The sequence below is a fragment of the Salvelinus namaycush genome, chromosome 20 (genome assembly GCF_016432855.1).
Source record: "Salvelinus namaycush isolate Seneca chromosome 20, SaNama_1.0, whole genome shotgun sequence".
Classification (NCBI taxonomy): domain Eukaryota; kingdom Metazoa; phylum Chordata; class Actinopteri; order Salmoniformes; family Salmonidae; genus Salvelinus; species Salvelinus namaycush.
Window position 1 is genome coordinate 3718460 of NC_052326.1, and position 72089 is coordinate 3790548.

A 72089-nucleotide genomic window follows, 5' to 3' on the forward strand; every position below is an offset into this window, starting at 1 on the left:
TCCGGAATTTCCGCCTGACTGACGTGCCCAAAGTAAACTGACTGTTACTCAGGCCCAGAAGCCAGGATATGCATATAATTGGTAGCATTGGATAGAAAAGACAGTTTCTAAAACTGTTAAAATAATGTCTGAGACTATAACAGAATCGATATGGCAGGTGAAAATCCAAAGAATATCCAACCGGATTTTTTTTTTTTTTGAGCGCCCAGGCTCTTATAATGGGGAGCTATTGTTTCTATGTAAATCCGTCTCTCAGATTGCAATTCCTATGGCTTCCACTAGATGTCAACAGTCTTTAAGGTTTCAGGCTTGTTTTTTGAAAAACTAACAATTGATTGGAGTTTTGGTGAGAAGAGCACCGGAACAATATCAGTCTTTCGGCGTGTGAGGGAGAGGGCGCTCGCTTACTAATTAACCTTTCCTATTGAACATGCTACTTTCCATATGAAATATTATAGTTTATTTACATTTTAGAGCACCTGAGGATTAAATAGAAATGTTGTTTGACTTGATTGGACGAAGTTTAGCTGTAGCTTTTTGGACTTCTTTGTCTGCATGTTGAACGAGTGGATTACTGAAATCGATGGCGCCAACTAAACATACTTTTTGGGATATAAAGAAGGATTTTATCTAACAAAACGACCATTCATGTTGTAGCTGGGACCCTTGGGATTGCAAACAGAGGAAGATCTTCAAAAGTAAGTGATTTTATGAAGCCTGTGCTGGTTGAAAAATATGTTGATGTGGGGCGCCATCCTCAGACAATCGCATGGTATGCTTTCGCCGTAAAGCCTTTTTGAAATCGGACAACACAGTTAGAATAACAAGAATTGAAGCTTTTAAATGATATGATACTTGTATGTTCATGAATGTTTAATATTACGATTATTTATTTGATAGCGGGACGCCTATCCCTAAGTTAACAAACTTACGCAACACCCAATGCCCCTGTGTGAAAATCTAATTGCCTCCTTACACTCAATAACGGGTTGTGCCACCTTTAGCTGTAATGACTCCAACCAAACACTTCCTGTAGTTGTTGATCAGTCTCTCACGTTGCTGTGGAGGAATTTTGGCCCACTCTACAGCAAAACTGCTGTAATTCAGTGACGTTTGTGGGTTTTCAAGCATGAACTGCTTGTTCCGAGTCCAACCACAACATCTCAATTGGGATTAGGTCTGGACTTTGACTAGGCCATTCCAAAACGTAAATTGTGTTGCTTTTTGCCATTTTCATGTAGACTTGATTGTGTGTTTTGGATCATTGTCTTGCTGCATGACCCAGCTACACTTAAGCATCAGCTCACAGATGGATGGCCTGACATTCTCCTTCTCTCTGATACAGAGCATTCATGGTTCCTTCTATTTTAAGGAAAGTCATCCAGGTCCTGAGGTGAAAAAGCATCCCAAAACCATCACACTACCACCACCATGCTTGACCGTTGGTATGAGGTTCTGCAGTATGTTTTTTTCCATAAGGGGACCCATCATCCAAAAAGTTATACTTTTGAATCATATGCCCATTGAACATTCTTCAAAGAGTCTTGATGATCAACCAGGTGCTTCCAGGTGTGTTTTGGAAAACTTGAGTCAACTTTTTGGATGATGGGTCCCATTATGCCTGATCTGATAACATTCAGTATAGAAAATTGCAAAAATAGAGAACATCCAAAAGACGGCAAATACTCTTTCAAAGCACTCGGAATGTATTCAGACCCCTTGACTTTTTCCACATTTTGTTACGTTACAGCCTTATTCTAAAATTGATTGAATTGTTTTAATCAATAAATCTACACACAATAGCCCATAATGACAAAACAAAAACAGGTTTTAATAAATGTTAGCAAACATATTTTAAAAATATATATACAGTTGAAGTCGGAACTTTACATACACCTTAGCCAAATACATTTAAACTCAGTTTTTCACAATTCCTGACATTTAATCCTAGTAACAATTCCCTGTTTTAGGTCAGTTAGGATCACCACTTTAATTTAAGAATGTGAAATGTCAGAATAATAGTAGAGAGAATGATTTATTTCAGTTTTTATTTCTTTCATCACATTCCCTGTGGGTCAGAAGTTTACATGCCCTCAATTAGTATTTGGTAGCACTGCCTTTAAATTGTTAAACTTGGTCAAACGTTTCAGGTAGCCTTCCACAAGCTTCCCACAATAAGTTCGGTGTATTTTGGCCCATTCCTCCTGACAGAGCTGGTGTAACTGAGTCAGGTTTGTAAGCCTCCTTGCTCGCACATGCTTTTTCAGTTCTGCCTTTGTTGTCCTTAAGCCATTTGCCAAAACTTTGTAAGTATGCTTGGGGTCATTTTCCATTTGGAAGACCATTTGCGACCAAGCTTTAACTTCCTGACTGATGTCTTGAGATCTTGCTTCAATATATCCACAATTTTCCTGCCTCATGATGCCATCTATTTTGTGAAGTGCCCCAGTCCCTCCTGCAGCAAAGCACCCCCACAACATGATGCTGCCACCCCCGTGCTTCACGGTTGGTATGGTGTTCTTCGGCTTGCAAGCCTCCCCCTTTTTCCTCCAAACATAACGATGGTCATTATGGCCAAACAGTTCTATTTTTGTTTCATCAGACCAGAGGACATTTCTCCAAAAAGTACGATCTTTGTCCCCATGTGCAGCTGCAAACTGTAGTCTGGCTTTTTTATGGCGGTTTTGGAGCAGTGGCTTCTTCCTTGCTGAGCGGCCTTTCAGGTTATGGCAATATAGGACTCATTTTACTGTGGATATATAGATACTTTTGTACCTTTTTCCTCCAGCATCTTCACAAGGTCCTTTGCTGTTGTTCTGGGATTGATTTGCACTTTTCGCACCAAAGTACGTTCATCTCTAGGAGACAGAACTTATGTCCTTCCTGAGCGGTATGACGGCTGTGTGGTCCCATGGTGTTTATACTTGCGTACTATTCTTTCTACAGATGAACGTGGTACGTTCAGGCATTTGGAAACTGCTCCCAAGGATGAACCAGACTTGTGGAGAGGTCTACAATTTTTTTCTGAGATCTTGGCTGATTTCTTTTGATTTTTCCATGATGTCAAGCAAAGAGGCACTGAGTTTGAAGGTAGGCCTCTAAATACATCCACAGGTAAGCCTCCAATTGACTCAAAATATGTCAATTAGCCTATCAGAAGCTTCTAAAGCCATGACATCATTTTCTGGAATTTTCCAAGCTGTTTAAATGCACTTTCAACTTAGTGTATGTAAACTTCTGACCCACTGAAATTGTGATACAGTGAATTATAAGTGAAATTGTCTGTAAACAATTGTTGGAAAAATGACTTGTTTCATGCATAAAGTACATGTCCTAACCGACTTGCCAAAACTATAGTTTGTTAACAAGAAATTTGTGGAGTGGTTACTTAAGTAAAAAAAAATGAGTTTATTTAGTAAATATTTTCTTAAATCTATTTATTGAAATGCATTGTTGGTTAAGGGCTTGAATGTAAGCATTTCGGCGCATGTGACAAATACGATTTGATTTTGATTTGAAATGTCTATTTACTCTGTTCCATCTCACTGTCTCATCAGCCTAGCTAGGAAATTTCTAAACTTGATCTCCACTATAAAAAGCATCTAGACTTTATCTCCCATTTCTTTTAGACTATCATTGGATTTTCAACAGCGGAGATTTGTATAAACCTTGCTGTCAGTCTCACCGACGTTTGCAACATTGTTTCAATATCGAAATTCGATCTCCAGCTGTCCCATAGTAATGAACGTGTCAGGAGTCGGAACGAGACACAGGCAGGGAGCATTTCTCAGCCATTTGAAATCATGAATCAGCTGGCATCATTTTTGTGGATATATACAAAGAAATGTCCATAGAAAACAGTTAAAATGAAACGAAATGTGGCTAGTTTGCTGTCTTTCCAGGTTCAGTTTGAAATTATTGTGTTAGCTGTGTTGTTGGCTAGCTCTTCTGAACAACAGTGTCCTGACGAGAGAGCCAGGCGAAATCGCGGAGCATTAGCTCATTGTTATGAATGTATCCAAATAAATGTCACTAGGAAACAGCATAAACATTTGCAAATGCAGCTACTTTGCTGTTATTCTGGATGCACTGTTTGACGTGACTGTAAGTTAGTCATAGTTGGATAGCTAGCAAGCAAGGGATAAGAACTGGCAATGGAACATTTAGAATGAACGACTGGGTCGTGTCCATAGATGCAGAACAAAAAGACTGACTGACTGGGTCATGTTTCTGGCAACCGAACATCCCGCCGGCTTGGGTAGCAACCCAATATTTCTGTCGAGACTATTTCTTGTGGAAAGATGAAAAAGTATGAATAAATTCATTAAAATTATGTTTTTCATGAAAATATGTCAATCATTATTTGAACATGTTGGTAATCGTTGTATAAAAGTGATAATGCCCTCGAAGCCAGTGTTTGGAGGATATATTGGCACAGTTTGCCGGCCCTCAACATTGTCTCGGGCCTAACAACACCTGTGCCAAGATATCTTCCAAACACTGGCTTCTCGGGCATTATCACTTAATTAGTTAGATTTTGTTGGTCAATTTCTTCAACAAATGATCAGGTCTATATAATTATCAAACATACATTAGTAATGGAAAGGAAACACAGACTATTTGTTTAAGTATTAAAATACTCCTTTAGTAATATAATTGTAGGCAGAAGTTGGTACAGAGTACAGTACATAATAACTCTCCCCAGGTTCTGACCTTTCATCACAAGTATAGAGTCATAACAAGGTGAATGAGTCCAAGCATCTTCTGGCAGGTGGCTGTTTTCATCAGGCCTGCGGTAGCCTTGTGTTCTCAGAAAACCTGTCGTATTTCTCAGAACCTCAGATAGCCAGGTGGGGCCCAGACAGGAGGAGTATGTACTGTAGACTGTTTCCGTCTTCTGATAGTGTCTGAAGGGCACAACACTCAAAACTGGTGTTAATACACACACAGAGGTCTCCTAGAAGAGGAGACCTTACAGTTTATCGTAACACAATTTATTAACCCTTTAAAAAGGTATGAGGCCTTGGTTTAACCCTCTTCAATTTGAGTCTTGAAATTCCCTTCCTGGAAGTGTTCAACATAAGCTTTTATCCTCCCTTCATATTTGGTAACGTTAGATAGCTAGCTAACTAGCTAAACTAAAAAACGATGTACTAACACTAGTTAGCTAGCTTGTTTTGAATACAAAGTGAGACATTGACATGTCAGTTGGCTAGCTAGCTTGAAGCTACTAGCTGAACACAGTCACTAATGTCATCAACAACCTGAGTGAGGCTAGCTAGCCACAATAAGGATTAGCCACAATAGTGGAATTTGTGGTTCGCCTTCAAAATAAAAGTCGGCCATTGAAACGGATACAAATAGTGGAATAATACCATATTTGGAATAGACAGGACCAGCCTTAGCCCTTTGGGGGCCCTTAGCGTCACTTGACGTCAGAAAGAAAACAAAGTTTAGTTAATTACCTGCGATTCTACACATTTTGTAATGGGGTGAAGAGAAAATAGAGACATTTTATAATGCATTTTATGCAATTCTACAAATTTTACCATGGGGCAGAGAGAACAGAATGTGTCATTTTACAGCTAATTTCCTGTAATTCTACCCATTTTGCCATGGGGTGAAGATACATGTTTTGCAGTTTTAAACTAAGAGAGGAAATTCAATTTTTTTGCCAGCTTAATGACGATGCCCATGATATATTTGGGCTAGGGTTATGCTTATCGGTCAATAGGTTAATTTTCATAATTAGCCAAACAAAATTATTATTGGATTACTCACTCATTAATGGCTTTAGATCAAAATAAATAAGTACCAACATTCTTTCTGATAGTCTTTAATAAATACCTGTTTTGACTAGGTTCATCTGCTCATGTTGTGTGTGTTCAATTATTTGTGACGTGGCATTTAAAGCATATTGAAGATAGAAGCCGCCTCAATGTATTTGATGCTTATATACTCTAAAGTTTTACACAGTATCTGTTCATCAACATCTTTATGCTTCGTTAAAATAAAGATAAAAAATACTTTAAAATGCAGATGTTTATTTCAACTACTGTACAGTACATCTCAGCTACATTTTAGTTGCACTTCCCCCGAGCTCCACGACCACGGGTAAAACCTTGCTGAGATGTTTTCAAAAACTTGTTTTTCACAAGGGCTATTAGCAGGATAATAGACATGATGTGGTTCTAAAAACATTGAATGTCTCGCCAGCTTTGATCCATGCCAGGGCCTGCAGCACGCAAAGTTTTTTGTTTGTCAGACAAATCATTTGGTCAAAACTACAGAACAGTACAAAAGAAAAGAACACACATGGTTAATGTTCTGGAAAAAAATAAAATAATAATAATTATACACTACCGTTCAAAAGTTTGGGCTCACTTAGAAATGGCCTTGTTTTCCATGAAAACATACATGAAATTAGTTGCAAAATGAATAGGAAATATAGTCAAGGTGTTGACAAGGTTATAAATAATGATTTTTAATTTAAATAATAATTGTCTCCTTCAAACTTTGATTTCGTCAAAGAATCCTCCATTTGCAGCAATTACAGTCTTGAGGACCTTTGGTATTCTAGTTGTCAATTTGTTGAGGTTTCCTGAAGAGATTTTACCCCATGCTTCCTGAAGCACATCCCACAAGTTGGATTGGCTTAATGGGCACTTCTTACCATACGGTCAAGCTACTCCCACAACAGCTCAATAGGGTTGAGAGCCGGTGACTGTGCTGGCCACTCCATTATAGACAGAATACCAGCTGACCGCTTCTTCCCTAAATAGTTATTGCATAGTTTGGAGCTGTGCTTTGGGTCATTGTCCTGTTGTAGCAGGAAATTGGCTCCAATTAAGCGTCGTCCAAAGGGTATGGCATGGCGTTGCAAAATGGAGTGATAGCCTTCCTTCTTCAAGATAACTTTTACTCTGTACAGATCTCCCACTTTACCACCACCAAAGCATCCCCAGACCATCACATTGCCTCCACCATCTGTATATCATGAATGTTCTTATTTGGGATCCGAACACATCAAACTTAGATTTGTCTGTCCATAATAGTTTTTTCCAATCTTCATCTGTCTAGTGCCTGTGTTCTTTTGCCCATCTTAATATTTTATTTTTATTGACCAGTCTGAGATATGGCTTTTTCTTTGCAACTCTGCCTAGAAGGCCAGCATCGCGGAGTCACCTCTTCACTGTTGACGTTGAGACTGGTGTTTTGCGGGTACTATTTAATGAAGCTGCCAGTTGAGGACTTGTGAGGCATCTGTTTCTCAAACTAGACACTAATGTACTTGTCCTCTTGCTCAGTTGTGCACCGGGGCCTCCCACTCTTTCTATTCTGGTTAGAGCCAGTTTGCGCTGTTCTGTGAAGGGACTAGTACACAGTGTTGTACAAGATCTTCAGTTTCTTGTCAAATTCTCGCATGGAATAGCCTTCATTTCTCAGAACAAGAATAGACTGATGAGTTTCAGAAGAAAGTTTTGTTTCTGGCCATTTTGAGCCTGTAATCGAACCCACATGCTGATGCTCCAGACACTCAACTAGTCTGAAGGTGGTCAGTTTTATTGCTTCTTTAATCGGGGCAGCAGGTAGCCTAGTGGTTAGAGCGTTGGACTAGTAACCGAAAGGTTGCAAGATTGAATCCCTGAGCTGACAAGGTAAAAATCTGTAGTTCTGCCCCTGAACAAGGCAGTTAACCCACTGTTCTTAGGCCATCATTGAAAATAAGAATTTGTTCTTTAACTAACTTGCCTAGCTAAAAAAAGGCCAATAATAATAATAATCAGCATAACAGTTTTCAGCTGTGCTAACATAATTGCAAAAGGGTTTTCTAATGATCAATTTGCATTTTAAAATAATAAAGTTGGTTTAGCTAACACAACGTGCCGTTGGAACACAGGAGTGATGGTTGCTGATAATGGGCCTCTGTACGCCTATGTAGATATTCCATAAAAAATCTGCCATTTCCAACTACAATAGTAATTTACAACATTAACAATGTCTACACTGTATTTCTGATCAATTTTATGTTATTTTAATGGACAATTTTTTTTGCTTTTCTTTCAAAAACAAGGACTATTCTAAGTGACCCCAAACCCCAAGTGACCCCCTTTTGAGCGGTAGTGTATATTCTATATTCTCCACAAGAACATGGAGGAATAGCTGATAGGCAGCGGAGAGGCCAGGTGCGTCATTGCGCATGACATAACAGTCAAGACATGAGACACACAGCTCAAAAAGCTCCCTTAATGATCTTGTTTAGGCCATACAAATGTACTTTACAATATAATGGATGACCCTCTTCACATTTCTCAAAATAGTAAAACATGTTTTTTTTATAGTGATTAATTTAAAGGGAAATTTCACCCTGGCTCTGCCACGGCATATACAGCTGAAGTCGGAAGTTTACATACCCTTAGGTTGGAGTCATTAAAACTTGTTTTTCAACCACTCCACAAATTTCTTGTTAACAAACTATAGTTTTGGCAAGTCGGTTAGTTGACATCATTTGAGTCAAATTGTACAATAAAGCGGTGATCGTTACTGACCTAAAACAGAGATTTTTTACTAGGATTAAATGTCAGAAATTGTGAAAAACTTAGTTAAAATGTATTTGGCTAAGATGTAGGTAAACTTCCGACTTCAACTGTAGTCATTAGTATATAAACAACATTACGTTTTTGTCATAAACCTCTAAACAATGACTAAATTATCCCAACCACGTGTTAGAACAAGCGCATATTCATTTCACTGGTAGAATCGGGAAGTTTCGACTTCCTGTGTATTAATCTGCTCAAAGTGAACACAAAGTCTGGCATTCATAGCGAATGCAGACAACGCCCGCTAGGTAGATGTGGCGTGCCCGAAAACTTGGATGATGGCGTTGTTTACTTCGAACGAACACACAGTAATCTCAGAACTTCTCTAGGCAATCATTTTTTTGTCTTTGTTTTTCAACATGTTCTGTACCTGATATGCTGATTACAAACGAGCAAAAATGTGTTATCTTTCACTGTTCTACCTACCAGAGATTTACCCGGACGCTGCCAGTGGCTTTCTAACCTACAAAGCATTACATGGGCTTGCTCCTACCCATCTTTCCGATTTGGTCCTGCCGTTCTATGGTCGCAAGACGTTGGCCTCATAACTGTCCCTAGAATTTCTAAGCAAACAGCTAGAGGTAGGGCTTTCTCCTATATAGCTCCATTTTTATGCAATGGTCTGCCTACCCATGTGAGAGACGCAGACTTGGTCTCAAATTTTAAGTCTTTATTGAAGACTCATCTCTTCAGTAGGTCCTATGAGTGTAGTCTGGCCCAGGAGTGTGAAGGTGAACGGAAAGGCACTGGAGCAACGAACCGCCCTTGCTGTCTCTGCCTGGCCGGTTCCCCTCTCTCCACTGGGATTCTCTGCCTCTAACCCAAAATACAGGGGCTGAGTCACTGGCTTACTGGTGCTCTTCCATGCCGTCCTTAGGAGGGGTGTGTCACTTGAGCGGGTTGAGTCACTGACGTGATCTTCCCATCTGGGTTGGTGCCCCCCCCCCCCTTTGGCGTGTGCCGTGGCGGAGATCTTTGTGGGCTATACTCGGCCTTGTCTCAGGATGGTAAGTTGGTGGTTGAAGTTATCCCTGTGGGTGGGGTTATGGGTGGGTGGGGTTATATCCTGCCTGTTTGGCCCTGTCCGGGGGTATCGTCGGACGGGGCCACAGTGTCTCCCGACCCCTCCTGTCTCAACCTCCAGTATTTATGCTGCAGTAGTTTGTGTCGGGGGGCTAGGGTCAGTCTATTATATCTGGAGTATTTCTCCTGTCTTATCCGGTGTCCTGTGTGAATTTAAGTATGCTCTCTCTAATTCTTTCTTTCTCGGAGGACCTGAGCCCTAGGACCATGGCTCAGGACTACCTGGCCTGATGACTCCTTGCTGTCCCTAGTCCACCTGGCCGTGCTGCTGCTCCAGTTTCAACTGTTCTGCCTGCGGCTATGGGACCCTGACCTGTTCACCAGACCTGCTGTTTTCAACTCTCTAGAGACAGCAGGAGCGGTAGAGATACTCTGAATGATCGGCTATGAAAAGCCAACTGACATTTACTCCTGAGGTGCTGACCTGTTGCACCCTCGACAACCACTGTGATTATTATTATTTGACCCTGCTGGTAATCTATGAACATTTGAACATCTTGGCCATGTTCTGTTATAATCTCCACCTGGCACAGCCAGAAAAGGACTGGTCACCCCTCATAGCCATGGTTCCTCTCTAGGTTTCTTCCTAGGTCCTGGCCTTTTTAGGGAGTTTTTCCTAGCCACCATGCCTCTACACCTGCATTGCTTGCTGTTTGGGGTTTTAGGCTGGGTTTCTGTACAGCACTTTGAGATATCAGCTGATGTAAGAAGGGCTTTATAAATACATTTGATTTGATTTCTGCTATCAAGAATGATGCTTACGGTGAACAAAGATTATCAGAAAGATTTTCAGGCTGAACTGATGGGGAATCCTTTTTGACGACAGCTGAGAAATGATGTGATACCATATATTTTTTCCTTCACAACAAAATGGAAGATTCTCGATTAGAGGTAACCTAAAGTCAGCTGGCTTGCTAGCCTAGCTGGACTAGGTATGTTAATGTTACAATCATGTATTAAACTCTGAAAGCCATCAGTTAAATCCTATTGCTAGCTAGCTATGTTTTGGATACACACTTTTGGATATAAACTGCCTTTATTTTGCTGGACCGCAGGAAGAGTAGCTGCTGCTTTGGCAGCAGCTAATGGGGATCCATAATAAATACAAAGAATCTATTTTGCCTATGCCATGGTAGTCACTGCTAGACTAGTTGCTACATTTAGCAGAGTAAACATGTTTGTTCATTCTATCTTTGACTAAAGTTATTTAGTCCAGCAGCATACCACCCTTCATCACACTGCTGGCTAGCCTCTGAAGCTAAGCAGGGTTGGTCCTGAATGGGAGATCAGATGCTGCTGGAAGCTGTGTTGGAGGACCAGTAGGAGGCACTCTTTACTCTGGTCTAAAATATAGATATATATATTCCCTAGGGCAGTGATTGTGAACATTACCCTATGTAGGGTGCTGTCTTTTGGATGGGATGTTAAATGGGTATCCTGACTCTCGGTGGTCACTAAAGATCCCATGGCACTTATCGTAAGAGTAGAGGTGTTAACCTTGGTGTCCAGGCTAAATTCCCAATCTGGCCCTCATACCATCATGGCCACAATCATCCCCAGCTTCCAATTGGCTCATTCATCCCCTGTAACTATTGGTAGCCATCTATTCCACCCTTGTCTAGAAAACACTCCGTTACATAAATTAGAATTTTCGAGCTAGTTGTGTGTTGGTATGAATGTGTATAAATCGTCTGTAGTTGGTTCTCAGTTGGCTAGAAATCTTGCTGCCAATTTAGTGACATTGGCTAGATAACAGCAAGCTGACAATATTGACATGTCTATGTTAGGTGTGCTAAGATAGTGTATTGATCTCTATTAGACTGGCTAAGTGGGGTGGTTAAATTGTGTATTTTGTTGTACTGTAGGTGGTACAGAATCTGATACCACCAGCATGTGCCTCTAACCCCTAGCTCTGCACAAGGTGAAGGTAAGTTGGCAAAAATACAAACTGATTGCTAAGATAGCTCAATTTACAGTAAGCATGGCATAAACATGAATTGGGTCATGTTTGTATGGTTTTGTATTATGGGATTACAGGTAGCCTAACATGCTGACCAGACACGTCGCGTGCGCGAGCGTCGCAAAATAAATTTAGAAATCCATGTTATTCAATTATTGCACCCACACTGCTCGTGCGCGTCAACAAGCATCTGCGTTACCAAGGGCTAAAATAGAAGTCATTCCTATTTCTGATGCAGATCGCGCTGAAAGTCCTGCCTCTCCCATCTCCTCATTGGTTTATAGAAGCAGGTACCCACATGCCATCTCCTCATTGGTTATGCCCACGTGGGTGATTGAAAGACAAACTGTTTTGCCGGTTGTCGTGGTAATACTATGAAAGTTTAGATGCGATCACCATATAAGTTCAACGATGAAAAAGCCTGGAAGGAGGAGAGATGACTAGAAACGATTCGGTTGGCCGTTTTATGTGTGGATTAATTTGTCAGAGTAGAGGACCTCGTGCAATTCAGGTAAAATAACAACTCAATGTTTATATCACAGGACAAATTAGCTAGCAACAGCAAGCTAGCTAAATAGGACAAATTAGCTAGCAAGTGCAAGCTAACTAGCTAAATTGCCATACATGTTTTGTTTTGATATTTTAACCTGCGTGTCGTGATTGCGTTTGGTGTAGGGGGACAAAATACATTTGCACACGATAGCGCACGATGGCGCACGCTCGCAGACGGTTTGGGTTCCGTGTAAGGAGTGAGACCACAGACTACCTTCCAGACCATGTAATCAATTTAGTTTACCTGTCACACCTGCTCCTGCAACGCCCTCTACTGCTCATCCTGTGTCTCCTTGACCTGCCGCCACTCCCCCAGTACTCTCTCTCTCTCCCTCTCTCTACGTGTGTGACTGTGTGGGCGGAGACAGGTGTGCTGGAGCCAGAGCAGATCTCCACCAGCTGAAACCTGTTCCATAATCAAGACCTCTACAAATACTCAGCCCTGCCACTTCCACACTGCCGGAACGTAATCTCTGTTTATTCTGCCCGCTCTGACTCGGGTCCCTGTCTCACGGCTCGTCCTCATGCTACTCTGTCCTGGATTCCCCACACTATTACCCCCTTGGATTCCCCTCCGGACCTGCGTACCCCGTCTCAAACCCTCTCGCCTCAGCACCTGGTTTCCAGCAACTCACCCGAGTTTCCCCTGACCTGCACTCCATCTCCCCCCTGGGGTTCAATAAATACCTTGGTTACTTCATCCCAGTCTCCTCGTCTGAATCTGCTCTTGGGTTCCCCTGTTCCACTCCGTGTAACACTACCCCTTTTCTCTTTTATAATTTTCTCTTTGTAAAACAGGTTATCTAGAGTCCTTCCAGCAGTGGCATTTTGGGCACACAAGCACGTGGGAGTGAATACACATTGCGGATATGGAGCACAACAAAATTGTAGGACAGAAACCAGCAAGGGACACTGAAAGGTATAAAATCAAGACTACAACAATAAGTCTGTCAATTTGATTACTGTAAAATTGCATTGTATCTGGTCAAACTCTTTTTTCCCCCAAATGTTTACTAAGAGTTGGTAACCGGCTGATTGGTTGGCTATTTGAGCCAGTAAAGAGGGCTTTAATATTCAGTAGTAGAATGACTTTTTCTTCCCACCAGGCCTGAGGGCACAAACTTTGTTATAGGCTTAAATTGAAGATGGGGCGCATGGGATTGGCAATATTGTCTGCTATTATCCTTAGTAATTTTCCATCCAAGCTGTCAGACCCCGGTGGCTTGTCATTGATGATAGACAACAATACTTTTTCACCTCTTCCACACTCACTTCACGGAATTCAAAATGACAATGCTTGTCTTTCATAATATGGTCAGATATACTTTGATGTGTAGTGTCAGAGTTTGTTGCTGTCATGCATAAATTTGCTAATCTTGCCAATTAAAAAAATATTTAAGTAATATCTGCTTATTAGATATCTGGGATATGCTGTTTCTCCTCATTACACACCACGGAACAACAAATATTCTTTACATCAAAAACATAGGAATCACTACAAACATATTGTATGTCCGCTTATACACTATATTAGGCCCAGCCTTTGGAACTTTGGTTTTCATAGATATGGCTACTATATTGTGATCACTACATCTGATGGCTTTGATACTGTTTTAAAGCAATTAGTAAACCATTAGTAAAGATGTAATCAATACATGTTGATTTCATTCCTGTGCTGTTTGTAACTACCCTGGTAGGTTGACTGATAACCTGATCCAGGTTGCAGGCACTAGTTACAGTTTGAAGCTTTTCTTTGAGTGAGCAGTCTGATGAAAGCGAGTCTATGTCAATTACTCAGAAAATATACCTTTTTTTTTTTTAAAGTTTTTTTTACCTTCATTTAACCAAGCAAGTCAGTTAAGAACAAATTCTTATCTTCAATGACGGCCTAGGAACACTGCGTTAACTGCCTTGTTCAGGGGCAGAACAACATATTTTTACCTTGTCAGCTCGGGGATTCAATCTTGCAACCTTTATGTTACTAGTCCAACGCTCTAACCACTAGGCTACCTGCCGCCCCAAGGATTCCTGTGAGTAGGCAGAGAACAAGAGAGTGCTATGAAGAATATGTGCTTCAGTAAGCTGGGCTTTTTAGCATATATAGCCATGGTTGTTAATTGTACTGCAGAAATGAGTCTAAAGTCACAGAAAATAGAGGTTGTAGCGGCAGAGATGTACTTGGGATTGTGAAGATTTATTGCAGAACAGCTGCAGGGGGTGTTGAATGACATGCCCTCTCAGACTGTTGGTCTGGAGTAGGACTACGTACTAGGTAGGGTTAAATAGCGGAATGGGTGATGTGTTTTTTAGAGGGGGCTAATAGGTGGTAGGGTAATTTTCCTTCCCCCCAATTTTGTATTATTGTATCGAAGAATATAATGTAGGTGGGTGATTCTGCAACTATGTGCACTGGGTTAATTTTTGGGATTTAAAAAAACCCTGCTTTTATTCTTTATATGTTAAGGTCAAACTGCAATCACCAAGGATTTTTTAACACCTCTCTATCAAGTATTTGAGCTACTTTCAGATGCATTTTATACCTCAATTGCCCTTGTCCCTGACCCAGACTTTTGAGCTTCTACTATGTTTTACTATGAGAAAACATGAATTAAACCTTATATTATGTATCCACTAGAGAGAGTCAATTAAGTAAAAGCTATATCAATATTTATTGTGAGTATGCCCGTAATTTTCTTTACACAAAATATACCTGTCCTTTGGTAGTGGTGTCATTTCCACTACTGAGGGCAAATTCCTCGTTAATAATGGTGTTTCAAGTATTTTAATTTGTTTTTAGAATATGCCACATAAAACAGCACAGAGGTCACAGACATATTAAATAAATACGATACCAGGAACATCTGCAAAAATAATGGGAGAGATACTGGAAGAAAAAAGAGAAGGGAGAAGTGAAATCTATCTCTGAGCTTACAAAGCGAGAACAAAGAGGCAAGAGAAGGCAATGGGAATGCAACCAATGGAATAGAAGACAGACTTTAAAGACCACAGTTGCAATGGAGACCTACATATCAGGCAACACACCACCTCAGTCACCAGATGACTTGCAGCCAGAACATGAGGACAACATACCTGCCCCTAACTTACCTACCCCTGATGCAAGTCCTGATACCACTTCCTCATCGTCTGCAACAACAATGAGAAGTCGAATACTTGCTGGAAGGAAAAAGGTTGGAAGAGGTCGCTCAAAAACATACAGAGATCTTTGCATGAAAAATGTCAAACTTGATAAAGCTTTACGGAAAGCTGAGAAATACAAAAAAGGTCAACTGATGAAGAAAATGGAGAGACAAGATCTGTCACGCCTGCTCCCGCTCCCCTTCCCTGGCACTCGAAGGCGCCAGGCTCCCCAGCATTATGCACTCCTGCTACCATCATTATGCACACCTGCTTCCTCCCGTCACGCGCATCAGTGATTATTGGACTCACCTGGACTCAATAACCTCTGTCATTACCTCCCCAATATCTGTCTGGTTCTCCGCTCTGTTCCCAGTTTAAGCATTAATTGTCGTCTGTCGTTGTTTACCCGTGTGCTGACGCTGTTCCTGTTTTGTTACCCGTCTGTTCCTGAACAAATGTTGACTCCCCGTACCTGCTTCTCATCTCCAGCGTCGGTCATTACAAGATTCCCCAAAGACAAAACAGCAAATGAAGGGTACTCTGAAGAACTTGAGAAGTATTTTATTGTATCAAAATGCCATCAATGCTGAAAAGCTTTTTAAAAATGTGCAGTGCCAAGGACAAACAAGTGGCTTCAAAATTGTTCAGAGGCAACATCCTGAGAAAGTATGGCCTGGTCAAAGCCGCAAACAGAGAATTTGGATTTTCAGCAAAAGTAATTAGGGCAAATCAATACAGGCCAACAAGTCTTCAATACTCCAGGAAAAAGCAGTGTAACAGAATTAGCATAGCCACAGAAGAGAATATCACTAGATGATATGAACGTGATGACAACAATAGAGGGCAAAAGGATACACTAATGAGAAAAAAAATAAAAAAGCAGAAGCGCATCTTGAATGGCACAATTCAGAACCTTTTATCAGAAGTTTAGGAGGGAATATTCAGAGATTGAAATGTCTACTATGAATTCTGCAAAACGCAGTCTTTTTTGTTTTGTCAAGCCAGCAGTCCAGGATAGGGACACATGCTTTCGCAAATCCCACGCCAACCTCCAGATCATAGAGGACAAACTAAAATACCACAAACCTTATTGAGTCTTTGTGCTGTGAGAAAAACCAGAAGAGAGAGAGAGAGAAGAAGGAAACATGGTGAAGTTCACTGTACAGTAAAATAAAATGTGTGTGTGTGGCACACTGCATATTCTACTGGAGGACTTCTCAAAAGGATTGAACGAGAAGTTGGGTCAACACGTGTACACCATTTGACACAAATACTCCAAACTGAGAGAATTAAAAGAAAATCTGCAGAAAGAGATCATTGTGCAAATTGCTTTGCAGAGAACTACCTGTGTAAATTCACCAGAGAAATCCTGGCAGTTCACTTGGTGATTCTCATAAGCAGGTGACCCTCCACACCTGTGTTGGATATACCACAAAGGATACAGTTTCACTTTGCTCACTGAGCTCTTCTATGCAGACGACCCCTCTACTACAGTATCTGTGCCCATCTCTCAAAAACACTGGCCTACTTCCTTGAGCTCTGCCCATCGGTTACTTTTGGAATCTTACTTTGTCTTATGTTAATTACATGTTTACAAATGGTTGTTCAAAATGTTTGCAATTGTAACGCTCGTCTTCCTCCTCTTCTGAGGAGGAGTAGTAGGAAGGATCGGAGGACCAATGCGCAGCGTGGTAAGTTTCCATACTTTAATAAAGCAAATAGAAACATTGAACAAAACCAACAAAGTCCCGTATGGTAACAATACAGGAACAATCACCCACAAAGACAAAACAGGCTACCTAAATATGGCTCCCAATCAGAGACAACAACTAACACCTGCCTCTGATTGAGAACCATATCAGGCCAAACACATAGAAACAGACAAACTAGACATACAACATAGAATGCCCACTCATATCACACCCTGACCAAACAAAACATAGAAACATACAACGCAAACTATGGTCAGGGCGTGACAGCAATAAAATATTTTTTTCATATTTTTTAACATAGATGTCATTTCCACCACACCTGGTCATTTCCACCACACTGATATTTTTGAGGTAAATTAGTATATAATTTACATTTAGATAAGGACATTATATGGTTGTTATTATGATCTCACAAAAAAGTTGGGTGGAAATATCTTATTTTTCATGATAAATGTTTTCAGTCGTCATGAAGGCAAGTTTATACATTCAGGCGTCGTGTTGAGTTGTTAATATTAGGAAAACCTTAAAAATCACTTAAAATAATATTCAATACACGTTCATGTACACATGTATAAGAAATGTGTTATAAATGAATTGTACGATGATGTTTAATGCCTTGACAGAAATGACATTTGTCTATGGGTGTCTGAGAAAAATTTACAAAAATATATACATACCTGAATCGTACGATCGCAGCTATTATCAGATATTGCTTCTAGACAAATCAAAGACAATTATAATACTTGTAAAATTGTGTTTCAATACATTTTATTTATGAAAGCCTGCAACGCCAAAGTGCCCGAAGTTGCAGTTACCCATGTAGGCCGTGAAGGGCCTCACACGCCAGTACATTAGGTGGCAGTGTATGCACCTAAAAGTTGGATGCGATCCACCAACCAAATCCCAAAGAAGAAGGAGGGCCAGTGTTACAAAACGTGAAGATTTAATTGAAAAACAATCTGTTTCCAGCTTCTTGGTTTCAATACGTAGGTTAAATATTGTAACTTTTGGCGGAGTCATGTATCGGCGACCATTGCAGGCCGCTGTGAGGAACATAATAAATACGTCGGCATCCAGAGTCACCTTCGGCAAGGTAATGTAAGGCTTGCTCACATGAAGGCTATAGCTAGCTAGCTTAGCTAACTGTCAAGTCGCAACATTTTCTGTATTGGTTGCCAAATAAAATAACTCCAGTGCCAACCAAATTGCGCTCACTTGTCGGATTGGAACATGAATAATAGATTGTAGGCTTACTCTATTGAATGTTCCAAAAACATAAGAAAAACTAGAGCTAACGTTAGCCAATGTCAGCTAGCATTACCTCCAACCCAAGTGAACTTGGGTGTCATTAACTTATTTCAATATTCTTCCTAAATTGTACTCTTATCTCCTTGCCTTTCTGTGTAAAACTTCTAGAGATGTACTTGATTACACAATATGCCGTGGTAGGCTGCTTCATCTTTTTTTGCTGCAGTTGAGAACAGTCCGCAGTAAGTTAACTAACTCGTATACACTTCACAAAACCCAGAGGCCAAGTCAGGTTTCTAAGATCACAACGACAGCAATACAAAATGTTATTGGTATACAGGTAGCTTAGCTCTTTCGAGACAACCAGAAGTAGTCTATAGTAGTGAATATTCTCTCTCTCTGTTCTAACTTACCACAAATTCACATCGTAGCCTATCTGCATGAATCCGTCCTGTCAGTTTACTGTTAGCTAGCAGTCACAGCAGTAGTAGTTAACGTTAAATGTTAGATACAAGTAGACCTAACTGTCACCAGCGCATGCAGCAGCCTCCCCTGAAGCCCCCCTAAAATGGGTCTAGCGACGTCCCTGCAGGTAGCTATGATAGTTCAGCAAAACTTAAAAGCTTTATGAGAACTTTTAGCCTACCATGGACACATGCACATATTTTTTTCGTTGTAAAATGTATATAATTGCATGGTACATCCACTCCCAAATATGTTGGTAAGTAGGCCTAACTGCATCTCAGTACCTTTTTTATTGGATTTTACCTAATGCCATGTTTATTCTGTCATTCTTTTAGGCATTAGAGCAAGAGGCCTGTCTTGGAAGAGCTTTAATTGCTTGCCGGTTGTTCGCCTCAACCTCTCCATCCCAGACACAATGCCGGACTCTTCACAGCACTTCACAGGTATGTGCTAACCACCATGACTCGCATCAAGGTTGGAACTACAGCAAATGTGCCTTCACTGATTGTATTTTCAGTCTAGCCAAAGCCTAAGTTAGCCCAATATTGAACTAAAGGAGCCTAATGGAGCCTAATGTTCTGTTTAAAAGAAGAATTGGCTCTGGGAGGCAAAACGGCCAAATACTCCATAAAAACGTGAATCGATTCTCAATTGCGTTACTGTTCTAGAAACATAAATCCCTCTACTTGCGTATCACAATCAATTATTTCGCAAAATACACACTACCTGTATACTGTTTTAACCAGGGATTGGAACTGGTTCAGGGAACCAAACTAATAAATACATTTTTGAAAGAACAGAAACAGAACTAAGAACAAAAATGATCCACACTATACTAAAACGGATGTTATTTTAAAAGCATCAGTTCCGGTTAATGTTATTTTACGTTCCAGGCATTTTTGTTCTAGTCCCACAAAAAAACGCAATAATGTTCCAGGCAAAGCCCTCTCTGCCACTCAGAAACTTATTCTAGTGTCTGGCTGCAAGCTGAGATCTTTGCCAGTGTGTGTACGTGTTTAGTCTACCTGCCCCTCCTCCCTCCGAAGCATAGGCTACTGTACTGACATTACAAGTGTGATTCAGAAGATAGATTTTTTTTTTATTAGCTAGAGAAGAATGGATTAACTTTTTCAATGCTTAACTCAGCAAAACATTAAATGTCCCCTTTTCAGGACCCTGTCTTTCAAAGATAATTCGTAGAAATCCATAAACACTGTTTCCCATGCTTGTTCAATGAACCATAAACAATTAATGAACATGCACCTGTGGAACGGTCATTAAAACACTAACAGCTTGCAGACGGTAGGCAGTAAGGTCACAGTTTTGAAAACTTAGGACACTAAAGAGGCTTTTCTACTGACTCTGAAAAACACCAAAAGAAAGATGCCCAGGGTCCCTGCTCATCTGCGTGAACGTGCCTTAGACATGCTGCAAGAAGGGATGAAGACTGCAGATGTGGCCAGGGAAATAAATTGCAATGTCCTTATTGTGAGACGCCTAAGACAGCGCTACAGGGAGACAGGATGGACAGCTGATCATCCTCACAGTGGCAGACCACGTGTAACATCTGCACAGGATCGGTACATCCGAACATCACACCTGCAAGACAGGTACAGGATGGCAACAACTGCCCGAGTTACACCAGGAATGCACAATCCCTCCATCAGTGCTCAGACTGTCCGCAATAGGCTGAGAGAGGCTGGACTGAGGGCTTGTAGGCCTGTTGTAAGGCAGGTCCTCACCAGACATCACTGGCAACAATGTCGCCTATGGGCACTAACCCACTGTCGCTGGACCAGACAGGACTGGCAAAAAGTGCTCTTCACTGACGAGTCGTGGTTTTGTCTCTCACCAGGGGTGATGGTTGGATTTGCGTTTATTGTCGACGGAATGAGCGTTACACCAAGGCCTGTACTCTGGAGTGGGATCGATTTGGAGGTGGAGGGTTTGTCATGGTCTGGGGAGGTGTGTCACAGCATCATCGGACTGAGCTTGTTGTCTTTGCCTGCAATCTCAACGCTGTGCGTTACAGGGAAGACATCCTCCCTCATGTGGTACCCTTCCTGCAGGCTCATCCTGACATGACTCTCCAGCATGACAATGCCACCAGCCATACTACTCGTCTGTGCGTGATTTCCTGAAAGACAGGAATGTCAGTGTTCTGCCATGGCCAGCGACGAGCCCGGATCTCAATCCCATTGAGCACGTCTGGGACCTGTTGGATTGGAGGGTGAGGACTAGGGTCATTTCCCCCCCCCCCCAGAAATGTCTGGGAACTTGCAGGTGGAAGAGTGGGGTAACATCTCACAGTAAGAACTGGCAAATCTGGTGCAGTCCATGAGGAGATGCGCTACAGTACTTAGTATCTGGTGTGGCCACCAGCTGCATTGACTGTTACTTTTGATTTTAACCATCCCCCTTTTGTTCAGGGACACATTATTCAATTTCTGTTAGTCACATGTCTGTGGAACTTGTTCAGTTTGTTTCAGTTGTTGAATCTTATGTTCATACAAATATTTACATATGTTAAGTTTGCTGAAAATAAACGCAGTTGACAGTGAGGACTTTCTTTTTTTGCTGAGTTTATTAGCAAGTTGGAAAAAGTAGCCTATCACTGGTTAGCTGTTAATGCTTAGCCTACATGCTAAAATAAGCCATTATTGTTGCATGTTTGACATTTTAAATGCGTTTTCTGAGATATTTAATCAGATGCATTTTGAATTTACAGGTTGCGGGTCCCTTACTGTATCACATCAAGACGGGCAGGTGCCGGATCAGTTCTTTTGAAATTGCGGACAGTTGTGGTTTTGATGTGCGCTGATCCGCACATCCCTAGTCAGTGTCTGTAGTAGGCTTACTGGGCTACCTTTCAAGCTGATATCATGCGTCAAGGCTCTTCCCTCTTGTCCCTCCATTCCCAGCTCTTTAATGTGAAAGAAACCCCACAGATGGCCATGGAAGAGGAGGTGGGGGCCTTCACCAAGCTCATCGAGGCCATGGGCTTCACAGGACCTCTCAAATACAACAAATGGGTAAGTGCCTCTAGCGTTCACCAAACCACTCAAATGTCCATCCACTGCAGTTCTTCATACAGCGTTACTTTAGGTCTCTCACAAGTAACCTCTCTGATTTATCAGCTCACACTTTAATCTATATGTAGGATGTCATGTTCAATAATGCATCGAGGTTCACTTGTGAAGGATAGCATTTCAACCAACATGTACACACGAGATGCATCCAAAAGTATGTGTCGCCGAAATGGGAGTTGTTGCAACTCGCTCGTTGTTTTAGACCTATCGTTAATTTGGTTCTGATTTTTTTAAACGGTGATGTGTAACAAATGCCTGTCACATTGAACGCACACATTCCCATCTCTAAAGACAGGACTGGCACTTAAATGTCCATCCTGGTTACAGGGGGATATGAGGCTTATGAATCCCAACAGGGGAGCATTAACCCTGTGGTGAACCAGGAATCTTCCCTGTGGACTAGCCCAAGTACCTCCTATGGGTTAGGGGTGACAATGCATTCTAAAACCACCCTCTCTTGGGTTGGGCCCAGACCTGGGTTCAAATAGCCTACCATTTGAAATCATTATAAATACGTTAGCTGTGCTTGATTGAGCTTCCCTGTTGCTATGGAACCGATAGAAACCGGCGAGCCTCGCCCATCTGGGGCTAAAGCAAACACTCAAAGTATGTGAAAGGTTTAAAAAAAAAAAAAAAAAAAAGCTAGGTCTGGTTCCTAATGTTGGTAACTCTGGGCTGGGCCCTAGACTTTAAATGGGTCCTTGAGATGTTTTTCTGGCCATGTTACAAGGACAGAAAAACTATAAGGTATAGCCTTAGCAATATGGTAATAGCCCCACCTTGCCCTCTGAAGTTTTGTCATATTACACTTATCCTATCCACTCAGATTTCTACAAGTGTGTAGGGAGTATCGGAGGATGGTGTTTTAAAGTGGTAATCAACAGTTGAAACCAGAAGAAAGCGCCCTCCCCTCCCCTGTTCGGGGTGAAGCGCTGAGGGATGGGGCTGGAGAAATGTAAATTCATAGAACTATGGATACAGACTGACCTGCCATGATATGAACATTTTATATTTTTAACCAGGGGCTGGAACCCAAGTTTATTTTTCAATCGTTTGGTTCTGAACAGAAACACTTTTTTTTTTGTGTTCCACTGTTCCGACCAGCAAAATAAAGTTCTGAACCCTAGGAGGAGCTTCATCTATGGAGGAACTTTGACTGTCCTTTGAGCTAGCTAGCTAATAAGCTTATTTGTTCAGAGCGGCACCAGAATTAAAAACACATCTTACCTTTTTTGTAGTTAATAAATCCAACGTGAAATGTGATAACTAGGCCTATAGTATCGTTGACTAGCGTTGAAAAAGTTAAACCATTCCTCTCTAGCTAATAAAAAATCTCTCTCCCTATCTTCTGAATCAAGTTTGTAACGTCAGTATAGTGGCTTGGGAGGGGCAGGTAGCCTAAATACGCACACACGCTGGCAAAGATTTCCAGCTTGCAGGCCGACACTGAAATAAGTTTCTGATTGACAGAGTTATGCCTTTGCGTAGACACATTGTTGCGATTTTTTTTTGTGGGTCTAGAAAAAAAAAAGAAGAAAAAAATGCCTGGAACGTAAAAGAACGTCATTAACCGGTACTCATGCTTTTAAAATAACGCTTCTGTTCCAGAACAGTATGGCTCTTCGGTTCCAACCCCCGGTTTTAACAATGTTTTGAGGCTATCTAGTGTTTATTTACATTGACTTTGTTTACAAACATTGGAGAGGCATTTATAACTTATATTCTTCAAGAATCAATGGGTATATAGTATTCATTTATAAGTCCGAAAATGGATGTAGCAACTGCAGATTGCCCCTTTTTTAAATCAGAGCTGTCATTTACCTCTTGTCTGCACTAATGCTCAATTTGCACATGGCCTTTGTCACAACTGCTACAGGGTCTTAGAACATCACAAGGTAGCTTCATTTAGATCAGCTTGAAAAGCCTTCCTCTGAACCGTGTCTTACGGTTTAAATTGGTTTGGTGTCAAAAGCCTTAGGGAATGCAAAGGCATACCAACTCCAAACCATAGCCACTGCTGTGCTGTGAGTGGGTAGCAGCAGAGTTCCTAAATGAACGTTGACTCCCATGCCAGCGCCAAGCTTACCCAGAATGCCCGGACGGAGAGAGATTTACCCATGATTCACAATCCGCTCTTCTTATGCCACCACCCACCCTGGGCCAAAGCCCTCTGCTTTTGTTATGTGTGAACTTTGGTTTATATTTTGGAGAAGTTAAAAGGAAAGTGTTAAGGTGTGGGATACTCTTTAGGTCTTTGTTGTCTTATCAACTTATTGCTACGGTCTGTTTTTGCAGAAAATCAAGATTGCTGCCTTGCGCATGTACACATGCTGTGTGGAGAGAATCAACTATGATGAATTTTTTGAAAGTAAGTATTTACCTGTATATATTCAGATTCCTTCTATGTAGTTAATTCTTTCTATAGAGTGCATCACCTGAGGTAGCCTATTATTCCAGCCAGATGCCAACAGGTCTTTGTTGATAATTAATTGAACATAAGCAATTGATTTCATAAGTCATTGACAGGTTAGTAATCTATGACTGAGATGTAGTTGTGCCAGTCTTTGAGTACATTTCCATATCTTTGAGAACAATGGCCGTGTGGACCTTACCAGTCCCATGGATGGAGGGAAGGGCTGCTTGGGCTTATCGACCCAGAGTAACTTCACATCAACAAGACTGCCCAAGTGCCGTAAAGGGACCCTTTCATTGGCATCCTGAAAGATTAATGTGACACTTTTCAGGCTGGTTAGGCTGTTTTCTTTAGCGGGTGGGGGGGATGGAATGTAAGCCGGTCTTGGCTGACACGCCCCTCTGATCTCTCCGTCCACAGAATGCTCCCTCCCCGACACGCTCAACTCCTGGTTCCTGGTGGCACAGCTCCATGTCTGGCAAGTACCTCTGTTACACCCCCTCTACGGGCCCTCCTCAGGCCAGGTTTACTTAGCTTTTACCACCCTCTGTTAAATTTGAAACCCTTTTGGGAACAACAAGTTCCCATGACGAAGCCTTTATTTTATACTTCGACCTCAATTCTGTCTTTCAGTTTGGCTGTTCTTTTGTCTCCCATCTGCTATTCCTTGGAAGTCAAATCTAGACTTTCAATTGGTGTTAAGATTTTGTATTTTCTGATAAAAGGATTTGACATAGGAGACATTCTAGGCATGAGCGCCAATGACGTCTAAATCAAATAAAATTGTATTTGTCACATACACGTATTTAGCAGATGTAATTGCAAGTGTAGCGAAATGCTTGTGTTCCTAGCTCCAACAGTGGAGGAGTATCTAACAATTCACAACAATACACACTTCTAAAAGTAAAATAATGGAATTAAGAACCATATAAATATTAGGACGAGCAATGTCGCAGTGGCTTTTCATAAAATACATATGAAATGAGTAAAGCAGTATGTAAACATTATTAATGTGACTAGTGTTCCATTATTTAAGTGGCCAGTGATTCCATGTATATAGGGCAGCAGCCTAAGGTGCAGGGTGGCTTGTCCCCAGTCCACCTGGCCTTGCTGCTGTTCCAGTTTCAACTGTTCTGCCTGCGGCTATGGAACCCTGACCTGTCCACCGGACATGCTACCTGTCCCAGACCTGCTGTTTTCAACTCTAGAGACCGCAGGAGCGGTAGAGATACTCTTAATAATCGGCTATGAAAAGCCAACTGACATTTACTCCTGATTATTATTTGACCATGCTGGTCATTTATGAACATTTGAACATCTTGGCCATGTTCTGTTATAATCTCCACCCGGCACAGCCAGAAGAGGACTGGCCACCCCTCATAGCCTGGTTCCTCTCTAGGTTTCTTCCTAGGTTTTGGCCTTTCTAGGGAGTTTTTCCTAGCCACCGTGCTTCTACACCTGCATTGCTTGCTGTTTGGGGTTTTAGGCTGGGTTTCTGTACAGCACTTCGAGATATTAGCTGATGTACGAAGGGCTATATAAAATAAACTTGATTTGGTAGCCGGCTAGCGATGACTATTTTAACAGTATGATGGCCTTGAGATGGAAGCTGTTTTTAAGTCTTTCGGTCTCAGCTTTGATGCACCTGTACTGACCTCGCCTTCTGGATGGTAGCGGAGTGAATAGGCCGTGGCTCAGGTGGTTGATCTTTTTGGCCTTCCTGTGACATCGGGTGCTGTAGATGTCCTGCAGGGCAGGCAGTGTGCCCCCGGTGATGCGTTGTGCAGACCGCACCACCTCTGGAGAGCCCTGCGGTTGCGGGGGTGCTCTCAATTGTGCATCTGTAAAAGTTTCTGAGGGTTTTAGGTGCCAAGCCAAATTTCTTTAGCCTTCTGATGTTGAAGAGCCGCTGTTGCGCTTCACCACATTGTCAGTGTGGACGATTTCAGATTGTCAGTGATGTGTACACTGAAGAACTTGAAGCTTTCCACCTAATCCACTGCGATCCCGTCGACGTGGATAGCGGCGTTCTCCCATAGGGGCATGCTCCCTCTGCTGTTTCCTGAAGTCCACGATCAGCGCCTTCGTTTTGTTGACGTTGAGGGAGAGGTTATTTTCCTGTTACCACTCCGCCAGGGCCCTGACCAAGCTCCCTGTCTGTATAGAGTGCAGTGGTAAGGGCTTAATTGTTTAGGTATGTTTCTATTTGGATAAGAATTGTTTAGAGGTAAATCTTGCCATGGTTTTCCAAGAGAAATCTAACTGGGTGTCATCCATATACTCTTATTTTAGAATAACCTAACCTCACCACCCTTTTTGCATCTGTACTCTCAAGCCCCAGGTAGTTCAGGTTACATGCCTTGAGTTAACACATGCCTTGGTATTTGATCCAGACCTGGGAAAGAAAGGTATGCATGCATGAGCTCATCAGAGTTGGGTGATAAATTGCGCTGCCATGAACCTCTTCATCAAACATGCCCACCACTCCTCTGACTTCCTGTCAAAGCTACTTTCCTGCCACTAATTCTGTTGACTTTGGCATGCGGGATGACATAAGCTCCAAAAGCCAGGCCTGGACTCAATCAAAACTGCTGTGCGCATGAGGCTAAACAATCTTCACGCTATGAAAATGGTGTCATGTCGTGGGAATAATGCACACGAATGCGGATTCATACTCACACAGGTTTAGGTTATTTGCATTTGGATCCAAGAACCAGTGAGTGAAAATGTAGAACAACCACCGATTCAGTTCTATTGACTTAATCAGATACCCGTTTCAGAAATTGCACAGTACTAGTCAGAATAAAGCCCATTAAGAAAAGGGTTGTGTGATCCCAACACAGCAGAATCAACATGAACCACTTACAAGTAGCATTGTTACAGTAACTTGATACAAGCATGTGTGACTTGAACATAAATAAATCATGCATTGATGTCAGAGGATTTCCTAGGTATGGTCATGTACAATACATGACCAAAAGTATGTGGACACCTGCTCATTCAAAAATCATGGGCATTAATATGGAGATTGTTCCTCCTCTGCTGCTATAACAGCCCCCACTCTTCTTGGAAGGCTTTCCACTAGGTGTTGGAACATTGCTGCGGGGACTTGTTTCCATTCAGCCACAAGCATTAGTGAGGTTGGGCGATTAGGCCTGGCTCGCAGTCTGCGTTCCATTTCATCCAAAAGATGTTTGAATGAGGTCAGGGCTCTGTGCAGGCCAGTCAAGTTCTTCCATGCTGATCTCGACAAACCATTTCTGTATGGACCTCGCTTTGTGCAGGAAAGGGCCTTCCCCAAACTGTTGCCACAAAGTTGGAACCACAGAATCGTCTAGAATGTTATTATATGCTCTAGTGTTAAGATTTCCCTTCACTGGAACGAAGGGGCCTAGCCCGAACCATGAAAAACAGCCCCAGACCATTATTCCTCCTCCACCAAACGTTACAGTTGACACTATGCGTTGGGGGCCTGTAGCTTTCTCCTGGCATCCGCCAACTCCTTTGTCCGTCCGACTGCCAGGTCGGGAAGTTTGATTCATCACTCCAGAGAACACGTTCCAGTGTCCAATGGTGGCGAACTTTACACCACCAGCCAACGCTTGGCATTGCGTATTGTGATCTTAGGCTTGTCAGCCATGGAAACCCATCTCATGAAGCTCCCGACTAATAGTTCTAATGCTGACTTTGCTTCTAGATGCAGTTTGGAGCTTGGTAGTGAGTGTTGCAACTGAGGACAGACGATTTTTATGTGCTACGCACTTCGGCACTTGGCTGTCCCATTCTGTGAGCTTGTGTGGCGTACCACTTCACGGCTGAGTAGAACGGGGCGTCTCTAGCAGGGGAGAAATTAATAGGGGAGAGATTTGAGGAAGTGAGGTGGCATCCTATGATGGTGCCACGTTGAAAATCACTGAGCTCTTCTGTAAGGCCATTCTACTGCCAATGTTTGTCTATGGAGATTGCATGGATGTGTGCTCGATTTTTATACCCCTGTCAGCGACGGGTGTGGCTGGAATATCCAAATCCACTAATTTGAAGGGGGGTCCACATACTTTTGTGTATTTACGGTGCACTCAAAGTATTCAGACCCCTTGACTTTTTCCACATTTTGTTACGTTACAGCCTTATTCTAAAATGGATGAAATAGTTTTTTCCCCCTCATCAATCTACACAATACCCCATAGTGAAAAAGCAAGAACAGGTTTTTAGACATTTTTGCAAATGTATAAAACATGTAACTGAAATATCTCATACGTGTGTATTCAGACCCTTTACTCAGTACTTTGTTGAAGCACCTTTGGCAGCGATTACAGCCTTGGTTATGACACTACAAGCTTGGTACTCCTTTATTTGGGAACTTTCTCCCGTTCTTCTCTGCAGATCCACGCAAGCTCTGTCAGGTTGGATGGGGAACGTTGCTGCACAGCTATTTTCAGGTCTCTCCAGAGACGTTCGATCGGGTTCAAGTCCGGGCTCTGGCTGGGCCACTCAAGGACATTCAAAGACTTGTCCCGAAGCCACTCCTGCGTTGTCTTGGCTGTGTGCTTAGGGTTGTTGTCCTGTTGGAAGGTGAACCTTCACCCCAGTCTGAGGTCCTGAGAGCTCTGGAGCAGGTTTTCATCAAGGATCTCTCTCTACTTTGCTCCGTTCATGTTTCCCTCAATCTTGACTTGTCTCCCGGTCCCTGCTGCTGAAAAACATCCCCACAGCATGTTGATGCCACCACCATGCTTCACTATAGGGATGGCGCCAGGTTTCCTCCAGACTTGGCGCTTGGCATTCAGGCCAAAGAGTTCAATCTTGGTTTCATCAAACCAGAGAATCTTGTTTCTCATGGTCTGAGTCCTATAGGTGCCTTTTGGTAGGCTGTCATGTGCCTTCCATCTGGCCACTCTACCATAAAGGCCTGATTGGTGGAGTGCTGCAGAGATGGCTGTCCTTCTAGAAGGTTCTCCCATCTCCACAGAGGAACTCTGGAGCTCTGTCAGAGTGACCATCAGGTTCTTGGTCACCTCCCTGACCCTTCTCTCCCGATTGCTTAGTATGGCTGGGCGGCCAGCTCTAGGAAGAGTCTTTGTGGTTCCAAACTTCTTGCATTTAAGAATGATGGAGGTCACTGTGTTCTTGGGGACCTTCAATGCTGCAGAAATGTTTTGGTACCCTTCCCCAGATCTGTGCCTCGACACAATCCTGTCTCAGTCAATTCCTTAGATCTCAAGGCTTGGTTTTTGCTCTGACATGCACTGTCAACTGTGGGACCTTATATAGACAGGTGTGCATTTCCAAATAATGTCCAATCAATTGAATATACCACAGGTGGACTCCGATCAATTTGTCAAAAACATCTCAAGGATGGTTAATGGAAACCGGATGCACCTGAGCTCAATTTCGAGTCTCATAGCAAAGTGTCTGAATACTTATGTAAATAAGGTATTAATGTATTTATTTTTTTGGCTAGAATTTTCAAAAAAACTGTCTTCGCTTTGTCATTATGTGGTATTGTTTGTAGATTGAGGAATATAATTGATTTAATAAATTGTGGAGAAGGGGTCTGAATACTTTCCGAATACACTGTATAGTGTATCAAGTTGGGTATTGGCCCTTTAGGGTAAGAGGCTGTCCGTCCCTGTCTGATAAGGTGTTAACTCTGTTCTCCCCTGTAGGATTTGTCTGGTGAGGATTAGGCAAGAAGGCCGTGAGGGGAAGTACATGTGCCGCTACATCGTCCACTCAATGTGGGAGGACGTGGAGCAGAGGAGCAAGATCATGGGGGTAAGTACCTCAAACTTCAACCTCGTGTCTTTTCCAGTCTAAAACCTGGGACCACATCTGTCAAGCATCTGGAAGTAGTAGTGCTGGTCTAGGATTCGGTTCCCTCTGCCCATGTAATCTTTTTCATAATGACTTAAAAGGCAAAACTGATCCTATGATCAGACAGCTAATAATGGCTCAACTTAACATTCTGATAGGATGGATGGAGTTTCTACCATTGTGCTTTCTCAATACCCATCCAGTAATTTCAGGTCAAGGTTACATGACGTTTTTAGTAGCAGAGAAAGAAATCGGGATTCATTGCATACTGGACATCGCCATTGAATCAGTGTGCCCAAAAGGTACCACTGGGAAGGACAGAGAGGGAAACTTCTGCGTATTGCTTTTAATATGTGCATCATGCATCTTGTAGAATACACTGACATCTGTTGCAATCACAAAGCATCCTGTATTATCTATAGGCAGATACAGGGAACTGCCAAAATAATGGGAACACTTGAGTAAATTAGGGATGCAAAGTCAATTAAAAGCAGGTGCTTCCACGCAGGTTGTGGTTCCTGAGGTAATTAACTTCCCATCATGCCCAGGTTCAAGTATAAAAATGCTGGGCAGGCCAAAACAATTTTGGCTACCATGGCTATACCCCCATAGGATGACAATGCCCCCTTCCACAGGGGCACGAGTGGTCACTGAATGGTTTGATGAGCATGAAAACAATATGCCATGGCCTTCTGTCACCAGATCTCAACCCAATTATTGAACACTTATGAGTTTCTGTAGTGGCCCCTGAATGGTGTTGCTTTCCTCCAATAGAGTTCCAGACACTTGTAGAATCTACATTTCGTTCGGAAAGTATTCAGACCCCTTGACTTTTTCCACTTTTTGTTACTTTACAGCCTTATTAAAATAAAAAATAAAAATTCCCTCATCAATTTAATCAATCTAGACACTACCCCATAATGACAAAGTTAAAAACAGATTTTTAGACATTTTTGCAGAGTTATTACAAGTAGAAACCTGAGATCACATTTAGATAAGTATTCGGATCTTTTACTTAGTTGAAGCACCTTTGGCAGCGATTATAGCTTCGAGTCTTCTTGGGTATGATGCTACATGCTTGGCACACCTGTATTTGGGGGAGTCTCTCCCATTCTTCTCTGCAGATCTTCTCAAGCGCTGTTGGGTAGGGAGCGTAGCTACACAGCTATTCTCAGGTCTCGAGGTGTACGTTCAAGTCCGGGCTTTGGCTGGGCCACTGAAGGACATTGAGACTTGTCCAGAAGCCACTCCTGCGTTGTCTTGGCTGTGCGCTTAGGGTCGTTGTCCTGTTGGAAGGTGAACCTTCACCCCAGTCTGAGGTCCTGAGTGCTCTGGAGCAGGTTTTCATCGAGGATCTCTCTGTACTTTGCTCCGTTTATCTTTCCCTCGATCCTGACTAGTCTCCCAGTCCCTGTCGCTGAAAAACATCCCACAGCATGATGCTGCCACCACCATGCTTCAACGTAGGAGTGGTGCCAGGTTTCCTCTAGATGTGACGCTTGGCATTCAGGCTGAAGAGTTTAATCTTGGTTTCATCAGACCAGAGAATCTTGTTTCTCATAGTCAGAGTCCTTTAGGTGCCTTTTGGCAAAATCCAAGTGGGCTATCGTGCCGTTTACTGAGGAGCGACTTCCGTCTGGCCACTCTACCATGAAGGCCTGATTTGGTGGAGTGCTGCAGAGATGGTTGTCCTTCTGGAAGATTCTCCCGTCTCCACAGAGGAACTCTGCAGCTCTGTCAGAGTGACCATCGGGTTATTGGGCACCTCCCTGATCAGGGCCGTTTTCTCTCGATTGATCAGTTTGGCTGGGTGGTTCCAAACTTCTTCCATTTAAGGATGATGGAGGCCACTGTGTTCTTGGGGACCTTCAATGCTGCAGAATTGTTTTGGTGTATTTCCCCAGATCTGTGCCTTGACACAATCCTGTCTCGGAGCTCTACGGATAATTCCTTCGTCCTCAAGGCTTGGTTTTTGCACTGTCATGCACTGTGGGACCTTACACAGACGGGTGTGTGCCTTTCTAAATCATGTCCAGTCAATTGAATTTCACCACAGGTTCACTTCAATAAAGTTGTAGAAACATCTCAAGGATGATCAATGGAAATCGGATGTACCTGAGCTCAATTTCGAGTCTCATAGCAAAGGGTCTGAATACTTATGTAAATAAGGTATTTCTGTTTGTTTTTTTACTGTTTTTGCCTTGTCATCCAATTGGTGAGATATTGTGTAGATTGATTAAATATTTTTCTTTCTTAATCTTAGAACAAGGCTGTAACGTAACAAAATGTGGAAAAAGTAAGTGTCTGAATACTTTCCAAATGCACTGTATGCCTAGGTGCATCAACTGTTCTGGCTCTATACCTTCCTCTTTCCACTGGTACAGCCACTTTCTTTCACTCTAAATGTCAAGCTTCTGCCTCTAACCCTAGGAAACTATTTTCCTCCCTCTCTGCGGATGACTTTGTGAACCACTTTGAAAAGGTTGAAATCTGCTTCTCATTCACTGCCTATTGAGTCCACTGGTCCCACTCACAGAGAAAGACTCTACGCCTTGACCTCTTTCTCCCCTCTCTCTCCAGATTAAATCCTGCAACTAGTGAGGTCCGGCCGCCCGAGAACCTGCCCGCTCGATCCCATTCCCTTTTCCAGATCATCTCTGGAGACCTCTCATTCCTTATCAACTCATTACTGGCTGCATCTCCTCAAGAATCTAACACTCGACACTTCTGAAGTCAAAACTACAGACCCACTGCTGAGTGGTTTAGCAGTCTGAAGCACCACTACAGACCTGGGTTCAATCCCGGCCGTGACCAGGAGACCCATGAAGCTGCGCACAATTTGCATGGCTCTCAACATTCGCCTTTCCGAGTCCGTAGGGGAGTTGCAGCAATTAGACAAGACTAACTACCAATTGGATATCACGAAATTTGGGAGAAAAAGGGGTAAAAGTACTGCAAAATAAACTACAGACTACTACACTACTTTTTTTCTTTCCAAAATACTAGGGTGTGCTGACTGTTACCAACTCTCTCCCTATCTCTCTCAGAATGATCTTCAACCTAGCCGGTCAGGCTTCAAGACGGGTCACTCAACCGAGACTGCTGTCCTTTGTGTCACGGAGGCACTCCGTACTGCCAAAGCTGACTCTCTCTTCTCTGTTCTCATCCTCCCAAGATGTATCCGCTGCCAATTAGATCCTTTTCTCCACCCTCTCAGGGCTGGGCGTCTCAAGCTTTGCACACTCTTGGATTGCATCCTACCTTGCAGGCTGCTCCTACCAGATGACGTGGATAGGATCTGTGTCTGCAGCATGTACCCTCACTACTGGTGTCCCTCTGGGCTCAGTTCTAGGCCCTCTTCTCTCTCTACACCAAGTCACCCGGCTCTGTCATGTCCTCACATGGTCTCCTGTCATTTGCTATGCGGATGACACTCAACTACTTTTCTACTTCCCCCCCCTTCTGACACCCAGGTGGCGACACGCATCTCTCCGTGCCTGCAGGTATCTCGGCCCACCACCTCAAGCTCAACCTCGACAAGACTGAGCTGCTCTTCCTCCCAGAGAAAGCCTGCCCTCTCCATGACCTCTCCATCATGGTGACTACTCCAGTGTCCACTTCCCAGAGTGCAAAGAACATTGGCGTGACCTTGGACAACATCCTGCTGTTCTCTGCAAACATCAAAGCAGTGACTTGCTCCTGAAGGTTCATGCTCTACAACAGCTCCTATCGCACATAGGAAGTGGTGCAGGTCCTAATCCAGGCATTTGTCATCTCCTGCCTGGACTACTGCAACTTGCTGTTGGCTGGGCTCCCCAGTTGTGTCATCAAACCCCTGCAACTTACCCAAAACGCCGCAGCCCGACTGGTGTTCAACCTTCCCAAGTTCTCCCATGTCACCCCGCTCCTGCGCATACTCCACTGGCTTCCAGTTGAAGCTTGCATCCACTACAACACCATGGTACTTGCCTAAGGAGCAGCGAGAGGAACTTCCCCTCCCTACCTTCAGGCTATGCTCAAACCCTACACTCCAACCCGAGTACTCTGTTCTGTAATTTCTGGTCTCTCTTACAGGAGGGCAGCTCCTACTCAGCCCAATCAAAGCCCCAATGGTGGAACCAGCTTCCCCCTGAAGCTAGGACGGCAGAGTCCCTGCAAATCGTCAGAAAACATCTAAACCCCCCCCCCCAGGACTGACTTTATTGATAGCTAATTTAAAGCCAGCAGCATGCCACCCTGCATCCCACTGCTGGCTTGCTTCTCAAGCTAAGCAGGGTTGGTCCTGGTCAGTCCCTGGATGGGAGACCAGATGCTGCTGGAAGTGGTGTTGGAGGGACAGTAGGAGGCACCCTTTTCCTCTGGTCCTAAAACATATCCCAATGCCCCAGGGCAGTGATTGGGGACATTGCCCTGTGTGGGTGCTGTCTTTCGGATGGGACGTTAAACGGGTGTCCTGACTCTCTGTGGTCACTAAAGATCTCATGGCACTTATCGTAGGGGTGTTAATCCCGGTGTCCTGGCTAAATTCCCAATCTGGCCTTCATACCATCTTGGCTAATCATCCCCAGTTTACAATTAGCGTTTTCATCCCCCCTCTCCCCTGTAACTATTCCCCAGGTTGTTGCTGTAAATGTGTTCTTAGTCAACTTACCTGGTAAAATAAGGCTTAAATAAAATTATTTGAGGAAAAATGTACATACTATCTTAAGATGAATGCTCTGGATAAGATGGTCTGCTAAATTACTAAAATGTAATGTGGTGGCCCAATGCCATATTTAAGCACTTTGTGTTTCCTTTATTTTGGCAGTTACCTGTATATGTCAAATGCTATTCGGTCCTGATGTTGCAGCCCCAGGTAGTGTCGCTATTAACATTACCGAAGCAGGGGCTTGAATAGTGTTTGAAGGGCTTTTTAAAGTTTCCGCTGTCATGATAAACTGTGAGAACAGTCAGTGCCTCACTCTGCCCCCCACCCCAAACTTTAAACGTGACTGTCATTCCTCATCTCTGAACCCTTTGTGTCTCAAGACCCAGAAAAAACACAGAAGAATTCTCATTTCATACCTGATTTACATGTATCTATCTGAACTTGTTTAAAATGCAATAGATGATCTTATGGGATAGATTACTTCTGTATAGCCTACTTTTGTTGCATAACCCCTGAACCAGTTCTCTTGAACCAGACCAGCTTTGGCTGTCAGTCATGTCAACATGTACAGAGTTGGATGCTGGCCAACATTTTCACCAGCTATATGCACAGTAGGAAAGTCAAATGTCCTGTCTCCCACCGTCTATTCGTTGTAAGGAATGATTTGCCTGGTTATCAAGTCAAGATTCCCCCTTTGAGCTTTAAGTAATACTTTTCTATAACTTTCATGTTGATGGCTTCAAAATTGATTTATGGTTAACTTGTAATAGAGAAAGATGTCTGACAAATGAATACCTTCCTTGTAAAACAAATGTCAATGTCTCCATTGTCAAAGGCCATGCCCTCGTATATCTTTTACTGCGCTCGCACTAACGTCTGAGGCCGCCGCGATCTTTGCCCATTTTCATGATTTACTTGCCCATCCAGACAGCTTTTCCATGCGGTAACACCGCTCCTTCCGTGCGGACTGTAAATCAAGAAGGAAAGGTTTCAGCATTGGATTTTACAAGAAAATCCTCACATTTTCAGGTGTCTGTTTAGGGAAAATGTATTCGGTCATTATCAGTATTATTTAGCCCAAATGAGGCGGGCGAGCTGCTGCCAGCTATTTGGAGTAATCCTCTGAGTGGGCCAGCTTTTACAGGGCCCTGAATAATCACCACGACGTACTGTAACCTCCACTATTAAATAGTTGGAATCAGCTGATAGAGCCATCTCGAAACATGAACCATCTTTGTGTGTCCTGTGTATAGGCCTACAATATTGTACATTGTAGTTCCATACCACGCCAGGAACACCTGAAGTCAAAGGTCGCTGCTCTCCATGCTCCGGTCACCCAAACATGCCTCGTTAAAGCCTGTTTTCCATGGAGAATTTGGGCATCCGTTGGCGTGACCTCATTCTCGACGGTGGCAGGGGAATGAGAACCCGAGCTGTAAAGATTGATAATGACTGCAGTAGCGGGGCCCTCGCTGTAAGCTCAGTCGTATACCTTCTCCCGAAGCTTAACCACTCCTGTGCCCTGGCAGCTCAAGCCCCACTTGGCACTGCCTCAACCTGGCCTCATTTTCCTGCTCCTCCACCCAACTGGCCTGAGGGCACCACCGGGGCAAGCCCATGTAACTCCAGAGGAGAGGGTTACTAAAATGAAGGGACCCCTTGTTCCCCACAGTGTTAACGTGGCACTGAGCAGATGGCTCTGCGAGTGCATATTCTGTCTTTACCTGGACAGTGGAGCTACAGACCAGTACAAGGCTGACATACACAGGCTGTTTCATTAAATAGTACCCGCAAAACACCAGACTCAATGTCAACAGTGAAGAGGCGACTCCAGGATGCTGGCCTTCTAGGCAGGGTTCCTCTGTCCAGTGTCCTTTTGCCCATCTTTTATTTTTATTGGCCAATCTAAGAGATGGCTTTTTCTTTGCAACTCTGCCTAGAAGGCCAGCATCCCGGAGTCGTCTCTTCACTGTTGACATTGAGACTGGTGTTTTGCGGGTACTATTTAATGAAGCTGCCAGTTGAGGACTTGTGAGGCGTCTGGTTCTCAAACTAGACATTCTAATGTACTTGTCATCTTGCTCAGTAGTGGGCCGGGGCCTCCCACTCTTTCTATTCTGTTTAGTGCTCATTTGCACTGTTCTGTGAAGGGAGTAGTACACAGCGTTGTATGAGATCTTCAGTTTCTTGCCAATTTCTCGCATGGAATAGCCTTCATTTCTCAGAACAAGAATAGACTGACGAGTTTCAGAAGAAAGTTATCGGTTTCTGGCCATTTTGAGTCGGTAATCGAACCCACAAATGCTGATGCTCCAGATACTCAACTAGTCTAAAGAAGGCCGGTTTTATTGCTTCTTTAATGAGGACAACAGTTTTCAGCTGTGCTAACATAATTGTAAAAGAGTTTTCTAATGAACAATTAGCCTTTAAAAATGATAAACTTGGATTAGCTAACACAACGTGCCATTGAAACACGAGTGATGGTTGCTGATAATGGGCCTCTGTACGCCTATGTAGCTATTTCATAAAAAATCTGCCGTTTCCAGCTACAATAGTCATTTACAACATTAACGAAGTCTGCGCTGTATTTCTGATCAATTTGATGTTATTTTAATGGACAAATGTCATTTTCTCTCAAAAACAAGGACATTTCTAAGTGACCCCAAACTTTTGAATGGGTGTGTGTGTGTTTAAGCTCCCGTCCCCGCTGGAGGCCTTATGGTAGGCCGTCAATGTAAATAAGAATTTGTTCTTAATTGACTTGCCTAGTTAAATAAAAAAAAATCTGCAAATATAGTAGCTTAAGTTTCAGATGAGGCATAAGGAAGGTCGTTGGTATATAAACTCGGCAAAAAAAGAAACGTCCCTTTTTCAGGACCCTGTCTTTCAAAGATAATTTGTAAAATTCCAAATAACTTCACATATCTTCATTGTAAAGGGTTTAAACACTGTTTCCCATGCTTGTTCAATGAACATGCACCTGTGGAACAGTCGTTAAGACACTAACAGCTTACAGACGGTAGGCAATTAAGGTCACAGTTTTGAAAACTTAGAACACTAAAGAGGCTTTCTACTGACTCCGAAAAACACCAAAAGAAAGATGCCCAGGGTCCCTGCTCATCTGTGAGAATGTGCCTTAGGCATGCTGCAAGGAGGCATGCGGACTGCAGATGTGGCCAGGGCAATAAATGACAATGTCCGTATTGTGAGACGCCTAAGACAGCGCTACAGGGAGACAGGACGGACAGCTGATCGTCCTCGCAATGGCAGACCACGTCTAACAACACCTGCACAGGATTGGTACATCTGAACATCACACCTGCGGGACAGGTACAGGATGGCAACAACAACTGCCCGAGTTACACCAGGAACGCACGATCCCTCTATCAGTGCTCAGACTGTCCGTGAGAGGCTGGACTGAGGGCTTGTAGGCCTGTTGTAAGGCAGGTCCTCACCAGACATCACCGGCAACAATGTCGCCTATGGGCACAAACCCACTGTCGCTGGACCAGACAGGACTGGCAAAAAGTGCTCTTCACTGACAAGTCGTGGTTTTGTCTCACCAGGGGGGATGATCGGAATCAAGTTTATCGTCGAAGGAATTAGCGTTACACCGAGGCCTGTACTCTGGAGCGGGATCGATTTAGAGGTGGAGGGTCCGTCATGGTCTGGGGCGGTGTGTCACAGCATCATCGGACTGAGCTTGTCATTGCAGGCAATCTCAACGCTGTGCGTTACAGGGAAGACATCCTCCTCCCTCGTGGTACCCTTCCTGCAGGCTCATCCTGACATGACCCTCTAGCATGACAATGCCACCACGCACAAAACAAGCAGTATGGCTGATTTTCCTGAAAGACAGGAATGTCCATGTTTGCCAGGGCCAGCAAAGAGCCTGGATCTCAATCCCATTGAGCACGTCTGGGACCTGTTGGATTGGAGGGTGAGGGCTAGGACCATTCCCCCCAGAAATGTCTGGGAACTTGCAGGTGCCTTGGTGGAAGAGTGGGGTAACATCTCACAGCAAGAACTGGCAAATCTGGTGCAGTCCATGAGGAGGAGATGCACTGCAGTACTTAATGCAGCTGGTGGCCACACCAGATACTGACTGACTTTTGATTTTGACCCCCCCCCTTTGTTCAGGGACACATTATACCATTTCTGTTAGTCAAATATCTGTGGAACTTGTTCAGTTTATGTATCAGTTGTTGAATCTTATGTTCATACAAATATTTATGAACAAGTTTGCTGAAAATAAACGCAGTTGACAGTGAGAGGCCGCTGCTCTGCAGTATTCCACAGTTTAAAGCATGAGGGGAAGGAAATGTGGAAGCCTTTAACCTCTAACGAGTCACAAACCCGGATCCGGGATCCCCCCCATCAAAAAAGCTGACTAGCATAGCCTAGCCTAACGCCACAGGGATATCATATAACATAATTTTCATGAAATCACAAGTCCAATACAGCAAATGAAAGATAAACATCTTGTGAATCCAGCCATCATTTCCGATTTTTAAAATGTTTTACAGCGAAAACACTATGTATTTCTATTAGCTAACCACAATAGCAAAAGACTCAACTATTTTCACAATTTTTCTACCGCATAGGTAGCTATCACAAAACCGACCAAATAGAGATATATATAATTAGTCACTAACCAAGAAACAACTTCATCAGATGACAGTCTTATAACATGTTATACAATAAATCTATGTTTTGTTTGAAAATGTGCATATTTGAGGTATAAATCATAGTTTTACATTGCAGCTACCATCAAAAATATCACCAAAGCAGCCAGAATAATTACAGAGAGCAACGTGAAATTCCTAAATACTCATCAAAACATTTATGAAAAATACATGGTGTACAGCAAATGAAAGATACACTGGTTCTTAATGCAACCGCTGTGTTAGATTTTTTTAAATAACTTTAGTACGACATACAGCTTGCGTTATTGCGAGACAGCGCCCGCTAAAAGGGCGGAGAATAGGACTAAACATTTCACACAAAAATACGAAATAACATCATAAATTGTAATTACTTTTTGCTGAGCTTCCATCAGAATCTTGTACAAGGAGTCCTTTGTCCAGAATAAATCGTTGTTTGGTTTTAGAATGTCCTTTTCTCCTGTCGAATTAGCAACCTTAGCTAGCCAAGTGGCGCGAAGATGTCCATCTTCACCTAACGCAGAGAACGGAAAACTCCAACTCCCGATAAACGATGAATAATCTGATAAAACTCGATTGAAAAAAACATACTTTACGATGATATTATCACATGTATCAAATAAAATCAGAGCCGGAGATATTAGCAGTGTATACCGAACGCTTTTCAGAAGGCAATCTGGGGTTCCTTCTTGCGCCTTCGAAGACAATGAAATTTCCAGACCTGTCCCTCCAAAAGCTCTTATTCGACCTCAGATCAAGCTAGACACCCCATTCCACCTCCCACTGCCTGTTGACATCTAGTGGAAGGCGTATGAAGTGCATGTATATCCATAGATTTCAGGCAATTGAATAGGAAGGCCCTGGAACAGAGCCTCGATTTCAGATTTTTCACTTCCTGTCAGGAAGTTTGCTGCAAAATGAGTTCTGTTTTACTCACAGATATAATTCAAACGGTTTTAGAAACTTGAGTGTTTTCTATCCAATAGTAATAATAATATGCATATTGTACGATCTAGAATAGAGTACGAGGCAGTTTAATTTGGGCACGATTTTTTTCAAAGTGGAAACAGCGCCCCCATATTGACAAGAAGTTAAACTGATTTTTAATAAATGAGATCACTTTTTTTTAAATGAATCCAAAAACACCAGAGATTGCAGCATGTATGTTACTGTGGAGAATTGCACAGAGCAGAGGTTAAGGGACTCATACTTGTCTTTTAGGCCTTGTTGTAATTGTTCTAAGTGGGAGTTCTACTCCTGTCCTATCACGCCTGCTACAAATTGACCTATTTTCAATGCGTGTCTCATCACACCTGAAATGTGAAATTGGGCGTGTCGAACCGGTAAAACTAGGTCCTCATCTATTGAGTTCTCAAACCGCTTCTAGGTTACCGTTTTTCAAGCTGCTGAGTTTGTATGGAAGATTCCTCGAGGCCACCTCTGATTTAATTCTTGTCACAGCTGTGTTTCTGTGTTTTACTCTCCTAGTCTTACAATGCATTCATTATCTAAACTCCCTGAGTGTTATTAGTGTCCTTGGTGTACCTAATACAGTACTGCATGTACGTATGAGTGCTGTATTTATGTAAGGATAGTTTACTCCACCTGCTGGACACACTCAGTGAGTGGCCACAAAGATCCCCTACTCTCAACCTAGTCCAGCACTATAAACTGGCTCCAACAGCTCAAGGAAAAGGTTTATTTATATTTCAGGAGGGGAAAGTGTGTGTGCGTGCGCTTGAAGTGGAAAATGTGACCAAATTTGAGGAACTCAAGCAAAGCAGTAGTATTGGGACTGTTTACCCAAAATAGTGTTAATACCAACTTGGGTCCTTGCTCTGCAGCTGGCTAACCCACATCCCTCCATCTTCCTTCCCTCCTGTCTCTCGCCCGTCTAGATTGATGCCATTCACCGGAAGGAAAGCATGAGGGCTATGACAGAGACTTTCTATGCTGCTATTTTTGGATATGATGAGGTAAGACCCCGCTTTGACCATTAGGGTTATCTTTGCCTCAGCTGTGGCAGATAGTATAAAACACAACACACACTGGAAATGATGACTGGGAATGGAAGGGCCCCAGAGACCAAGCCTGCTTGGAAACAGGTCAGCAGCTAGCATGTCGTGGTGCTGTTCTAGGCCTGACTGGCGGAACGGTCCTGCAGGACCCACTGTGTTCTGCCTGGTCCAGTCCTCAGTGTTATTTGACAATGCAGTGATGGAAGGTAATGAGCATGACGACAACCATGATTCACCTCCTCTGTGTTGTTGCATTTGAAGGGAATCCTTTCGGACGATGGGGTGCTGGCGGCCGCCCTGTGGAGGAACATGTTCAACCGCCAGTGCGAGGACCCCAGGCAGCTGGAGCTCATGGTGGAGTACGTCCGTAAACAGGTGAGAAAGGAAGACGAGCCTCCATATCACCACAAGATGGGATACGGGGACCCTAGTCCTCAGTGGTTCCCCAAATAAAGAAAACCAAAGAATCTGCCCCGACTTCAGGTTTGGAAAGACCTGAGGGACGTGGGGACCCCCAGACGTTTCACAATTTTGTTGTAGCCCTGAACTAGCTCACCTAATTTGCCTATTCAAGGGTTTGATGATTAGTTGACAAGTTAAATCAGGTGTGCTAGTTCTGGAACAGTTCAAATACATGGAACGGATGGGATTAGAAAAAGGAAATATTTGAAAAAGGCACTAGAGAGTCTAGTTTATATTAATTTGAGTTATTTAAATTGAATGTTTAAATAACAAAAAATAATGAAAACTAGGCTCTCCAAAGTGGCATTTGAAGACAGTTGTTCACAAAAAAAGATTTAACATTTCGTCATGTTAAAGCTGACACTGGCATGTTCCACACCTTATGCCAGGTTCGGCAATTTACCTGTCTGACATCAGCTCGCTTGTGCTGAGGTGGGAGGGATGTAAATATAGGTGTGTCCTTAAAAACATGTGCCAATATGCACAACTAAGGATATTTAAGACTGACCAAAAGCAGGTTTACGGGGAACGCGATTGGTTATGGCATTGATTTTGACAGCAGAGAGGCACACAGTAGGCCTTATGTAGGCTTACATCACCAATGTTTTATTAAAAGAAAAACTTTCAACAGATTCCCAATCTTTTTATTTACATTTGATATTATTTTGCACAGCTTCTGTGAAAGGTTTGGGCACATTTCATGAAACGTGTCAGTGACTGTAGGAAGCCTATTTAGGAACATCAAGTTATTTTAATTAAAGTCCAAAAATGCGTCTTCCACTTTCCTCTGTTGGACCTAACTGTCATATATCAGGAATTCTGTAACAAAATCACTACTGGCTATATCAACAGAGATTGTGGGCTATATATATTTATATATTTGGGAGCTGTAATGGTGAGCGGACATTCCCCCTTCAGCTCCTGTGAAAGGTTTGGATGTCCGTAAGACACTCCATAGTCTACATTGTCTTAGGCCTAATATTTTATGCCCACGGGCAGCAATTATTGTGCCTGTAACTGTATTTTGACACAGCCTATTTTAAAACAAGTTGTTTTATTAGAATTTACAGTAGGCTTATATCAGTGCAAAATTGTGAATGCTATGTTTCCATATTGAAGCCATGCAATGTTCAACATATTTAGCAAATATGGGATAGGCCTACATTTTATTTTGTTTCGGTAGGCTATTTAACAAACTAGGCTATAACGGACTAAGATTCTAATTGGAGTTGATGACGACGCAATCAGGGTTGGGTAGGTTACTTTCTAAATGTAATCCGTGACAGTTGCCATGAAAAAATATTGCGATACTGATATCTTCCCAGCCCTAGTTACTATACAAAAATATAAATGCAACATGTTGTCTCGGTCCTAAGTGTTGGTCCCATGTTTCATTAACTGAAATAAAAGATCCCAGAAATTTTCCATGCGCACAAAAAGCTTATTTCTGTCAGATTTTGGGCAGAAATTTGTTTATATCCCTGTTGGTGAGCATTTTTCCTTTGCCAATATTATCCATCCACCTGACAGGTGTGGCATAGAAGAAGCTGGTTAAACAGTGTGACCTTGTGTTGGGGACAAAAGGCCACTCTAAAATGTGCAGTTTTGTCACACAACATCATTCCACAGATGTCTCAAGTTGAGGGAGCATGCAATTGTTATACTGACTGCAGGAATGTCCACCAGGGCTGTTGCCAGATGATTTTATGTTCATTTCTCTACCACAAGTCACCTCCAACCTCATTTTAGAGAATTTGGAAGTCCGCCCAACTGGCCTCAACTGCAGATCATGTGTAACCACGCCAGCCCACCTCCATACCCGGCTTCTTCACCTGCGGGATGGTCTGAGATGAGCCACCTGGACAGCTGATAACTGTGGGTTTGCACAACCAAAGAATTACTGCTCAAACTGTCAGAGACCATCTCAGGGAACCTCATCTGCATGCTCATCGTCCTCACCTGAGTCTTGACCTGACTGCAGTTTGGCGTGGGAAAATTCTCACCTTGGATGGCCACTGGCATACTGGAGAAGTGTGCTCTTCATGGATGAATCCTGGTTTCAACTGTACCGGCAGATGGCAGACGCAGACAGCCATGGTGTCGTGTGTGCGAGCAGTTTGGTGTGCCCCGTGGTGGTAGGGTTATGGTATGGGCAGGCATAAGCTACAGACAATGAACACAATTGCAATTTAATCAATGGCAAATTGAATGCACAGATACCGTGTTGAGATCCTGAGGCTCATTGTCATGCCATTCATCCACCACCATCACCTCCTGTTTCAGCATGATAATGCACGGCCCAAGGATATGTACACAATTCCTGGAAGCTGAAAATGTCCCAGTTCTTCCGTCCCAGCTTCCAGGAATTGTATGCATTGATTATGTTTGGGATGCTCAGAATCGGCATGTACGACAGCGTGTTCCCGCCAGTACGAGAAACTTCGCCTGTTCAACTCTATGAGAAGGAGATGTATCGAGCTGCATGAGGAAAATGGTGGTCACACCCGACACTGACTTTTTTACAAAAAATGTAAAGGTGTCTGTGACCAACAGATGCATATCTGTTATTCCCAGTCATGTGAAATCCATAGATTAGGGCCTAATGAATTTATTTAAATTGTTGCATTTGTTTTTGTTCAGTGTCATTTAACTATTATAAGTAATGTCATTATCATTACTAGGCTTAGGGTACAGTGGTTCCTCCTTTTTAAAAGTTGTGAGTTTACGCCGCGGGACTTAGAGGTAATTTGTGGTTAGTACGGTAGTACCCTGCGTCACCACTTCATTGCTCCAGACCAGCGCAAGGGGGAGTTAGTAGGACCCAAAAGCATAATCGGTGCTCTAACAATGAATGGGCGACATAAACCTAAATAGAAACTGATAATTTTCTCGCTCATTTTACATTATTTGAAAACAAACAAAATAATCTCAAATATTTAAGGGGCATTGCACTAATAATGCCGCTGACTAGGGAAATGTTCCCGCTGTTCTGTTCTTTGTGTGTCTGCACGTTCAAACTAAAACAATGTAAGTAATAATGGCATCTTTATGCTTTCATTAATAAAATAATGATAAAAATACTTTCGAAATGCAGATGTTGATTTAGTTATGGATCCATAACGAATTACTATGGGAATAAATATCACTGAATTACAGAAATATCCTCCAATCTCTATGTAATTATTGCCGTAGTCACGTCATATTTTTAGATATACTGTATATAGGCAACTTGAGTCTCACTAGTGTTGAGTAATGTGCTGTTAAAAGTGGTGTAGGTGTTATTTATTTAAAGAGCATATTGAAGTTAGAAGCAACAGGATTTGAAGCAAAAGCCTACAACTATTTTAGCACTGTTTCGCGCTGCTCTGAGAACAGCATGGGGACTGGTCTAGATAACTCACTGTGATTTATATTTTCACTTCATCTCCATTTGAGTATTGGTTAGACTACAATTATACGTGCTCTTGGTGTAACCTTTATTTAACTAGGCAAGTCAGTTAAAAACAAATTCTAATTTACAAGCACAGCCTACTACTTCCTCCCCGTCGGGGAATTGAACATCGGTCTCCCGCGTGCCCTGCCCGCACGACATGGGGATTCTTTGGCTAAATAGCCCAGTGCTGTACTGCCGACTGTCACGTTGTACAGCGCCATATATTATTTATACATACACACACACACACTCAGCAAAAAAAGAAACGTCAACTGCGTTTATTTTCAGCAAACTTAACGTGTAAATATTTGTATGAACATGACAATACTCAACAACTGAGACATAAACTGAACAAGTTCCACAGACAATTGACTAATAGAAATAGAATAATGTGTCCCTGAACAAAGGGGGGTCAAAATCAAAAGTAAGTCAGTATCTGGTGTGGCCACCAACTGCATTAACTTTTACTGCCTCAGAAACCCGGATCCGGGATCACCCCCCACCCCCCCCACACTGATTAGCATCACTAGCATAGCGTCACATTTAAATAGTAGCATCTAAATATCATTAAATCACAAGTCCAAGACACCAAATGAAAGATACAGATCTTGTGAATAAAGTCACCATTTCAGATTTTTAAAATGTTTTACAGGGAAGACAAAATATGTAAATCTATTAGCTAACCATGTTAGCAAAAGACACCCTTTTTCTTTGTCCACCATTTTTTCTCAACACCAGTAGCTATCACCAATTCGGCTAAACTAAGATATTGATAGCCACTAACCAAGAAAAAACCTCATCAGATGACAGTCTGATAACATATTTATGGTATAGGATAGGTTTTGTTAGAAAAATGTGCATATTTCAGGTATAAATCATAGTTTGCCATTGCAGCCACCATCACAAATCTCACCAAAGCGACTAGAATTACTACAGAGAGCAACGTGTATGACCAATTTACTCATCATAAAACATTTCATAAAAATAGACAAAGCATAGCAATGGAAAGACACAGATCTTGTGATTTCAGACAATATTTCAGATTTTCTAAGCGTTTTACAGCGAAAACACAATAAATCGTTATATTAGCATACCACATATGCAAACGTCACCCCAGCATGAATTCAAGCCAAAGGGAGCGATATCGTTATCATCGCCAAAAGATATACATTTTTTCACTAACCTTTTCAGAATTCTTCCGATGACACTCCTGTAACATCATATTACAACATACATATATTGTTTGTTCGAAAATGTGCATATTTAGCCATAAAAAACCGTGGTTATACAATGAAAATAGTAGCAAATCAAGCCTCAACATGTCGGACGCCATCTTTCATAGTGATCTAGTTTAATCGAAAGCTAATCATATACTTGACTAAAAAATACAGGGTTGACAGGAATCGAAAGACAAATTAGTTCTTAATGCAATCGCTGATTTACATTTCTAAAATTATCCTTACTGTGCAATACAGGGTTCGCCAAGCGAAGGGATACAAAACAAAATGGCGCAATATGCGTTTAAAATATTTCGACAGAACAACGATTTATCATATTAAATATTTCTTACTTTGAGGTGATTTTCCATCAGATTCTTGGGCAATGTATCCTTTCTTGGGTCTAATCTTCTTTTGGTCGAAAGATGTCCTCTGTCCGTCGAAATGCCCACTAACGTTCGACCGGGACCCCGAAACGTGCCCAAAGCTTCAAAGAGCATCACATAGAAATTCCTCAAAATCGCACTAAACGGATATAAATTGCTATAAAACGGTTTAAATTAACTACGTTATGATGTTTCTAACTCCTATATCGAATTAAATTACAGACGGATACATTTCACGTTGATAACCGAGCCTTTGAAAATGGCATCCCGAGGTCCTCTTCTGCGTAATGGCCAGAGTCGAAAGGGGGGCTACCCTCACTCCTTGGCCTTTTATAACCTCTGAGAGCTACGCAGAAAGCCCATTCCACTTCTCATTGGTTACTGACATCCAGGGGAAGGCGGGTGCAGTTCATGTCGTTCCATAGGATATACACAGACCTTAAAAACTGATCTGAAACCAGAGCTTCGCTCTCAGACCTTCGCACTATCTGTCATGGATTTCGCTGTAGAAAGAGTTCTGGGTCACCCACAGACATAATTCCAACGTTTTATGAAACTAGAGAGTGTTTTCTATCCAATAGAATTTATAATATGCATATTGTACGAGCAAGAATTGAGCACGAGGCAGTTTAATTTGGCGACACCCAGAAAAAATAAATGCTAACTGCTCCCCCTATTGACAAAAGGTTATTAAGTACTGCAGTGCATCTCCTCCTCATGGACTGTACCAGATTTGCCAGTTCTTGCTGTGAGATGTTACCCCACTCTTCCACCAAGGCACCTGCAAGTTCCCGGACATTTCTGGGGGGAATGGTCCTAGCCCTCACCCTCCGATCCAACGGGTCCCAGGTGTGCTCAATGGGATTGAGATCTGGGCTCATCGCTGGCCATGGCAGAACATGGACATTCCTGTCTTTCAGGAAATCACGCACAGAATGAGCAGTATGGCTGGTGGCATTGTCATGCTGGAGGGTCATGTCAGGATGAGCCTACAGGAAGGGTACCACATGAGGGAGGAGGATGTCTTCCCTGTAATGCACAGCGTTGAGATTGCCTGCACTGACAACAAGCTCAGTCGGATGATGCTGTTACACACTGCCCCAGACCATGACGGACCCTCCACCTCTAAATCGATCTCACTCCAGAGTACAAGCCAAGTCTATATTATGGGAAGAACCGCTCAAATAAGCAAATAGAAACTATCATTACTTTTAGACATGGTCAGTCAATCTGGAAAAATGTCAAATGCAGTCACAAAAACTATCAAGCGATATGATGAAACTGGCTCTCATGAGGACTGCCACAGGAAAGGAAGACCCGGAGTCACGTCTGCTGCAGAGGATAAGTTCAGTTACCAGCCTCAAATTGCAGCCCAAATAAATGCTTCACAGAGTTCAAGTAAGCAAGACACATCTCAACATCAACTGTTCAGAGGAGATTGTGTGAATCAGGCCTTCATGGTCAAATTGCTGCAAAGACACCACTTGACCAAGAAGGAGAGTGATGGAGTGCTGCATCAAATGACCTGACCTCCACAATCACCCGACCTCAACCCAATTGAGATGGTTTGGGATGAGTTGGACCGCAGAGTGAAGGAAAATCAGCCAACAAGTACTCAGCATATGTGGGAACTCCTTCAAGACTGTTGGGAAAGCATTCCAGGTGAAGTTGGTTGAGAGAATGCCAAAAGTGTGCAATGCAAGGCAAACTGTGGCTACTTTGTATTCACGCACTTATCAAAAGAGCGCAGTCATCACTACTGCCTTTGATGCTTCATTTGTAAATTATGTCTGAGTGTTGGAGTGTGCCCCTGGCTACCTGTGAATAAAAAATCAGTGTTGCTTAAGGAATATGTAATTATTTCTAGCATTTACTTTTGATGCTTAAGTATATTTAAAACCCAATACTTTTACTCAAGTAGTATTTTACTGGGTGACTTTTACTTGTCATTTTCTCCACCACTGGTAAAATGCACAAAATGAAGTCTGTTGGGATTCAAGTCTTGTCAGGTGAGCTTTTGTCCTCACCTTTTGGTCTAACAAGCTCCTAAATGTTCTCTTTCAATTGCTACCATGGTCATACATAATGCTTTTTATAGTTATTCCGTTAGAAACATTTAAATTTGGCCATATCCATATAGGCCTATTTCTACGAGTGTAAAGGGTTAAAGGTGTCAGATTTACGGTCAAACTAAATCAAGCGTTTGACCGTTTCCTCGACCCAAGCCGGCATGGCAACAGTGAAACTGATGTTAGTACGAAAACATATGAAAGTGGCGTTGGGAACGTGTGACGGCCACTCCACTGGCACCCCCCTTGGTCCTGTAGTCCTGAGTTATTGGTGTGTACGTTGTCCAGGGCCTGACCCACTCCTGCCTGCTTGCATTAAAGGTGTCCTCGCATCACTGCACACAGAGACAGGGCCCTGCCCTAGGGCCATGCCACAGGATAGAGTTAGCTAGCCTACATTACAGGCACTGCCAGCAATTTATGAGACGAGGGGGGACTTTTCAAGAGGGGAAAAAAACAAAAGATACTGTTTCTCTGAGCTCGCAGGGATTTCAAGAGCGTAGTCGAGCTCTTGAAAGGTAGAGGAAATGAGAGACTGGGAGAAAAGGCAGTGCAAAGAAAACAGGTTTGTTAATCAAGTGGGCCAGAGCTGTTAAATCACAGGTGCAGCACATAAAACCTGGCCATGCCTGATGACACACTACAGGAGAGGTAATCTCAGGCCCTCGGCCCCTTCCCCAGTGATGAAGTCACGTACAGTGGTGGCTCGCTGCACTGGCATTGCCACTGCATCGTTACACACACTAGTTACTTTCATCAAATGCTCCTTCCATGAGCTCAAGCCACTTAATTAATTAAAGATGCAATATGTAACTTTTTGGGTGACCCTACCAAATTCACATTGAAATGTGAGTTATATACAGTGCATTTGGAAAGTATTCAGACCCCTTGACTTTTTCCAGATTTTGTTATGTTACAGCCTTATTCTAAAATGGATTGAATTGTTTATTTTCCCTCAGTCTACACACACTACCCCATAATGACAAAGCAAAAACATATATTTTTTTTAGGTCTCTCCAGAGATGTTCAATCAGGTTTAAATCTGGGCTCTGGCTGGGCTACTCAAGGACATTGAGGCTTGTCCCGAAGCCACTCCTGCGTGGTCTTGGCTGTGTGCTCAGGGTCGTTGTTCTGTTGGAAGGTGAACCTTCACCCCAGTCTGAGGTCCTGAGCGAACTGGAGCAGGTTTTCATCAAGGATCTCTCTCTACTTTGCTCTGTTCATCTTTCCCTCGATCCTGACTAGTTTCCCAGTCGCTGAAAAACATCCCCACAGCATGATGCTGCCACCATCATGCTTCATCGTAGGGATGGTGCCAGGTTTCCTCCAGACATGACGCTTGGCATTCAGGCAAAATAGTTCAATCTTGGTTTCATCAGACCAGAGAATCTTGTTTCTCATGGTCTGAGTCCTTAAGGTGTCTTTTGACAAACTCCAAGCGGGCTGTCATGTGCCTTTTACTGAGGAGTGGCTTTCGTCTGGCCACTTAACCATAAAGGCCTGATTTGGTGGAGTGCTGCAGAGATGGGAGACCCTTCCAAAAGGACAACCATCTCCACAGAGGAGCTCTGTCAGAGTGACCATCGGGTTCTTGGTCACTTCCCTGACCAAGGCCCTTCTACCCCGATTGCTCAGTTTGGTCGGGCGGCCAGCTCTTGAAAGAGTATTGGTGGTTCCAAACTTCTTCCGTTTAACAATGATGGAGGCCGCTGTGCTCTTGGGGACCTTCAATGCTGCAGAACATTTTTGGTACACTCCCCAGATCTGTGCCTCAACACAATCTTGTATTGGAGCTTTACAGACAATTCCTTCAACCTCATGGCTTGGTTTTTGCGCTAAAAGTAATTTAATTTGTTTTAGAATACGTCTAACGTAACAAAATGTGGAAAAAGGAAGGGGTCTGAATACTTTCCGAATGAACTGTCGATCTGTTATTCTCATTAAAGGCAAGTCTAAGAAGCGGTAGGTAAGTTCTGTGTGTGCGATTTCTATACTTCCCATTGAAGTTTTGTTTTTGCGTCTTTTACTTTAGTTTGATTACCAGCTGAAAATAAAATATTTCTGGTTGATGAAAAGGTATTTCATAGCGGTTTAGATGGTGGATGGGGGAGCTCTAGAAAGAGGCCAGTGATTCCGAGTTGGATGACCCTACAAATGTACTTTTCCCAGTCAGAGCTCGTTAATGGCACACTAATTACAGAAAATAGCTTACGGTTGTGAGTGACGAAATAAAAGCAGGGCATTCTACCTAAGAATTGTTGTACTTAGACTGTCTCGTTTGCCTTTAGTTATCCTAATTTGACTTTGGTGCAGGTCATGTTGTTCTTCACATTACCGTCTCTGGTAAACACACACTATATCAAATAAAATCCAAGTTTATTTCTCACATGCACAGCATACAGAAGGTGTAAACGGTTCAATGAAATGGTTACTTGCATAGTGGAGTCATTTTTTTTGACATATAGCTAGCTAGCTAAACAATTAGCCATAATACCAACTCATAACATTAGTACCATGCATGAATCTGTAGGTAGCTAAAGCTAACCAACTAGGTTCAATGTTAGCTAGCAATGCAAATGTATTTCTGAGATACAAATAATATTACTACACAGATCATACACAACATTAGCTAGCTAGCTAACAGTATGCTTTAACTGGCACTGAAAACAACTTTCTGAAAATGTAGCTTGCTAAACTCTTACCCGTATACATGGATGAACGCTTCTCCCTCTGTCATGGATGCCATAGTTGCCGTTAGTTTGAAGATGTAATCCGGAGACAGATGTTTTATACAACAGCCTTCTGACTCTTTTCAACTCCCTCGGTTAAACTTATTCTGTGACAACACGCCGTTTCTTCCCCATCACTGTCATCAGAAGACTCTACAATGTCTGGTTCAGTTAAAATGTCAGGGATTTCCTCATCTGATTCATTTGCAGTGTCCGAGAGAGTCAGCATGGCACGATTGTCCTACAGAAAGTAATCATCACAACCTTTTTCCCTCTGATTTTGACTTTGTCGATAACACGTAAAATTCAGTGCAGCAACATTGAGAGCAGTAGCAACACTTTTTTTTGCAGTTTATCTTTCTAAAGCTGTGGTAGAAAGATTATCGATACATACTGAGCAGCTCATGTTATAGACTGACGCGTTGGTACACCAATCTGAACTCCTCTCTCTCGGGCATGTCCAGCCCATCCATTATCTCAGCCAATCATGGCTAGCGGGAAGATTCTTGCCATTTTTCGTGGCTGAATCAACTAGGCTTGTAATTTTAACAATTGTATTCGTATTTACAGATGGCATACTAGTTTGTTATTAAGGCACATGAAAGTTCACATGTTCCAGAAGACATTTCTGCAAAACGCATTTTGATTTAAATAATAAAATGCCTCTCCTGTGAAGTAGTGACGTGCGACATACGCCTAGCTTAACGTGTCACAATATACAGCACTTGTTGAGTTTTTGTCCAAGACAAAATACTATGTTGAGAAAAATACTTGAGTAGGTTGCTTTGGTTTTGTCCACCATTTCAATGTTCCACAAACTATCATTGACTATTCAGTACATAATAAAAATATGAAGCATCAGTTTGCCTCTGTAATGATGTCCTTGTGCCAGTCTTAATGGTGCTTTCTTTATCTGTGCTTGTTCCACACAGATGCAGTTTATCGACGCTCTGGACGGGGAAGATCTCCTGCTGACTGGGGAGGTCAATTGGCGCCCCCTTCTGGAGGATAATGCACAGAGCATCCTGAAGGTCCCCACGCCCACCTACAACGACGCTGGGCTCTAAGACGCCCACCCCCATCACCCTGCTCCACCTCCTTCTCTACTCCTCTGTGGCCAGAAACACTGTACTCTAGGCAGGATAGCCATGCAGGGACTCTCACACCTGATCTACACAACATACACTCTCTCTCTCCCTTCACCCTTTCCCCACCCACCCTCCAAAACAATCCCCTAACCAGTGTCCCATCAACCAACTGACTGGCAGGGAATACCATCCACCGCCATTTCCTATAAGTTTTGAGAGTAAGAATATGCACGCTTGGAATGTTGCACTTCATTTAAAAAATTATACAGAAATCCTTTCTAGCTATCTATTTTTTCTGATGCCATAATATTTATAAGCGTTCTTCATAGCCTTTGCTGTTACATGCCCCGCTGTCTAAGTTTTTCTGGTGCAGCGGTTCCGTCTTCCAATGCTCTCAGAATGTTATGGGAAACATACATGTTGCCTGGCGAATCATCAATGTATAAAATGGGACTTTTGCCCTAACTGAAATAAGTCTCAAAGGAATCTTTTGTTTTTCTTTTTGTTTGTATGAATCCTCCTTCAAAATAAATCTGTAAACCAGTAATGAAGTGCCTGATGAGTATATAACAGGTGTGCTAGTTGATACGTGTTTGTCAGTTGCTCTCAGCCAATTGCTTTAGCTCTTTGACAGTGAATGGAGGCTTCTCCATGGAAACGGTGGTGTTGGGTTTCCCTCTGCCTGACAGATCACTGTCTCGTTGGTCCACAAGGGGCTCTGGGAGAGGGAAAAAGTCTACTGGGGCCTGTGTGTGTGAGAACAGGTCTAAAGGGTGTTTAAGAAAGGGAAGTTTTGTGCTCTGGCCTGGAGAAGAGACATAGATACAGACTCCTCTCAGGAATAAGTTGTCCAATTGCAAATTAATTACAGGCCCCACCATGAGGCACTTTTCTTTTTTGTTAAATTCATCTGAAAGAATTTGAAATGGTACATATTTTCTGGAGCTGTATGTTTCCTTTTTTACACCTTTTGGTTTGGAATTGGGTATGTGTGCGAGTGTCTGGTCTGGCCATCCGTGTGGCTGTTCAGTTGACTGTCTGTGACTGTGAGGGAGGGAGTGGGCCCTTTTAGGTCTCACCTCATGCATTTGTTTTAGGGCTTTTTTTCCCACAGGAGTTCTCTCATTCAGTGAAATCACCCCATCCATACAGTCTTTCACCTATGCTTCGAAACACTCATATTGGAGATGTATGTCACATTTCCCAGGAAAGTTTAGAAAACGCATCTTATGAAAGACAACAATCCAAAACTAGCGATGTGGGCATAAACATGCTATTGGTCATTTTATGATGCTTGGAAGTGATTGTAAACACTGATGGAGATCATCAGCAAGTCACCATTGTTCACTTAAGCCACAGGTCTATATAAAAAGGACTTTATATACGGTTGCTAGCGGTTAGTACTACATGGTCATATGATCCTGTTTGGTGTACCTTTCTAGGCCATGTCTATTTGCTCTGCGAGCAGCCAGGCGCTGACCTATGCTGCTAACACAGAGATCATGTGCAGGTTTACAGCACGGTGATTTTAGAGCAGTCATCAGGACAGCAGTAAAACTAACGCAGTCTTCCTGTGTTATATTATCCGTCAGGTGTGTCACCTGGTGTTTACTTACGACACCATGACCCACACAGCCTGCTCACATGACCAGGCAGGATTCAGTGTGCCACTTCTGTTGTGTTGTTACGTCTTCCAGTACTGTGACCCTTTTGGGTTCAGATCAGTCACCCCATTTCCTCTACTTGTTTGTGTTCAGATCGGTGCTTCACCTTTCTACAAAGATTTTTTTTGTGATCTGAATAGTGCTGCGGTAATCTTATCAAAGATGACCTTTGAGTTTTCTTGACCTTGTGATTCGACCAGGAAAAACTCAGGGCTCTATTCAACACCGCTATATTTCCAGTTTGGGTAAAAGTTGAGGGAAGCCTTAGTGAATATTCCCAGTGAATTGTTGGATGAGGCAGTTATTCTCCTGTTGTGAAACAAATGTGGTATTGCCCATAGTTGAAGTACAGTAGGCTCATCTATGTCTCAGCGATACACAGTGTAACGCCCAACCTTCCCCCAAACTATATTTAACAACCTATCCAAAATATTACATCTCAAACACTTTGAACAGGAAATGGCAAACTCAAGTCGGCTTAGTCAGTGTTCCCATGGTACTAAACTGTAAATGTCCCGAGGCCCAGACCAGAGAGTGACAAACAGCGTCTTGGAAAAGGTTGACGTTAAAGCTGTTGAGAGCAATGTTGTCAGGCTGCAATTTATTACCATGAGCTGGATGGAGGCCCTGGCACCGCACCAGGGAGTCAACTGGTTCAAACATTAACCTGTTTTTTTCCTATTTGTTTTCTTCATGAGAGTCCTGGAGGAGCACTCACCCTGCTGCTGTGTTAAGGGAGTGTTTAGTGCATGCCTATGGGTGGAGGAGGTTTGACGTCACAAACCCAGTGTTATCACGGCTAAGCTCGCTTCAAGTGATATGTATAATCTCTAGGTGTAAGCAGTACTGTCAGTAACTTGAATGCAGAAAATTGTTTCCTCCCTAAGGAGATAATGTGGTATGTTGATTTAGTTTAGTTCGGAAAACATTACGAGGGTTCTGGCCCACGTTGATTTCAGAGAAATTCTTTTAATTGGGATGTCATATAATCAATCAAAAATGACACTCCAAAGTGCTCAGTGAAAATCTGAGATGGCCCTTCCAATTTTAATTTACTTATGCTCTTAATTTTGCAGGGATAAACATCTGTATGGCCTTTCCATTGTATTAATGAAATGAGGTCATTTTAAGCATTTGTACTCTTAAATCTCTACCCGGTACAGCCAGAAGAGGACTGGCCACCCCTCGGAGCCTGGTTCCTCTAGGTTTTTTCCTAGGTTCCTGCCTTCTCGGAAGTTGTTCCCCTACAGCAACCTTTCGGTTACTGGCCCAATGCTCTAACCACTAGGCTACCTGCCGCCCCTCTTTGTGACAACTGCTGATGGGAAAAAAAGGCTTTATAAAATGCGTTGGATTGATTTGCCGTAAATATATCATCTAGATATGTTAAATTTGTAGACTGCCTCTGTCAATAAATAACTTTGTGCATGTGAGGCTATCATGAAAAGGACTACAGAGTAAGCCAAGCACTTCTTAATTGTTGTGCTATATCCTTTCATTTAAGAACCTGTTCCTCTAACTACACTTTATTCAGCCAGTCTTTACAGGCAATTCCTAGGAGGTTAAACATGATCTAGGAGAAGCTGGATTAGCAGGGTGAGAGCAGCTAGCTAAGAAGGTTATCTGATGAAACGTTCCATGTTGGTGTACATTTTTTTTTATTTTTTAGATCCAATGCTTAGTCAAGACTACAGTAGGATTGTAGCATAACCTAGACCTGTCTTGTGAGCCCTACTTAACGCATGCACGGGGATGCAGCTTGGTTTGATAAATAGACAGGGAAATAAGTGCTAAATTGTTGTTTTTTTCTGACTGAATCAATTCGGAATGTTTTCCCTAGCTGAGAGAAGAAAAAAATAAGAAACAATGCTCAGGACTGACACATCTTACCGAATATGTATTGTATGCAAACCCTACAGCATGTGCTACAGTACCCTTATATGTTTGATGGTTTTATAAGCAAAAGTATTTCTACAAAGAGAATGAATTCATTAGGAGAGTGTTGGCCTTGTGTCATATGGGGCATCCTTGACTTGTATCAACTTTTGCTGAGCGGTTGCTGGGACAAGTTCGAGTCAGGTCACATCTTTTTAATCAAATCGAATTTTGCAAATTTGTACTTGCCCTCCCTGCAGGGCTGTGGCTGTCATTTCCATTTAGAATGTAACTCCTGTTATTTAAGCATTACTTCAGCACCTCTTAGCACCACCCTTCACAAACAATCAGATCAAAACCATTATTTGAGTTCTCCATCCTGAAACGTCAGAAAAGCTAAGGAAGAAGGTGCCAAAGATGCCAGATGTCTGGGTAGTTCAACAATTCTACGGCAGTGCTCTATCTTCCTTTTTTTTTTTTTTTACTGGAATAATGGGTGGTGGCATATTACTATTGGTGGGATATTCATGTATAAATGAATAAATAAGGCTGGCACGTAGCTCATAGTCAATGTATTATTACGATTGCCATTTCACCTATTTGAAAGGTCCAATTTGTATTTCTGAGAATATATGTCCCCTCAAACTCAGCAAGATAATCCTGCTGTGTGTTATTGATTGTGATTTCAAGATGATCCGTTGAAAAGAAGTTGACGTCCCATATCTAAAAAGGGAATATCTGTTTACTACTTTGCTGGTCCCAAAAGTGATTGCAGCAGCAAAGCAGTGAGCGAACATGATATTCTTCTGTTTATTGGACCTTTTTGTCCAGCTCCTGTTATTATTGTGGATGTGTATAAAACCCCCTCCTTTCATTATTTCTATATCTGTTAAAATAATGTGCTATTCACAACACAAGTGTTTGCTGTTGTATCACGGTGAGCTGTGTCACCATTACCTCTATGGGCAGCGGTGTAGCTTCCTCATTGTCTAACTATATTTTATACAACACAATTGATGTAGACACTGAAATTACAGCCTGAAGCTATTACATAAGTCAGTCAGGAACTCCTGTATCATTGCTTTTTGTACATTTATGGAATACTTTGTGTAGCTGTTTTCCCGGAGAATAATGTTAAGCTTCTCAACACGTTTCCCTTTGCTCCACCTGAGCTGAAAGAATCTGGTGAAACCTGATTTGTTCGTTTTGTACGGAACACACTGTAGTTGCAGTGGTGATAGTAGTGCAAACTGATGACAAATCCTGTCTCGTGATAATGGGTGGCTAGAGAAAGAACACATCTAAGCTGTTTTGACAGCTTTTAGATTGGCAGATATGAATGTGATCAACAAGAATAACCCTACTTGTACTGTTAACACTTCAGTGACAGACGATTAGTTGATTCGGAGATAAGTTATTGTAGATAAGGGCTTGATGTCAGGCATTGTATGTATGATATCAACCAGGTATAATGTTGCTGAACATGAAATAGTAACTACAACCATGGGTATTGATTACCTCTACATCCTGCCGCATCACTTCACAATGGAGTAAGTACTAGTTTTGAGCTTTTGTGGGAAGAAAGTTTCCACCATGGGTAGGCCTACAGCTGTCTTACCCCAGTAAGGATCTCTTCAGTAAATGTGATCAAAAGTATTAACTGCCGATAAGTTTAATTTTAAAATATCCTTCTTTTGAAATAGAACTTTACATTATGGAAAATTCAATCATTATTTTGTATCAATCAATTTGACCCGAAACAAAACAAAAGACACAAATTAAATATCTGAGCCTCAGATGCTGAGATGTAGGCTACCAATTTCCTTCCTGTTGAAGACTTTTAATTCGGGTGTGGATGCTTTTTTTATATAATTTACCTCGTGGCTTTTTATGAGCAAGATGACATGTAAATGAACTTCTACAATGTCATGCACTCTTCCCTAGTTCCTATATTTACTATTCAGTCAGTGGCAGTGAAGCCATAGCCAAGCTGGTATGATATGAGTGCCTGATCAAGCAAGCCTATTAGATCTAAATGCTTACATTGCTAGAAGGCAAAATACTAGATGTAACATCGTAAAGGTAAATCCGATACACTCAAAATAGTATGTTATATTTGGTATGGTTATACAAGTCAAAAGCAGAAGTAGTGTGGGTGGGTGGAGCTCATCTTGGTCAACTTTAGCATTGAACTAATTAGCACATTTTCAACTACTTAATACTTTTTACCTACTTTTTTTTTTTATTTTTTTTTATTATTTTTATTTATTTTTTTTTTTTTGGGGTGGATCAGCTTAATATTGCGGAAAGAATGTTGCTTCCAATGTAATTGTCTGCATCATTTCCAATCCCCCATATTTTTTTGGGTAAATATATATATCCATACACGCATGCATACATATATACATATATACATACACATACCTATATAGACATACATACTTTTTTAAAGAATATACCTTTATTATTATTCCCCGCAACCCTACCACCGCTCCCCCAATTGGAGTAAACTAATAAACACTTCTGCTTTTACCTTCAATTTATACATCTTATACCTATTTTACAGACACAGACTACTTTATAATAGTTCTCTCTTGTTTGTTCTTAGTCCTTCCTCTATTTCTGTTGTCCATCCAATTTTATTTCCACTTGTAACTGTGCTATTTCACAAAAGCTCCGCACCTATACACATTTCACAGATCCCGTATGCCCTACATTGTTTATCTTGTTATTAGTCCCACCCTTCAGTTCCACTCAACCCTTCCCATCTATCTTCCAACATCATCCATTTCGGATTTTTATTTGCCATATATTTTTCAACTGTGCTGTGATGCTTCACAAAAGATTTGAACCTTCCTATTCTCATAGCTTCTACAGATTGTAAATTAAAAATAAACATTTTTGCTAAAATAATTATTATATTATTGATTGATTGACTATGGCTTTTCAAATCCCCCAGTATTGCTATCTGTAGCGTTAGTTCTAGGCAAATGTTGCAATTCTTCAGCCATTCCTGGACCTGTGACCAAAAACGAGCTACATATGGACAATACCAAAATAAATGGTCTAATGACTCTGCCTCCTCACAGCAGAATCTACAGAGCTGGGAAGATTGTATACCCCATATATATAACATTCTATTAGTTGCAAGAATTTTGTACAATAATTTAAATTGAAAAATTCGAAGTTTTGAATCCGGCGTTGTTTTGCGTATCAATTCATAAACCATGTGCCATGGAATGGGTACATCGAACATCTCTTCCCAACTATTTTGCAATTTATATGGCACAGCTGTCAGTTTTTTGGTCCTTAAATGAAATTGGTATATGTTTTTATTTATCACACTTTTCTTTAACCATTTATGTTCTTTAATACAGGGCCGACATACAAGTTCCTTACTTTTTTCCCCTTCTACTTGCCTCTTCCATTTTTGTGGTAATGCTGCAATTAATTGGTTGTAATTTTGGGTAGAGCAGACATTTCCATATGTCTGTGTGAGCTGCATGTGTGACATAACTCCACCAGTCCTATTTATGATATCATTCACAAAAATTATACCTTTTTTAAACATTTCTTCGATAAATACAGTTTTTTTATCAATTACTATATTTGAATTTAACCACAATATTTGTTGTACTATTTGTTCCGTCCTTTCAGGTGGATTAAACTGAAATTGCAACCAACTTTCTAAGGCTTGTTTAAAAAATAAGGATATTTTGGAGATTATTTCCTTTTCAAACAACCGAAAGTGAGCAGGTGTAATCTGAATAAAGGGAAAAAGGCCCTTCTTGAACATAGGATGAGACATTCGTACCAATTTACTAGAGAACCAGTTTGGATTTAAGTATAACTTTTGTATGACTGATGCCTTTAGTGAGAGGTCTAATGCTTTAATATTTAATAATTTCTGCCCTCCGAATTCATATTCGTTATATAAATAGGCCCTTTTAATTTTATCTGGCTTGCCGTTCCAAATAAAATGGAATATTTTTTGTTCATATAATTTAAAAAGCAGGTCACTAGGTGTAGGCAAAACCATAAGCAAATAGGTAAACTGTGATATGACTAAAGAGTTAATCAGGGTGATTTTTCCACAAATAGACAAGTATTTTCCTTTCCATGGTAGCAAGATCTTATCTATTTTTGCTAACTTTCTATAAAAATTTATTGGAGTGAGATCATTTCTTTCTTTTGGGATTTTTATACCGAGTATGTCCACATCTCCGTCAGACCATTTAATTGGTAAACTACATGGCAATATAAAATGTGTATTTTTTAGTGATCCAATACGTAATATGGTACATTTATCATAATTTGGTTTTAATCCAGAGAGGATAGCAAAGGTATCTAGATCCTCTATGAGGCCGTGGAGAGACTCTAGTTGTGGTTTTAAAAGAAAACATGAATCATCAGCGTACAATGACACCTTAGTTTTTAAGCCACGGATTTCTAATCCATTAATATTAATGTTTGATCTAATTTTAACAGCTAACATTTCGATGGCAATAATAAATAGATATGCCGATAGTGGACAACCTTGTTTTACTCCTCTAGATAGTTTAAAACTTTCTGAGATGTAGCCATTATTTACTATTTTACACCTAGGGTTACTATACATAATTTTAACCCATTTTATAAGAGATTCCCCAAAATTGAAATATTCTAGGCATTTATATATAAACTCCAGTCGTACTTTATCAAAAGCCTTTTCAAAATCAGCTATGAAAACCAGACCTGGTGTCCCCGATATTTCATAGTGTTCTATTGTTTCCAGTACTTGCCTTATATTATCTCCAATGTATCGTCCATGTAAAAAACCTGTCTGATTAGGATGAATAATATCTGACAAAACTTTTTTTATTCTATGCGCCAAGCATTTTGCTAGGATTTTTGCATCACAACACTGAAGTGTAAGAGGTCTCCAATTTTTTAATTGGACTGGATCTTTATATATACCACTTGGGTCCTGTTTCAGTAATAACGATATCAGACCTTCTTGTTGCGTGTCTGATAATCTACCATTTATATAGGAGTGGTTAAAACAAGCTAATAATGGTCCTTTGAGTATATCAAAAAAAGTTTTGTATACTTCCACTGGTATGCCATCCAGCCCTGGAGTTTTCCCATCCTTAAAGGCCCCAATTGCATCAAGCAGTTCCTCCTCTGTAATTTGGCCTTCACATGAGTCTTTCTGTACAGATGTTAATTTTACATTATTAATAGGAAAAAAATCCATACAATTAGTTTCAGTTAGTGGAGATGGAGGAGCCTGAAACGAAAACATATTCTTAAAGTACTTTACTTCCTCTTTCAAAATATCATTTGGTGAATCATGCGTGACTCCATCATTTGTAACAAGTTTTAATACATTTTTTTTGGTAGCATTTCTATATTGAAGATTGAAAAAGAATTTGGTGCATTTTTCCCCATATTCCATCCAGTTCGCTTTATTTTTATAATGTATTACACTGGATCTTTCTTGAATAAGTTCCTCCATTTCTTTTTGTTTTTCCTCTAACTTATTCTGTGCCTCTATGGTACTGTTTTTATTGCTATCTAACTGTACTGTTAGTCCTTCAATTTCCTTTGTTAATATGGACTCTTTTGATCTAAATTGCTTTTGTTTTATAGATGAGTACTGAATTGCATGGCCTCTAAAGGCACACTTAAAAGTGTCCCATACAATAAGGGGATCTGCTGTACCTATGTTATGTCTGAAAAAGTCAGTTATAAAATCTTCTGTCCTAGTTCTAAACAATTTATCATCTAGTAGACTTTGATTAAATTTCCAATATCCTCGCCCACGTGGAAATTCTGTAAGAGAAATATATATGCCAATTATGTGATGATCCGACCGCATTCTGTCCCCTATCAACACTTTTTTAACTTTTGGTGCCAGAGAGAATGGTATAAGAAAGTAGTCAAGACGACTAGCTTGATTCAGCCTCCGCCATGTATATCTCACTAAATCAGGGTATTTAAGTCTCCATATATCCACTAATTCCAATATATCCATGACATTCATGATTTCCTTAAGTGCCTGAGGGTGATAGTTTGTAGTGTGATTTCCTTTCCGGTCTATAGAGGTATTTAAGACCGTATTAAAATCTCCCACTATAATAATAGAGTCTAGTGTTGCTTGTAGAGTTGATAAATTCTTATATATATTTTCAAAGAAGCTTGGATCATCATTATTCGGACCGTATAGGTTAACAAGCCATATTTGTTTATTGTCCAATAACATATTTAAAATAATCCATCTACCTTGAGGATCTGTTTGGACAATTTGCACATTTGGATCAAAATTATTGTTAATTAAAACCATCACCCCTTTTGAATTTCTTTGCCCATGGGAGAAATATATTTTGCCCCCCCAGTTCTTTTTCCACAAAACTTCATCTAAAACTGTTGAATGGGTTTCCTGTAAACAATAGATATTATAATCCTTCTCTTTTAGCCAGGTAAATACTGATCGTCTTTTCTTATTATCTGCTAAGCCATTACAATTGTAACTGGCTATACTTATTTCACCACTTACCATAATGAGACACACCTTTCATTCTTTTAATCAGAATATATTTTTGTAAACGTACTATTAAAAAGTAACATAATGATTGAGTGTCTATATAGTTATACCATGATATTTGCATTTCTACTAAGTAAACCTCCAATTGGTCCCTACTATTCCACCCGCTAAAAGGCCTCATCTCGAGATGGCTTGTCATCCCAATGCCCGGTAGACCACCCTCGACCCCCTGTATCCCATAGCCCTGAACCGACTGGGATCCATTCTTTGAAAAGAGCATACAGTGCCATTTACCGAATTGAAGAAGATCAATTACCATATGCATTTCCATTGCCCTCACCTCGATTTGTATTATATATATCTGTGGATCATCCTCTATTGTCCCTAACATCTTTTACTTCTTCCTTCGCAACAGTTGTGGGATACACACATACACCCACACACACTCAGCCCTTACCCCCACACAACCATAAGCTCACTTTCTCAACAATTGCACCATCCCAGAGCCCAACTCAAGATGGGTCATGATTTACAAATGCACTTGCAGTTGCAGCTGCATGAGATACTTTTTACCTACTTAGCATGTTGCCTAATCCTTCTCCTAACCTTAACCTTGTTTGCTAACCCTAACTTTAACCCTTTTAGCTAAAACATCCGCTAACCATAACCCTTTAACCTAACTCCTAACCCCTAGCCTAGCTAATGTTAGCCAGCTATCTAACGTTAGCCACCTAACTAGAATTTGTAATGTATCATACGTTTTGCAAATTCGTAACATGTAATACGAATTGTAAATAGTAACATATCATACGAAATGAGTGATGGCATCCACAAATTAATACATCCAGAATAATATGAAATGCTCTGAGACCAGGTTGAAAATAGAGGTAAATTACTACCAGATAGTCTTGTCTTGTGGACCTGTTTGTCAAATTTAGGTGGACACACAACTCAGAAGCCATATCTTTGACACTGCTTGAGACCCATTTGCCTATTACATACAAAATTAGGTAGGCCTATAAACAATGTATAATAGGCCTACATTGCCTACTTCTAACCTATGTAATAAAATAGAAAGGTGACATCAGGTATAGGTTTGTAACAGCGTATTAGGAGAAGTTGCAGCCATGCATTCGTTTGTTGTATGCAGACTACAACAACAACAAAAAACTATGGAGTGCTAATCCTACATTGTCACTTAATAACTTTATCCCACTCACGGGGAGGGGTGGAATTGAGAGAGCTCTCAGCCGAATTTAAGGTGGAACATTAGACTGTGTAGAGCCCTTAATCTAACGTAGCAGGCATAAAGGCCTCCCTGAAACGCAATACCACCAATGTTACATATACTACCGTTCAAAAGTTTGGGGTCACTTAGAAATGTCCTTGTTTTTGAAAGAAAAGCACATTTTTGTCCATGTAAAATCATGTTTAAATTGATCAGAAATACAGTGTAGACATTGTTAATGTTGTAAATGACTATTGTAGCAGAAAACAGCAGATTTTTTTTATGGAATATCTACATAGGCGTACAGAGGCCCATTATCAGCAACCATCACTCCTGTGTTCTAATGGCACGTTGTGTTAGCTAATCCAAGTTTATCATTTGAAAAGGCTAATTGATCATTAGAAAACCCTTTTGCAAAAAAATTGTACCCGCAAAACACCAGTCTCAACGTCAACAGTGAAGAGGCAACTCTGGAATGCTGGCCTTTTAGGCAGAGTTGCAAAGAAAAAGCCATATCTCAGACTGGCCAATAAAATGAAAAGATTAAGATGGCCAAAAGAACACAGACACTGGACAGAGGAATTCTGCCTAGAAGGCCAGCATCCCGGAGTTGCCTCTTCACTGTTGACATTGAGACTGGTGTTTTGCGGGCACTATATAATGAAGCTGCCAGTTGAGGACTTGTGAGGTGTCTGTTTCTCAAACTAGACACTCTAATGTACTTGTCCTCTTGCTCAGTTGTGCATCGGGGCCTCCCACTCCTCTTTCTATTCTGGTTAGAGCCAGTTTGCGCTGTTCTGTGAAGGGGGTAGTACACAGCGTTGTACGAGATCTTCAGTTTCTTGCCAATTTCTCGCATGGAATAGCCTTCATTTCTCAGAACAAGAATAGACTGAGTTTCAGAAGAAAGTTATTGGTTTCTGGCCATTTTGAGCCTGTAATCGAACCCACAAATGCTGATGCTCCAGATACTCAACTAGTCTAAAGAAGGCCAGTTTTATTACATATTTAATCAGCACAACAGTTTTCAGCTGTGTTAACATAATTGCAAAAGGGTTTTCTAATGATTATTTGCCTTTTTAAAATGATAAACTTGGATTAGCTAACACAACGTGCCATTGAAACAAAGGAGTGATGGTTGCTGATAATGGGCCTCTGTATGCCCATGTAGATATTCCATAAAAAATCTGCCGTTTCCAGCTACAATAGTAATTTACAACATTAACATTGTCTATACTCAATTATATTTATTTCTACACAATATTACTACACTGTATTTCTGATCAATTTGCTGTTATTTTAATGGACAATTTTTTTTGCTTTTCTTTCAAAAACAAGGACATTTCTAAGGGAGCCCAAACTTTTGAATGGCTGTGCCTTTGGAAAGTATTCAGACCCCTTGACTTTTTCCACATTTTGTTATGTTACAGCCTTATTCTAAAATGTATTACATCGTCCGTCCCCCCCCCCCCCCCCCCCCATCAATCTACACACAATACAGAATTTGGGGAAAAGGTATTAAAAATAACAAACTGAAATCACATTTACATATGTGTTCAGACCCTGTACTCAGTACTTTCTTGAAGCACCTTTGGCAGCGATTACAGCCTCGAGTCTTCTTGGGTATGACGCTACAAGCTTGGCACACCTGTATTTGGGGAGTGTCTCACATTCTCCTCTGCAGATCCTCTCAAGCTCTGTCAGGTTGCTGCACAGCTATTTTCAGGTCTCTCCAGAGATGTTAGATCGGGTTCAAGTCCGGGCTCTGGCTGGGGCACTCAAGGACATTCAGAGGCTTGTCCCGAAGCCACTCCTGCGTGGTCTTGGCTGTGTGCTCAGGGTCGTTCTGTTGGAAGGTGAACCTTCACCCCAGTCTGAGGTCCTGACTGTTCTGGAGCAGGTTTTCATCAAGGATCTCTCTGTACTTGCTCCATTCATCTTTGCCTCGAATCTGTCTAGTCCCTGCAGCTGAAAAACATCCCACAGCATGATGCTGCCACCACCATACTTCACTGTAGGGATGGTGCCAGGTTTCCTCCAGACGTGACATTTAGCATTCAAGCAAAATAGTTAAATCTTGGTTTCATCAGACCAGATAGTTTTGTTTCTCATGGTCTGAGAGTCTTCAGGTGCCTTTTGGCAAACTGCAAGTGGGCTGTCATGTGTCTTTTTACTGAGGAGTGGCTTCTGTCTGGTCACTCTGCATAAAGGCCTGATTGGTGGAGTGCTGCAGAAATGTTTTGATACCCTTCCCCAGATCTGTGCCTCAACACAATCCTGTCTCTGAGCTCTACGGACAATTCCTAAAACCTCATGGCTTGGTTTTTGCACTGACATGCACTGTCAACTATGGGACCTTTATATAGACAGTTGTGTGCCTTTCCAAATCGTGTCCATTCAATTGAATTTACCACAGGTGGACTCCAAGTTGTAGAAACATCTCAAGGATGAACAATGGAAACAGGATGCACCTGAGCTCAATGGTGAGTCTCATAGGGTCAGAATAGTTATGTAAATAAGGTATTTTTTATATATATTTTAAATAATTTTACAAAAATGTCTGTAGATTGCTATGGAATTATTATTTATCCGTTTTAGAATAAGGCTGTAACGTAACAAAATGTGGAAAAAGTCCAGGGGTCTGAATACTTTCCAAATGCACTGTATGAAGGCTACCATAAAGAGAGACACTGAGGATAGGTTTTCAATTTATTATTATGTGAGCGAGAGGTGGAGCCAGATGACGTTAGATACCGTGACCGATATATACAGGGGTTTATTCATTACACCAATTCTGTTGCAAAACTTTTCGTAAACGGAAGAAAACGGAACGAGGGCGAGACCTACCTGAATGTGTCCAATAGCAACTCTTGTTTTCTTTGCAAAACGCAACTTTTTGGACTAATGATTACACCCTGGTGAGCAAGAGGCGGTGTTGCTTCTGAACAGACTATTAGACCAACAATACGAAAGCCCCGGCGGGAATTGCCTACCTGTCATGATCGGCAACTAGAGAAGTCCAGTCCATTTCAGCGCAGGCCGTTTTCATAAAGAGACTACTAGTTTTTAGAGATTACATTTGCTATATGCCTGTAAGAGTGCTGTAGTGCACGAGAGTACACCGCCATCTGTTACCTTAGTGCTGCGTAGGCACAATGATGAGCTCCGAGGCGCTCCGGCCGACACACAACTCCGGGCGCAAAGCGCTTGGTAAACTCGCCAACAGGTTAGAGGAAGTGAAGAACCCATATCGACAAGGCTCGACGCTCGAACTCAGCCACAACGAGGCGGCCAGGTTGGCAACAGACGCTCTGTTGGAGTCTGGGGAGAAGGAATACAGACGAGTTCTGACAGAGGAAAGGGAATTAAATTTTCTCTCGCCGCTTGAGATTCATTATATTACCGAGAATGCAGCCAAGAACTGTAGCTCCGACAACAGCTCAAATGGCACTGAGGGGGACATTGGGGAGGGGGATACGGTGTCCGAGCTTACCTCGGGGACCTATTTCCCAATGATGTCCGACGAAGAGCCACCTATGCTGGAACTAGGGTGGCCAGAAAACCCCCAACGATACGGACCCTCAGAAACACAGATCTATTTCCAAAGGGACAAGACTCACAATGTGAAAGACCTCATTCGGTCATTAATTAATAAAGCAAAAAGGGTAAGTCATTGAATTGTATATATATATATATATATATACACACACAGTAACGGCCAAATGGCTAATGTCCCCTAAAAGGCACTTGGGTTATTTTCCTACCTCTGTCCACTCCTGTGGCATGGCTATAGGCTTATTTTGCTTTAATACAAACAGTTGAACTATTTGACATGTCTAAACATGCCCATGTACTGTATGTTTTACAATCTAATCTGGAAAAGCTGTGTGTTGTCGCTAAAACACACATTCATTTACCTCCATTTATTTTAAAGGAAATGGGGGGGACATACAAGCCTTCATGGTTTCGTTTTGGAGCAAGAGGACTCCCCATACAGTAGCCCATAGGCCTAGGCTATAATTTTCTTAGGGTCCTCAACGTTTCATACGTTCATTTCAGCCTGTAATGTGTGTGTGTCATATTCATTTGAAGAAAAGGTAGCCTAGTGCAATAGCAGTACTATTTACTACAGTATGTACCGAGGCATACAGGCCTTCAGCTCATGCCTGGTTATCCTTGGCAAAAAACCATGTAGACTTATGTTAGATAAAATTGTTAACACTTCCTATGAATACCCTCTGCATAATGCATTATAATGCACATCATAGGTGTCTTAATCATATATTACTACGTTCATATAGCATTATGACCAATACTATATAATGCCTTACAAAGCAAAGCATTATAATGCCCTATATGTAAACCTCATTAAGAGAGCATTATATTGTGCTCATCAAGGGGTATATTCCTATTTTTTTCAAATATTCCCATTCTCCTGCACACCCTCTAATAATAGTGTTTTTCAACCTCTCCTCAGGGACCCCCAGACGTTTCACCATTTTGTTGTAGCCCTGAACTAGCTCGCCTGATTGACTTAGTCAAAGGCTTGATGATCAATTGACATGTTGAATCAGGTGTGCTAGCTCTGGAATATATCAAATAAATGGAACGCCTGGGGGTCCCCGATGAGAGGTTTGAGAACCACTGCTTTAATACACCTAGCTGTCTTGCACACCGAACATGATTGCAGAATCACTCTTGACAAAAATTTCCCAATGAGCATTTCATATAGGCATTATAACACTTAGCTTAACACTTAGCCTGCTTATAATGCTTTATGTAGATGTTAATGAGCAGCTAGAAACACCTATTGTTGTGCATTATGCATTGCTCATAAGGCTTATAAATGTGCTTAGACTGCATTATGGAGAGTACATTCATAGGAAGTGTTATGACATTATCTTAGCACTAATAGCAGCATTTCACCAGGTCAAATTCCTGGTACATGTAAATGTACTCGGTGAATAAAGGTGATTCTGATTCTAAAATTGTATGATCGTTTTAATTATCGTTCATACTTGGCTGGTACAAAATACAGATTTGATAAACACAATTATTATTATAGGCCTATAGATAAAATGACCAAATAGAAAATAACAGAATTGCACCCTGTTGTCCATCCATCAAATTACATTTGAGTATTTATCACCTTTTCCCTGTGTGCGCAGGTCATAGCGTTGGTCATGGACCTCTTCACAGACGTTGATCTGCTGTGTGACTTGATGGAGGCCTCGAACAAGCGCAAGGTCCCTGTGTACATTCTCCTGGACGAGAAGAATCTCAACTACTTTGTTGACATGTGTGCAGCACTGGACATCCAGAACTCTCACCTGGGTGTAAGTATGGGATGTGGTGGGTGCATGGGTTGATGGATTGCTGAATAGAGTGTACTGTTTATACTCTGTGTATTTCGCTCCCTCTTTTCTCCCCCTCTCTCTCTCGCTGCATTTCTGCTTCTCTCTTATTCTATGTGTGTGTGTGTGTGCACGCATGTGCATGCATTCATTATACAATGTGCTTTGGTACACTTTTTCAGTGTGAAGATGGGTTGATACCATTTATTACCTTCAAACATACATCATGATTAGTTAGATATTGTTCATCTTATTGGTTTTATTATTTCCACAAAACGTGTGACATTTTCATGACCTTTCCAGAACATGAGAATCCGCAGTGTGTGTGGAGACACGTACTGCACTAAAAGTGGGAAGAAATTCACCGGGCAGGTCCAGGAAAAGTTTATGATTATAGACTGTGAGGAAGTCATCGCTGGGTCATACAGGTAAGGATTGTACTCACGTGTCTTGGCAAAACGCATATCAGTTATTTATCTATTCATTTGCAGTAAATCTGAAGCATAATAAGCGTGAACTGAGAATTTCTCTATTGCACGATATGCTGCTTCAGCTAAACGCTAGCCTTGCTCTGGACATTGTCTACCAACATTGGGTGGCACTGAATTATCTAGTAAGGTGACTCAAGCAAACATAACTGAAATTTTAGTCATTTAGTCATTAGGTAAACATCCCATTCCTAAGTGCTTTGTGCTCTCCCTCAGTTGAGCCTTGGTACCTTGTACCAGCATCCAGAAGCCAATTGGTCAAACTCTTTGGAGAGTGGATGGGATAGATCCTCTAGGAGCAAGGTCACCTTGTGCAGCAAGTGTTTGTCGTGTCAGGCAAGGCCAGGCTGGGTAGCTGTGATCCCATTAGATGGAGAGCAGACTTTGATGGTTGTCTGTAAGCAGTTTTTACAGATAAATGGTTTAATAACGAAAACGTTATCACATCGGCATCAGGGGAAAATAAAATGTTCCGCTATTTAATAGTTATAACAGCTAAATAACCACTGCATTAAGCTCTATCTTTGATGTCGATTTAAATGTCTCCCAAAGCTAGTGGCCTACGGTGCTTTTATTTACATTTTTGTATTTTTTGGGGTGGGTAGATCAGCTTCAATATTGCAGATAGATTGTAGCTTCCATCAATGTAATTGTCTGCATCATTTCCAATCATATACTCATTCAAGGGTTTTTCTTTATTTGTATTATTTTCTACATTGTAGAATAACAGTGAAGACATCAAAAGTATGAAATGACACATATGCAATCATGTAGTAACCAAAAAAGTGTTAAACAAATCAAGATATATTTTATTTTTTAGATTCTTCGAAGTAGCCACCCGTTGCCTTGATGACAGCTTTGCACACTCTTGGCATTCTCTCAAAAACAATTTGGTTACTACATGATTCCATATGTGTCATGTAATACTTTTGATGTCTTCACTATTATTCTACAATGTAGAAAATAGTAAAAATCAAGAAAAACCCTTGAATGAGTAGGTGTTCTAAAACTTTTGACTGGTACTGTATATATTTAAAAATGTATATATTTTTCCCTAACCATACCACCCCTCCCTTAATTGGAGTAAACCGTGCTTTTCTTGTATAATTGATAGAAGTGGAAGGATTTGAAACAAGCAAATAATACTTGACCATGATAGGAGTGGTTATACAATTAGTCCCAGTAAGTGTGTCTTAACAATTGAAGAAGTGCATACGTGCACTTATTAACTACACTGTATTGCTCATTGCTCTTGTCACTAAATCTCATGCAAAACATTAGTACACCCTCCATTTTGAAAAGCAATGTGTTGGCAGTTTTGTCAACTGCCAACAAAACTAGTATCAGTTGAACAAACGTGTTCTTGAGAGCCCTCGGGCATTTTATGGGCTTGATGAAGACTAGAGGAAGGTGTGTAGAGGAAGTTGAGATGAATGTGTACTTTTCTTCCTTGGCCTTACACTTTTTCTATGTCTCACTTCACTTTATGGGGAATATGTAGCTTGTATGTTTAGATTTTGCCTTCATGTTCAGACAGGAAGATAGAAGTGTCAGCTGTTTTCTCAGCTGATGATGATTCATTACTGGGTAGGGAGCAGGTAGGACGGTCTACAAGGGTTTAACTTGTGGGTGACTGTGCAAACAATGAGGTTTGTACACATGTGCCAAGCCCTCGGTCAATGCAAAAGCATTTACCTGTGGAGTTTAATGGAAATATATCTGTAGTTCCATTTTATGTTTATCTTGAAATTCAAACAAAACGCCTTATATTTGGAAGTGGTAGCTATTTTGACTATCAAGCAGATCCGTATGACGGGCTTTACAACAATGAAAGGGAAATCAGTAGTACTTCAAACAAAAACAATTGCTCACATACAGAGGAACACTGAGATGCTATGTACCCAAGTTGTTCTTCTGGTTCAGTATTCAAATTGAATTCAAAGTTAGCCTGTTCATATTTGTTTGGTCGTTTTGAAAACATGCTTCCCCTAAGAAACTGTAGATAACACAGGTGTTATTATACAGGCATAACGTATTATGTGGTCATAGTGCATTCTAAGTAGGGACTTCACAATATATTATCACAATACTTAAGTGCCAATACGATATGTATTGTAATTCTCATGGTTCTCACGATTCTATATTTATTGCAATTCATTACTAAGA

General features: G+C 41.6%; 2 protein-coding genes across 2 annotated transcripts in view; both read left to right on the forward strand.

The window, feature by feature from the left end:
• Positions 1-17922: 17922 nt before the first annotated feature.
• Positions 17923-53335, forward strand: LOC120064970 (ubiquinol-cytochrome-c reductase complex assembly factor 1). The gene is made up of 9 exons (XM_039015586.1): positions 17923-18138; positions 19094-19201; positions 21680-21790; positions 24143-24215; positions 24681-24738; positions 29927-30035; positions 41285-41362; positions 41666-41779; positions 52633-53335. Exons 1-9 carry the CDS (start codon positions 18064-18066, stop codon positions 52765-52767), a joined length of 861 nt encoding a protein of 286 aa, XP_038871514.1. The 5' UTR covers positions 17923-18063; the 3' UTR covers positions 52768-53335.
• Positions 53336-67053: 13718 nt separating this feature from the next.
• fam83c (family with sequence similarity 83 member C) overlaps positions 67054-72089 on the forward strand; it is a 7723-nt gene continuing 2687 nt past the window's right edge. Inside the window, exons 1-3 of the mRNA XM_039016708.1 lie at positions 67054-67746; positions 69250-69417; positions 69739-69863. Of these exons, the coding sequence (XP_038872636.1) occupies positions 67237-67746; positions 69250-69417; positions 69739-69863 (803 nt within the window). The 5' untranslated portion in view covers positions 67054-67236. The remainder of the gene's footprint in view (positions 67747-69249; positions 69418-69738; positions 69864-72089) is intronic.

Coding starts and splice junctions, on each gene's coding strand:
- LOC120064970 (XM_039015586.1), top strand. CDS start 18,064: ATGTATCGGCGACCATTGCAGGCCGCTGTGAGGAACATAATAAATACG. Junction 24,739..29,926: donor GTGGCACAGCTCCATGTCTG/GCAAGTACCTCT, acceptor TCTCCCCTGTAG/GATTTGTCTGGTGAGGATTA. Junction 41,780..52,632: donor TGGAGTACGTCCGTAAACAG/GTGAGAAAGGAA, acceptor TGTTCCACACAG/ATGCAGTTTATCGACGCTCT.